The sequence below is a fragment of the Neophocaena asiaeorientalis genome, unplaced genomic scaffold (genome assembly GCF_003031525.2).
Source record: "Neophocaena asiaeorientalis asiaeorientalis breed wild unplaced genomic scaffold, Neophocaena_asiaeorientalis_V1.1 scaffold613, whole genome shotgun sequence".
Taxonomy (NCBI): domain Eukaryota; kingdom Metazoa; phylum Chordata; class Mammalia; order Artiodactyla; family Phocoenidae; genus Neophocaena; species Neophocaena asiaeorientalis.
In genome coordinates, this window is record NW_020172685.1 from 45,850 (window position 1) to 117,938 (window position 72,089).

A 72,089-nucleotide genomic window follows, 5' to 3' on the forward strand; every position below is an offset into this window, starting at 1 on the left:
TAATTTTTCTGACTTTGCAATAACTGTTAAGTGGGCACCATGTTCGCTGAGAAAGCATACTCAATTTTAAATTAAATAAGTTACTCATAGCCAGCCAAATTACTAGAAAAATAAACTATAAAAATTCTTCTAATTTTTAATAAAAACTGGTATTTTAGAGTTTTTTAATATATTTGATACAATGTAAATTTAGACCTCTAAAAATCAACATTCCTGACTAGAGCTCACAAGGTTTTAAAATAAAACCTACCTCCTTCTTATTAAATGTATTTTATACTCATTTTAGTTTTAAGAAAGTGATTATTTTATAATTTGATGTATACTAGTTAACAAAATCTAGTAAGCTTGAAGCTCAGTTGCCCAGGAGTAGAATTCTGGACAAAGAAGAAGGATGTTTGATGAGGAGACACAATGATAGTTTTCTGCATAGAAAGGTGTGATAGTTAATTTTATGGGTCAACTAGGCTAGGCCACAGTGACCAGTTATGTAGTAAATCATTATTCTGAATGTTTCTGTGAGATGTTTTAAAATGAGATTAATGTTTAAATTGGTAGACTTTGAGTAAAGCAGATTGTCCTCCCTGATGTGGTGGGCCTCATCAAATCAGTTGAAAGCCTTAACTGAACAAAGACAGGCCTCCTCAAACAAGCGGGAATTCTGACAGCAGATAACCTTTGGACCCAAACTACAGATTTTGGACTTGTCTCCATAATCTTGTGCGCCAATTCCTTAGAATAAATCTCCTTAAATACATATATATACACATCCTATTGGTTCCGTTTCTCTAGAGAACCCTAACACACAGGGAGAAGAGAATGATTATCCATAAATAAATAAAATCAAAGAGAAACCAATGGGTCACAAATAAGGCACACTATCAAGAGTAGTGTATGTCATAAAGGTAAAAAGTGACCTGCCCGGATGAGGCGAAGAAACGAACATGTCTTAGCTACCAAGGATTGTGTTACTTGCTTCAAAGTTTAACCCCCATAGTCTCCCTATGAGATATTCATTATCATCTTCAATTTTCAAATAATGATATTGAGGCCTGAGAAGTTAAGTAATATATAGTCTCAAGCAACCACAAAATTTGGGAGAAATGCATAAATTTGACCTTCTTTAGTTTTGTTTTTCTGTCTACCTAGCACCTCAGGCCTAATTCGATTAAACTCCACTCACCCACCCAAGGTCACCACTACCAGTTAACCAGATATTTAGGTATCAATCTCATATATCATGGACAAACTGTTACATTAAACTCAAAGTGCATAACTCATATGTTTTACAGTTGAAGGTCCCTAATGGATTTGTACATCACCACTAGTTTATGTGATATAATTCATGTGACGTGTCATAAATGTAAGTGGCATATATGACATTCAGGTACAGTTTATATGTAGCTCTAAATCACTGCACATGTAGCAAAGTTAATTATTGGAAATTAACATTCTGGGGGTATATTATACCTACAGTCATCAAGCTGGGCTCTTGCAATGGAGAGAAACCTTCTCCAGTGGCCCCTCTGTGACTCTGGTTTATTACCTCAATGATTTTGTTGCTTGTTGTAACCCAATATGTACGTTAGTATACCTTAAGGAATAGGTTGTCGTCCGATTTATTAGTTGGAGTACCTTACATCTTTCAATGGTAGGGAAAATTTTACACTGACAATAACCAGAGTTTTTATTGAAGTTATATTAGTCCTATCTATCAGAGAGATGCTAGAAAATCTATAACTCTCACCAAAATGATGCCCATGTGAGCAATTCAGTTTATGAAGTGCAATCTTCTAAGGCAGGCTCAGGGCCCTGTGATTCATTTTTCAACCTATGTGATGTTTAATGATTTTGTCAAAATAAAAACGAATACACAGTTCTATGTTCACTATCAAATTATGCCATTCAATTTACAACTTAAATCTATGAAAAATGACTTCCACATATGGAAGTCTGAGAACTGGGAAATAGCTCCAGTCTGTGTAATTCTCCATCCTCTATTGACACAGATATTTGTAGTGGGTGAGAAGTTATTTGGCTTATTATTACAATGGGAATTTTTCAAAACAGAGTAATGACATTGTTTCATTATGTCAAACACGTAGATATCTACCTAGGGTATACTGTTGGGCCAAAAAAATGATTATTAGAAAAATGAAACTATATAAAGCAAGAGGGGAAAGTGCTGAAAGGTCCTTATCACCTTGTTTAAATCAATCTTAAATCCCATTTTCCAAACTGTTAAACCGTAATTCCCAAACACATTCATTTTTCTTAACCATCATAGTCAGTATATCAAGGAACATTTTTGCAAGTTATTTGCCTGTGTGTGTGTGTTCGTGTGTGTTTGGTGTGAGTGCATACACACGTGGGCATTTTAGAAGGCTGAATATAATTCATATTCTGTTTTCATCTTCTTGTTAGATGTTGTTTTATTAAGAATTAGATATTATTAAACAGGGTCAAGAAAGGTAAACATTTGGTCATTAAAAAAAAAAAAAGAAAAATAATATAGTTCCCTCTTTGGAGAATATGATTTCTACAAATGAAGTTTATGTTGGTTATTTAGACAGTGGAAAACAGTCCTTTTTAAAACAGCCCCTTGTGTTTTCACATTTCAGGTGATGAAAAGCAACCTTACTTTTCCTGGTTAATTTTCTGAGATTCCTGTATTTCCTCTGCCCACAGGGTGAAGTATTTAATATTTGCCAATTATCCTTCCAAGATCGTTTTATGTTGGTCTTTTTTGCATACCACTCTGAGAAATGCAGGGGTTTAGACCTACTATGTAACCCCCTACAGGTATTAAACAAGGTTCCGTTGAAAGGCATTGGAACATATGTTGAGATGCCTCCTGACCACGCATGAAGACATTTTTATTTCAATACTCTGAGAAAGCAAGAAAAGCACAGAATGATTCACCAACTAGCCCAGGGTCTCATAGTTAATTAGTTGGGAGTTTAAATTCATACTCAGCTTGTCAGATTCAAAAGCCTATGTTCATTACGTAATATCCCACAGCCCCTGGAAGTTGCAGAATTCCAACCGTAATGGGGTAAAATCACAGACACGTCAGATTTAGCATTTGTCATCAGAATGTTCAGCACAAAAAAATCAATCCCCCTCTGCATGCAAGACCCTGCCATTAATCATTTTGCCTTCTCACACCCACAGCACATGACTCAAAAAAGAAGGCTAACACGAGGATGAAATTTACACTTTCAATAATAGGTCTGGATTGTGTAGAACAGATTCACCTCTAATGCTATCCTAATCAAAACTTTTTTTTTAATTTACATCTTTATTGGAGTATAATTGCTCCACAATGGTGTGTTAGTTTCTGCTTTGTACTAATCAAAACTTTTATTACCAGTAACTAGTCAGAGTTTATCTAGAGAAAGCAGATAAGTATTAAAAGTTGAATCTTAGGGGACTTCCCTGGCAGTCCGGTGGTTAAGACTCTGCGCTTCAACTGCAAGGGACAGTGTGGGGAAAAAAAAAAAAGGAAGAATCTTAGGATCTTTGTCATCAATAGTGTGGCTTAGGTGAAATGAAATGTTGGGGACTCTGGGATATAAAAGCTGCAACACAAACAAATTAACAGGTCAGCAGCTTTCATAATGGAAGTGCTAATGGAAAAATAAAAGTCATCCATTCAAGTTAAAAACTACAATGAAGGGCATGGAACAAATGGATGCCCAATGCAGGCCAAGGACACCACCAAAGGAGTTTGGTGCGAAAGGGAAAGGCTACAGAATATAAGTCACAACAAAATATTTTTTTCTGCACTAGATCCCACATCCAACGATTTCAGTTCCATGGGTATTAAAAACATACTGCCCTAGGGCTTCCCTGGTGGCACAGTGGTTGAGAGTCCGCCTGCCCATGCAGGGGACACGGGTTCGTGCCCCGGTCCGGGAAGATCCCACATGCCGCGGAGTGGCTGGGCCCGTGAGCCATGGCCGCTGAGCCTGCGCGTCCGGAGCCTGTGCTCCGCAACGGGAGAGGCCACAGCAGTGAGAGGCCCGCATACCGCAAAAAAAACAAAAACAAAAACAAAAACAAAAACATACCGCCCTAGACTTAGAACATTTCACCAAAAGTATAAGTGATACTCAAAATGATTTTAGATGGGGGTTGGATACTAGAACTAAATGCCATCAAATAGCTGAGAAAGTTACATCCTTTTTCTTTCTCTCTCACGTATTCTAATTATATTAATAAAGAAGTCTCCAGTTTTATATTAACATGTCTTTAACACTTGTTAATTTCTCTTCCATAGTTTTATAAAGTTTCCTTTTAAGATACATTTATTTACATTAAAAAGGGAGTCAGTTTAAAGGAAAATAAATAGAGACATGCAGGCATGGTGAAAATCATGGTGGTGTAATATAATTATTTTACTTGAGAAACAGTATACCTCTAGAAGAAATGTTAAAGCATCTGAATCCATTAGCAAAATCTAAGGACTAGTCTATCTCTGCTCATCTCTGAGATTTGTGGGAGAGACTGACACTGGAGGGCCAAACACAAGGGCCAGTTAAGCCAAGAAATAACAGGTTTGCATTTATACAATTCATGCTCATCCATGACTAAATAACAGGCCCTGGATATAAAAAATGAATGAGGGGCTTCCCTGGTGGCACAGTGGTTAAGAATCTGCCTGCCAATGCAGGGGACACGGGTTCGAGCCCTGGTCTGGGAAGATCCCACATGCCATGGAGCAGCTAAGCCTGTGCGCCACAACTACTGAGCCTGCGCTTTAGTGCCCACGAGCCACAACTACTGAAGCCTGCACGCCTACAGCCCATGCTTCGCAACAAGAGAAGCCACCACAATGAGAAGCCCGCGCACCGCAATGAAGAGTAGCCCCCGCTCGCCGCAACTAGAGAAAGACCGCACACAGCAACAAAGACCCAACTCAGCCAAAAATAAACAAATAAATAAATTTATATTTTAAAAAATGAATGAGATTAAATTCCTGACCAACCCTCTGTCCAGCATTGCAGTGTGCTTATTTGTTTAGTCTCTCATTGAAATTTTCTGTAGCAAAAACTTTCTAGGGTAGTTCTAACTACTGCAGACAAATGTCTTTCAACCACAGACTGCCTTTCTGTACAGTGAGGTCACTCATAGGATCTCTAATAACTCCATAGTATATGCCAGATAAGCATCTCTCTTAGAATGTGTCTTCTCCTTCTGAAATATTCTCAGTTCCTTCCATCATTTCTCAGTTTCACCTTCATCATCTTGAGACCTCATCACTAAACGAATTCCAATTTGCCCATATTTTTAAAGTATTACAGCCAGAACTGAATTCACTGTTTCAGGTCTAGCAATATTATTTTATGGATGTTATCAATTGAGCGCTAATACAGAAAATGTTCTCTACTTTTGCTTCAGCCCAAGATTGCACTAGCTTTGTGTATTCTATTGATGACTCTGAATGAAATTATTGTTGCTTGTTTTCTTAAAAGTGTGGATATTGAATGCATCTTAATTATTTTTTTAAGCTTATGAGTTATGTAATTAGAAAACTAACAAAAGACTACCCCCACCAACAAACACACATTCTTTACCAATTTCCTCTAAATTTCTCAGGTAATATAAATAAAGATAACAAAAAAGGGGGCCACATAGATAGCAGAATATTAGATTTATTGGTTATATGGCTCTTTATTTTGCATGAGAATTTTTCTGAAGGCCTCATACCGCATGAGAGAGAGATTTCTTTCCTGTTACACCAGTTCCTTCCTCTTCCAACATACCTAATCACTCACATGTATGTGAAAATGCCCTTTTTGTTACTGGTGGGGCAGAGGAGAGGGAGTAAAACTGGCAGAGAAATCACTTGTTGATGCAGCGTTTACCCTTTGTCATGATATAGTTCTCCAATACCGTCAATGGCAGGACGGCAGATTAGCTCCTAAACCTCGAAAAGAACAGACATCTAGTTTTCTACCCAACAGAGGAAGACAACACTCCTTTTTCAGCTATACCTTTATTTACAAAGGACTGTGATGTGGGTGCTAGTCCTGGATGGCAGTGTCTTTATCCCAGAGAGTCTGCGTAGATAAGGGGACATTCACAGACATCCTGCCTCCAGGTACGATGACCAAGATTAGGCCAGTCCTTCTCCAACTTTAATTTGCATACAAATCACCAGAGGATCTTGTAAAAATGCAGATGTGGATTTCCTGCTTCTGGGGTGAGACCCCAGAGTCTACATTCCTAACAAACTTCTTTTAGGAAAAGCCATGATACTGGTCCGGAGACCACTTGATTGTTAAGGGATTAAGAGAAACCTGGCAGATGAAAAGTTTCCTACATTTGTTTCCAATGCTATTTTTTTATTAGACTACCTTAGATTTCATTTACCCAATAAATATGTATGGAGCATCTGCAACGTTCCAGGCCCTGCTTTAGTTGAGGGGCATTCAGTAGTAATATTTTCCCAGTGCGCTTTAGGTGTAGGTTCAAAATGTAGGTCTCTCCTTTAAGAACTCATTGCAGTGGGGCAAGCATTTCTAATACAGCTTGGACATTGAGGTTAAGAACAAGGACCTTGAGAATTAGAAAGACTTAATTTGAAAGCTGGCTCTGTCACTTCATTCACTTGCCACCTTGGGTAGATTAATGAAATTCTGAGCCTCAGTTTTCTCATCTATGATGAATTAAAAGAGGAATTAAAAGCTATAATATTTTAAAGCATTAGTAGTATCTGACATGAGTAATATATTTTTTAAAAATTCCAATTATTATTATTATTGTTTCACTTGTGGTATTCACTGAGCCGTAGAGTAAAGCAGAACCTGCAGGCACAGACATACGTAGACGTAACCCTTGAGGGGCTATAGGGCTGAGGGGGGTGCTGACAAATAACAATGTTGGAGGATCCAGAAAATAGGTCCTTAGAGGTATTCACTTCCCCATTCCAGAGATCTTCATGTGCATGAAAATTGTTTTTTTCTGTAATGACAAAAATGCCTATATCTGAACTGGAGCCACTTGTGCAGACAAGTCTACATTCCGTACAAGCAAAGGAAAGAGACATATAGGAAGGAGTCGAGAAGGATACCAAATCATCCAAAGAGGTTTCACAGAGTGTATAGCTCCAGGGATACAGGGGACTTTCTATACTAGGGGTAAAATACTGTGGGGAGTGAAAACCTCAAAGGGCAAAGGATAGTCCTACTAGCAGAAGGCAGAATTAGAAAGAGGGAGGGAGAGAGGTGGAAGGAACACTGTCACTAGAACTGGGGGAAAAGGGACTTGGATGTCAACTTCTAGCAATACTCCAGTTGCTGACCTACCAAGTCACCAGTTTGAAGATCCTGAAAGTTTTCCTTAATTGAGGAAAATTGATGAAAGGAGAGTGACGAGAGTCATTCTGCGGTGGGATGAATGGTGAAAGAAATCTAAGCTGCAGTGCTCAACACTTATGCAAATTGACCACTTGAATAAGGAAGCACCTTGTTCTGTGCCAAGCTGCTTGTTTGCATGAAACACGTTCATTTTAAGGGTTATTAAAATGCCACGGTGTTTAGATGTAGGCTAGAGAAATATGTAGTTAGACCAGAGCACGGGGGGAAAAAAAAAATTAAGAACATGTGTCAAAAGAAATATCCATTTATTATTTCTGAGGGCAGTTAGAAATCACAGTCTGAGGACAAGAACTGTGATAATTTTATATAATTCTGAAATACTTGTCACTTCATCATATTATAGTTTTGACAGTATCTATAATACTTTCCCTTATTAATCAGAGAGAGAGGGAGGGAGGGAGGGGGGAAGGAAGGAAGGAAGGAAGGAAGGAAGGAAGGAAGGAAAGAAGGAAGGAGAAAAAGATACATAAGCTTGTCTGTCTAGATGACCACAGGAAAGAAGAGGTAAGGGACTGTATTCTGATCTGATGCCAAGTTTGGAAGGGCAGGAAAAGATGCAAGACTGAATGACCAAAGGACAGATAAGTAAGCTTGGAAAAAAATTAAGTCAGGTTAAACACTTGCGGCAGTAGGAAGGAAACTAGACGCTGTATTAGACTTGATAAAGGTGCTTAGCTGGAGAGAGGCTCTGTTGTTTTGAAATCTCCTGCTTCTGCAGAGCTGAAAACCCTTCCCGAGGAGCTTGACGGACAAAAGATCAGCAAGAAGGCCAAGCATTACTGACAGCAGCAATTAGAGACCCATAAGCTAGACTAGGAAAAACCTCAATTTGTAAGGAGAATGAACTTCTGCTCTTGTCTTCATTTGCCTTTCTGATCTTACAGTGGAGTACAAGCGTATGAAGGACTTTAAGAGACTGTGGCCACATGGTGAAATGTCAGAGCGCTTGGCAACTGTCAGCCTCCTTGAAGGGTATTTCTCCCCTAGGCTCATTAATCTTACCACGACAATATCTTGTGTAAACGGGCATTTTGGAAACTTCCCCATTACTGCTTTCTGATAATCACCCAAAGTGAATTAGTGTTCCCTAGTGTGACTTTCCCGTGCTTCCCGTGCCTTTTCTTGTAACCAGCTATGACTGCACCAACATTAAATGGGTGGAAAAATGTCATGTCCTCAGTTGGAAACTTTGAGAGGCCCTTTTACTTCCTGTCTCAGCATAATAAACCACGTCTATGTTTTTTCATGGTTTCATTTGGGCTGGGTCCAAATTAAAGTGGAGGGAGAGGCACTGCTTTCACAGTAAATTGAGGTCCAGGGAAGACATACGAGTTGAATAAATGAGGTGCAGTAAAGACATGTAATGTGCTTAATATGACGCACTTGAATGCACTGTTTTAAGAATTCCCATTCCTGGTTTTTTTTTTTTTTTGGCTTTTATGGTCTACATTTTAAAAGCACCACCAAAGAAAATGTCATCCTCATTATAAAGAAGAAAGGGGTAATCTGGAGGAAATGTCTGAAACGCAGTTACATTACTGTATAAACAACACTTGTCATCAGATTTTTATTTTATTGCCTACTCTTTAAAATTTTATTTCTGAACTTCAGGCATATTCTGTCTTTGTGAAAGAAAAAATTACAGAAAAAGTGACCTGGTAGTTTACCTAGTCACTATGGTCACATCCAATGGGAACGGAACACCCAAATCAGAAACAACTTGTGCCATCAGGAATTTAGTTTAGATTGACTGAACAGCCAAACTTCCTTTTCTTATCTCCTTGCCTTCCTCAATGACAGACACAGGCTTAAGATTTTTCAAATATCTTATACCTGTAAGTTAATCGCCATATGTTCTATCAAATTAAAATATGGTAATAATTATGGTTTCTAGAGAAAACAGTGGGAAGTATTAGTCACACACATTTTGCATTATGCTTTAGAACTGGCGCACCTCTTTAACCTTTGCTTTGCATTTTATCCTTTCCTCAGTGGAAATCAATAACGGAATCCCATTGTGCAGGTAAGAAAAATGGAATTGCTTAAGGCCAAACGGCTACTATGTAAAGAAGCTGAAATTCAGAAGCATAACTTGTCCAGTGAGCTAAAAGTTGTCTCCTGCATTATCTGGATCATTCTTCAAAAGAAATGTCATAAAGAAGGTACTTGAAGAAACTCATTCTACAGATGAGAAGCAAAAACACCACAATGACAACAACTAAGTAATTGGTTCATTCAACTAATAATATTTAAAGGAGATTTAAATTTAATTCGGTTTCATTTTAAGTTTTAGGTTCTTCCCTCTATAACATGGGGAGACATGAGTATATTCCCCTTCAATGCACTGAGGACTGGTAAAACAAACAAACAAACAAACCATAAAGGAGCACAATATAGTGGCTAAACATGCCAATAATGGAATCAGATCTCCACAGAAAAAATGCCAGTTCCCCGACAGCTTGTCCTTGGGGCAGTTTGCTTAATTTGTCTATGTCAGCATTCTTGCCTATACAATGGAACTGCAGACAGATATCCTCTTATAAACAACCAATAACATACTGCATGCAAGCACTTGACATAGTGTCTGGTGCATAGTGTACAGTCAATAAAAATTTGCTATGAGATGCATGATAATAATTATTCTTTCTATTTTCCCTTCAGCATAGTCTAGAATCTAGTACTATTTAGGATTTAAGTCAGTACCATGATTCAACACACCCCTCCTCTGAAGGGCAACATACCAGCCGTACTGTAACCCTAGGATGTCTCCACTAATGTATTATCCAATGCCTTGGAGGGACATGACTGAATCATGTTTGCTGAGAGAAGTCCGTGTACCAAGCACAGACACATTTACCAAAAAGGGAATGAAGCTTATATTTTAGGGCTCTTCATCTGCATGCGCCCATTATCTACAGAGAGGGCAATGCAGTAGTCACATGGTCATGTTTTTATAAAACTTACAAAGTAAGACATTTTAACCTCAATTAGTCACATTTGCATTCATAATTTTATATTCTTTATCTTAAAGAAGGCTTCACTGATATGATGAAAACTTCAAGACCTACAAAACATACATCTCTTCTAGAATACCTCCCATATATATAGAAATTAGGCTAAGACCATTGTTTCTTTCCTTCTCAATCCCCACCATTGTCTCACTTCTCCCTTGGGTTAGAGTTGAGGTGCCCTGTGGATATTTTGGGGATCCAGCTAACTAGAAACTGTGCTGGGGGACTATGTAGATTTAGCAGAGTATGCTTATGTGGTTCAGTTGCTCTGTGTGTGGTAGTTATTCCTAGCTGTCTCAGTAAAGGGCTTTCCAAAGGTTTATACCACTGACAGGCGGTATCACGATGTAAATGCATGCTATAGCCCCCAGCACCAGCATGTGATAAGGGAGGAAAAGAAAAGATTTGGAATTTAAAGCTTGGCGGAATATTCCTCCAACCAACACACGTGCAACTTTTTAAAAAATGGATTTAGTTCTACTGAAGCCTAGTCAAACCACAGTTTTTACCCTATCAAGAATATACTTTGTAATTCAAGAAAAGTGAATAAAAAGAAACAATCCTTGCTAGAAGACTGAAATTAACATTCTATTCATTCTATAAAACGTAATAATCTAAAACCACCATAAGATTGCAGCCAAGGGCTTCCCTGGTGGCGCAGTGGTTGAGAATCTGCCTGCTAATGCAGGGGACACGGGTTCGAGCCCTGGTCTGGGAGGATCCCACATGCCGCGGAGCAACTAGGCCAGTGAGCCACAACTACTGAGCCTGCGCATCTGGAGCCCGTGCTCCGCAACAAGAGAGGCCGCGACAGTGAGAGGCCCGCGCACCGCGATGAAGAGTGGCCCCCACTTGCCACAACTAGAGAAAGCCCTCGCACAGAAACGAAGACCCAACACAGCAAAAATAAATTAATTAATTAATAAACTCCTACCCCCAACATCTTAAAAAAAAAAAAAACCATCTTCAAGATTGCAGCCAAATAATTTAGGGAACAAAAAGTATTATGGAAGTGTTTCAAGAAGTTAATTAATTAAAAAATATGTTACTGTTCTGCATTATGTGGTACTTGTAATCTTTTTTCAATTTATAATCTGTTGTGACTTTTTTTTTTTTTTTTGCGGTATGCAGGCCTCTCACTGTTGTGGCCTCTCCCATTGCAGAGCACAGGCTCTGGATGTGCAGGCTCAGCGGCCATGGCTCACGGGCCCAGCCGCTTTGCGGCATGTGGGATCCTCCTGGACCGGGGCACGAACCCGTGTCCCCTGCATCAGCAGGCAGACTCTCAACCACTGTGCCACCAGGGAAGCCCTCAATTCTTATTTAATGGCTCAGCCCTGGTTGGTGTCACAAACTGGTTAGAAAGGACAAACACAAGTCTGACTCAAGAAGGGAGAAGAGAGAATCATGAAAGAATGGAGCTGGCTGAGAAGGTCTCCTGGACACAGGGATGCTTGAGGGTGAGTGTCGACCCTCACAAGTGTCCGTGGGCCTTACCACATGAAATTAATCACACATGTGCCTGCTTCCCCATCCACAAGCAGATGAACTGAAATGCTGTGCCCTGGACAGAGGTGGGGTGTTGGGAAGTAGAGTCAGGTATCTCCCTTTCCTGCAGGCTTACCCCTGCAACCAACATCAGGTGACCAACCCCCAAAGATCTTTAAACCTCCACCTCAGGACATATGTGGTAACTGTACTGGGGGAAGGCAAAAGGCTTTCTCCTGATGACATACAGCCTCTGGTCAATGATCTGCCAGCCTAGAACAAAGACAACCACTATCACGCTCTACCCCAAGAAGTCATGGGACAGATGTGCCCAAACCTGACCCTAAGTGCTCACGCCCGTGCTGCTACGGGTTTCAGTAGTCATGGGTGGAAGAAAGAAGAAGGATGGATGGGCCAGGGAACAGGGGGCACATATAAGTGAGATCACACAGTGTTTGTTTTTCTCTGTCTTGTTTCGCTTAGCATAATATCCTCTGGCTCCATGCAGGATTTCTTTCTTTTCTAAGACAGAATGATACACACACACACACACATATATATACACACACACACACACACACACACACATACATACATATATACATATATATTTTTTTATGTATTTCTCACATTTATGTATCCATTCATCCACTGAAGGACAATTAGGTTATTTCTGTATCTTGGCTCTTGTGAACAATACTGCCCTGAATGTGGGTGTGCAAATATCTCTTCACCATCCTGATTTCCGTTCCTTAGGAAAAATACCCAGAACTGGGATTGCAGGATCATAAAGTCATTCTATTTTTAATTTTTTGAGGAATCTACATACTGTTTTCATAATGGCTGTACTAATTTGCATTCCCACAAGCAGTATACAAGAGTTTCCTATTCCCTACATTCTTACCAACACTAGTTATCTTTTGTCTTTTTGATAATATTCATCCTAACAGTTGTGATGTGATAACTCATTGTGGTTTTGATTTGTACTTCACTCGTGAGTAGAGATGTTGAGCACTTTTTCATACACGATAGTCATTTGAATTTCTTCTTTTGAACGTGTCTATTTAATTTCTTTACCCATTTTTTAATCAGGTTATTTGTATTTTTGGTATTCAGTTGTATGAGTTCCTTATATATTTTGGATATGAACCCCTCATTGGATATATGGCTTGCAAATATTTGTTCCCATTTCATAGGTTGCTTTTTCATTTTTTAAAATAAATAAATAAATTTATTTATTTATTTATGGCTGTTTTAGGTCTTCGTTGCTGTGCATGAGCTTTTCTCCAGTTGTGGTGAGTGGGGGCTACTCTTCGTTGTGGTGCATGGGCTTCTCATTGCGGTGGCTTCTCTTTTTGCAGAGCACAGGCTTTAGGTGCACAGGCTTCAGTCGTTGTGGCTCGCTGGCTCTAGAATGCAGGCTCAGTAGTTGTGGTGCATGGGCTTAGTTGCTCCGCGGCATGTGGGATCTTCCTGGACCAGGGATCGAATCAGTGTCCCCTGCATTGGCAGGCGGATTCTTAACCACTGCACGACCAGGGAAGTCCCTGCCTTTTCGTTTTTGTAGATTTGTTTTTTTTTTCTCTCATCAGCTTTTTAGTTTGATGTAATCCTACTTGTCCATTTTTACTTTTGTTGCCTATGCTCTAGGTGTCATATCTAAAAAATTATTGCCAAGAAGGATGTTAAGAAAATTTTTCCCTATGTTTTCTTCTAGGAGTTTTGTGCTTTCACATCTTATGTTTAATTATTTAATCTATTTTGCATTGATTTTTGTATATCGTGTTTGAAAGGTCCAATTTCATTCTTTTGCATGTAGGTATCTAGTTTTCCTAACACCATTTGTTGAAGAGACTATCCTTTCCCCATTTTGTGTTTTGGCACCCCTGTTGAAGATCAGTTGACTGATAAGGTGCCGGTTTATTTCTATGTTCTGTATTCTGTAACACTGGTCTATTTATGTTTTTATGCCAGTATCATACTTTTTTGAATTTTTATTTTTATTGAAGCACAGTTGATTTACAATGTTGTGTTAGTTTCAGGTGTACAGCAAAGTGATTCAGATATATATATATGTGTTTGTATATATATGTGTGTGTGTGTGTGTGTATATATATATATATGTACACACACAAATATTCTTTCTCAGATTCTTCTCCCTTAGAGGTTATTATAAAATATTGAGTAGAGTTCCCTGTGCTATACAGTATGTCCTTGTTGGTTATCTATTTTACACATAGAGTGTGTATATGTTAATCCCAAACTCCTAAATTATCCCACCCTCTCCTTGCCCTTTGGTAATCGTAAGTTTGTTTTCTATATCTGTGGGTCTATTTCTGGTCTGTACATAAGTTCATTTGTATCATTTTTTTGTTTATAGATTCCACATATAAGCAATATCCTATGATATTTGTCTTTCTCTGTCTGGCTTACTTCACTAGGTCCATCCATGTTGCTGCAAATGGCAAAATTTCATTCTTCTTATGGCTGAGTAATATTCCATTGCATATATATACCACATCTTCTTTATCCATTCATCTGTCAGTGGACATTTAAGTTGCTTCCATGTCTTGGCTACTGTAAATAGTGCTGCAATGAACATTGGGTGCATGTATCTTTTCAAATTATGGTTTTCTACGGATATATCCCCAGGAGTGGGACTGCCGGATCATATGGTAGTTCTACTTTTAGTTTTTTAAGGAATCTCCATACTGTTCTCCACAGTGGCTGTACCGATTTACATTCCCACCAACAGTGTAGGAGGGTTCATTTTTCTCGTTGCACTCTCTAGTATTTATTGTTTGTAGACTTTTTTTTTTTTGCGGTACATGGGCCTCTCACTGTTGTGGCCTCTGCTGTTGCTGAGCACAGGCTCCAGACGCGCAGGCTCAGTGGCCATGGCTCACGGGCCCAGCCGCTCCATGGCATGTGGGATCTTCCCGGACCGGGGCATGAACCCGTGTCCCCTGCATGGGCAGGCGGACTCTCAACCACTGCGCCACCAGGGAAGCCCGTTTGTAGAATTTTTGATGATGACCATTTTGACCGGTGTGAGGTGGTACCTCATTATAGTTTTGATTTGCATTTCTCTATTAATTAGCAATGCTGATCATGTGCCTCTTGGCCATCTGTATATCTTCTTTGGAGAAATGTCTATTTTGGTGTTCTAACATTTTTTGATTGGGTTGTTTGTTTTGATATTGAGCTGCATGAGCTGTTTGTATATTTTGGAGATTAATCCTTTGTCGGTCACATCATATGCAAATATTTTCTCCCATGCTGTAGGTTGTCTTTTTGTTCTGTTCATGGTTCCTTTGCTGTGCAAAATCTTTTAAGTTTAATTAGGTCCCATTTGTTTATTTTTGTTTTTATTTCCATTATTCTGGGAGATGGATCTAAAAATATATTGCTGAGATTTATGACAAAGTGTGTTCTGCCTGTTTTTTCCTCTAGGAGCATTATAGTATCAATTTTTCTCGTTGCACTCTCTAGTATTTATTGTTTGTAGACTTTTTTTTTTTTTGCGGTACATGGGCCTCCCACTGTTGTGGCCTCTGCTGTTGCTGAGCACAGGCTCCAGACGCGCAGGCTCAGTGGCCATGGCTCACGGGCCCAGCCGCTCCATGGCATGTGGGATCTTCCCGGACCGGGGCATGAACCCGTGTCCCCTGCATGGGCAGGCGGACTCTCAACCACTGCGCCACCAGGGAAGCCCGTTTGTAGAATTTTTGATGATGACCATTTTGACCGGTGTGAGGTGGTACCTCATTATAGTTTTGATTTGCATTTCTCTATTAATTAGCAATGCTGATCATGTGCCTCTTGGCCATCTGTATATCTTCTTTGGAGAAATGTCTATTTTGGTGTTCTAACATTTTTTGATTGGGTTGTTTGTTTTGATATTGAGCTGCATGAGCTGTTTGTATATTTTGGAGATTAATCCTTTGTCGGTCACATCATATGCAAATATTTTCTCCCATGCTGTAGGTTGTCTTTTTGTTCTGTTCATGGTTCCTTTGCTGTGCAAAATCTTTTAAGTTTAATTAGGTCCCATTTGTTTATTTTTGTTTTTATTTCCATTATTCTGGGAGATGGATCTAAAAATATATTGCTGAGATTTATGACAAAGTGTGTTCTGCCTGTTTTTTCCTCTAGGAGCATTATAGTATCTGATCTTACATTTAGGTCTTTAATCCATTTTGAGTTTAGTTTTGTGTATGGTGTTAGAGAATGTTCTACTTTAATTACTTTACATGTAGCGGTCCAGTTTTCCCAGCATCATTTATTCAACACTCATTTAGGATTAAAAAAAAGCCAACTCTCCAGCAAGTGGGCATAGAGGGAACATACTTCAACATAATAAAGACCATGAATGACAAACTCATAGCTAACATCATATGCAACAGTGAAAAGCTGAAAGCATTTCCTCTAAGATCAGAAACAAGACACTCTCACCACTTTTATCCAACATAGTTTTGAAAGTTCTAGTCACAGCAATCAGAGAAAAGAAATAAAAGAAATCCAGGAAAAGAAGTAAAACTATCACTGTTTGCAGATGATGTGATACTACACATAGAAAATTCTAAAGGCACTACCAGAAAACTACTAGAGCTCATCAATGGATTCAATAAAGTTGCAGGATACAAAATTAATACACAGAAATCTGTTGCATTCCTATACACTAACAACAAAATATCAGAAAGAGAAATTAAGGAAACAATTCCATTTACCATCACAACAAAAAGAATAAAATAACTAGGAACACACCTACCTAAGGAGGCAAAGCCCTGTACTATGAAAACAATAAGATGCTGATGAAAGAAATCAAAGATGACACAAACAAATGGAAAGATACCATGCTTGGATTGGAAGAATCAATATTGTCAAAATGACTATACTACTCAAGAGAGTCTACAGATTCAGTGCAATCTCTATCAAATTCCCAATGGAATTTTTCATAGAACTAGAACAAAAAAAATTAAATTTGTATGGAAACACAAAAGACCCCGAATAGCCAAAGCAATCTTGAGAAAGAAAAATGGAGCTGAAGGAGTCAAGCCCCCTGACTTCAGACTGTACAACAAAGCTGAAGTCATCAAAACAGTATGGTACTGGCACAACAATAGAAATATAGATCAACAGAATAGGATAGATAGCCCAGAAATAAACCCATGCACCTATGCTCAATTAATCTATGACAAAGAAGGCAAGAATATACAATGGAGTATCATATTGTTTTGATTACTGTAGTTTGTAATATAGTTTGAAGTCAGTAAGTGTGGTACCTCTAGCTTTGTTCTTCTTAATCAAGGTTGCTTTGGCTATTTGGGGCCTTTCGTAGCTACATATCAGTTTTAGGGTTCTTTTTTCTCTTTATGTAAAAATTCAATAAAGCTTTATTTTTAAAAAGAGAAATGTAACTTTAAAATAAACTACAACAAAAACCTGTATGAATATGTTGTTTGCTTTGCTTAAACATTGTCCTTGACTTCTAGTCACCACAGCTTAAACAAAGATGCTTCTTGTTCAAGTGTCTGGTTCTTGTTTTAGCCTTAATTCCTCCTATTTCTCTTTTTACTATAGCACTCTACGTTCAAGCAATTAACAATATTTATAGGTGCCTAAACTTACCTTGTCATTTCATGTTGGTTTCAAATCTTTATTCATGATGCTCCTCATCCATTCAATGTTCTTCTTCCCTTTTGCACACCTAAAAAACAAGGATATAGTCAAAGTCAATCTCAGTAGTCAACTGCTCTGGAAATAGACTTCCTAACCCCAAGAAACATTATGTTCTTTTTACTCCATAATAACAGTATATTTATTTATTTTTTGAACTCATTGCTTTTATTGCCTCTTTTTTTTATCTGACATACCAGTCTTTTCCACTATTAAAATCTTCTTAGGGCATGAACCACATATACTTTGTGTTTATAGGGCTAACATTGAGCTCAATCCATTGTAGGTACAAATTTCGTCCTCAATTACTTATACTCTGTCAATAGAATATGGTTTAGCAGTTAAATCCCTCTGTCTGAAGGGCCAGATAACTCACTGTAAAATAGTTTTTTCAAACTCAATACAAATGCATCAGACAGGCCATATTTTTAACAGTTGAACAGAGAAACAAAAAAAGAAATGTCTCTGCCTGTAGGCCATTTTGATGTTGGAATCTTCTTGCCAGCAAAGCTCCCAATTAATGTTCAAGAAAAGCTATCTGTTTTGGACCATCACGTCAATGATATGTTTTCTTTTGGAAAAGAATAGCATTTGACTCTACAGGGATAGAAGCAGACAGACAGAAGACAATAGAATAAAAAAAACAGTTTTCTGTTCAGTTTCTAATATGAAATATATATCAAGGTTAGTTTTTGAGATCTGCTTGCTTTCCTATGTAGTTATTATGCCCATTAAGCATCCATGAAAACAAACAAAATGAACAACCAAAATATTGCAGAGGAAAGGATAAACTCAAGAATCTAGCAAACATACATTATTTAAATAATAGACTTTACATACAACATCTATACTATTATTAATCTGATATTTTATAAATATGAATATAAAAATTGATCAATATAAATATCTAAATGTGCGTGCTTCCATTGTGACAGGCACCAGGCCAATTAGTTTGCATACAAAAGCTCATTTATGTCTCACAACAATCTTGTAAGGTCAACATTATTGTTTCACAAATGTGAAAATTCAAGCTCAGAGAGAGATTAAATGATTTAAATCTTGATTTTAAAACCTGTGTTCTTGTTCTACTAAATAACAACAACCACAAAAATAATATCAAAAAACAATCATAAAGCACAACAGCAATCAGTACTGTAACTTGAAAAGCGTCTTATACTTATTGAATTCTCATCATATACCCATTCTTAGTGCTACAGATATACAGTTTAAAGTTCTCACCTCTACCCCGTAAACTTGTTATCCCCCTTTGACAAAAGATAAGAGAACATCGCCACAGTGACCAAGGGTTATACTGCTTTTACATTTCGGAACTAGGGTTGTAAGCTGGGCAGTCTCCCTGAAGAACTCTAGTTCCTAATATGTTACGTTTCAGAATCATTTGTAATGTGTGGTAGTATGTATGTGATCTCTATAAGCTTACATATACCCAGGTAAACATAAATTAACAGTTAAATTTAAACATGTTATAGACAATGTGCTGAAGAAATGTTAGCAGGACTGAACATCAATCCTAAGAAGTTTCACTACATCCCTCTAGCAATCTTCCAATGCCATAACTCCAATGCCATAGCTCTTTGAAAGTGAGAGACTCAACCTATCTATAGCAAGTCTACTTGCAATGAGGTTACATGGATTCCCTAACCTTTGAAAATAAGACCTTCTTACTTGCCACACTCTCAGTACATACATGGATGCAGCTGAATGGATGTGTGGAGAGAGTAGGAAGGTAGGTGCTTTAGCTGGGTTTCTGCTAGATTTAATGTACTAGGCACTCTATATGTAATGTGGTTTTATTTCTTGAACACTATACAATGAATTAGGAATTCATATCCCCATTTTAAAGATAAGGAGCCCAATTCTTGGTAAGGTTAATTGACTTCCAGTATCAGTCAGCTATTGAGTTCTACAGATTAAAAGAACAACAGAAATATATAACTCTAATATTTTTGCTTATAACTGCTAGGTTGTATTATTCATCTTTCTTCCTACGTGTCTGACACATGAGGATCCTTTGTTCACGTGAAGGCACCCAAGAATACTATTGGTCCAAAACACAAAGTTAGGAAGAGAGAGTTTATTATACCCACATCTTTTTTTCCAAGATGATTTTTATTTGTACCTTAGATAAGAGAAAACCACAGGAGAGTTTCCCGGTGTTGATTGTGCCTTTAGAATCAGAAATATTCATTTTGGGATTATTAACAACATTCTATTTTTATTTCTATATCTGTGTGGGTCAAGATGCGGCTATAATTTTGATGTTAAGGTAAATGATGTCTCCCTTGAAAAAGATCCAACCTGGCATTTGATATACTAAGTTGGACATAATCATTTCATTGAAGATATATTGTCCTGTTGACAATTATCATTAGTCTCCTAATGGAAGGTCTCTGTGGGAAAAAGGATGATGCCAACTAGTAGTTGAGGAATAAAATTTAGAGAGAATAAGTCATTGAATTGGTTAAAGCAGTGGCATGGAACAAAAGCTAAATATTTAGGAGAGATTTGGGGTTTTATGCAGAACTTTTTCCCCCCATGTTTGAAAGAGACATTATGTATAGTTATCGTCTCTTCATTTGTTTTCCTTTTCCTGCTCAAAGTGGTTTAAAAACTAAATCTCTTTTTTTCTCTCTCTTTGTGGGTGTACACACACACACACACACACACACACACACACACACACACACACAACACTGGAGCCATTATTAAAATGTAACTTTTATAAAAACTTCAATTGTTCTTCACATAGTTTGCTTTTCTTTCACAAATAGTGATCCACTGAAGGGAAGACTACGGAATCATACAATACTATTTACTCCTTTAACGAAATAGCTCAAGGCCATCAAACATTCCTGTTTGACTTTTATTTTTTGTTGTTTTGATTCTTATGTCATATTCTTATTCTTTTTTTTTTTAACTTTTTCTAGTTTGCTGGTCTGTTTCCTTCCCATCAGCCATCGTCCTTCATCATTAAATATATGACAGAGTCTACTAGTGTTCTCGCTAATAAGGTCTAGGCTTGGAAATCAGAAAATCAAATCTGTCCTTTTAACCTATTGAAGGGATACTTATTGGATAGTTACTATGTGTCAATATACAGGAGACATAATGTGGAACTAAAAGCAAATGAAGTAGTATCTACCTTTATAGAATGAGAGTCTCATCTGAGTGGCAATTGATAAGAGAGAGTTACATAAAGGAATGATAGTTATGATAAGTAGAAAGGAGAACGATGCTATAAATATATATGGTAGGAGAAATTGCCCTAGCTATGGAATTGTTTCTGAAGAAATAGTTTTTATTAACGTGAGGATTTATACACTGGTCATACATAATGATCATAATTTTGAAGGTCTATTTCCAATACTTGGTCCACAAAACTGAGAAGCAGAGAACAGATTACCTCTTTTGTACCATCCTTCTATGGCCTACTGCTCAGCACCATGACAATGGCTCGGCTTCTTTTTGTTTCCATATCTATTCCCAGCCTTTATACCATTACATATTGACAAAAATATACTCCATAATTTAAATTCTGTATTTGGTTGATAAGAATTATTTTGCTTTCTTTGGATATATGTATAAAATGGCCTTATATGTGACGGCTAGATAGAAAACAAAGACCACACACTCAAGGTTACTTTTCTCCTCTCCTTTTTCTCTTGTTTTTCCCAGTGAAAAAGAATGTATAGCCATTAAGAGTGCAGGTTCTATAGATACCATGGCTGGAGAGAAGGCTCGGCTCTGCTAGGTAGAATTTGTGTGAACCTGGGCACTTAGTTAATTTCTTTGGGCATAAGTTTCCTTACCTACAAGAAGAGATACAAGCTGCAACTTCCTTATCGGGCTGTTGTTGGCATACAATGAAAAGACTCCTGTTTTACACGTCAGTACCATCAGTGATTGGATTTTAGCATGGTAGTCCGACCATGTCAGGTTTTATTGTGCATATTATGGGCTTAACTAGCCTCCTCTAATTCTTCACTGGGTATTCTTGTGGCTTAGTTTCATTCTCAGATTTAGCACAGGTGTCTTGATACTAGAGCCATCGTCTTATTTTTAGAACCACACACATCCCCCAGAGACTTAAGACTTTATGACAAGACTCTTTCACTCCCTCTCTTTCACTTTTGTTAGTATTTCCTCACTTTATGAGTCAGCTCATATGATCTAGTGGTCAAGGAATTTAGTTCAGGTATAACATTCTCCTTCTTGAATAGCTTTGAATGATAAACACATAAAGTAGTCTCCAGGGAACAGGAATCACACCAATGTGGATTACTCTCCCACAGTGACCTGCCTTCACACAATACAGACTCAGAACCGCAGGCAAAAATTCTGTACCCATTTGGTACGGAAAGTTGCAAAGGAAAAGATTTAATTGTGAAATATATTTACATGGGAGATTTGAGCACGTGCTTTTGTTTTGGATTTTTCGCATTTTGTAATCTGCATTGTTTGTGCTGGCAACTCCTTCTGAGAGGGACTATAAGTGACTTCCAGTTGGAAGAGAGAGGAAAGAGCAAACAGCTTGCAAGCAGATACACGCAGAAATCTGGGTTGCTTCTAAACTGGCGTGCACATGCTGTGCCTATTTAAGTCTTGATGGCTCAACATGTAAGTCCTTCCCGCTATAAATAAAAAATATATATATAAAATCACAAAAACCTACACTTTGCTTATGGGAATCTATGTGCTCTATTCTCTAGTATAAGAAACCTAAGGGATGGAATGGACCTGATAAGAGGGTGAAGTCTAAAATCTTTTTAGATACTTGGGCATTTTACATATACCATGTACATCAATGAATTCAGGGAAGCAAAGACACTGGAATGGGTTGAAGCAATAAGAGCAAAGGTCCAAACTAGAAAGGGGTAATGGTCTGAGTGCTATCAAGTATTCACTGGTCCATGATATGTGGCTCCTGTCTTGGGAGGATGAGCAGGGTCCCATTAGTATTGTTAAAAATTAAAATAATGACAAAGCCTTACTGAGTGTCTGTCATGTGAGAAGCACTGAATATGTGGGATAGCCACAAATTCTTCGTTAATTCTCACAGTGATGCTGTGAGATAAATATTAACACAATTATTATTTTATATATGCGTATACTAAAGCATAGAGGAATTATGTAACCTCACCAAAGTCAAGCAATCAGTATAGAGCTGTGATTAAACACCAGGCTTTCTTACTCCAGGCCCTTATCGTTACTCACCATACCCCATCTTCACGGAGACATCTGAATTGCACCACTTTGGACACTGATGTTCATACCCTGTAAACAGATTCCCAGATTCCACAGCAATAAAACTCAGAGATAGAATTTACCACATTGCAAAAATTTCTTAAAAGATGCTAGAAGCTATAACAATATCCCACCACATATTTTGTGTTAAGTCACTTAGCTGATATCCCTGGAGAAAAGACTATGCTGGCAACTGTAACCAATATACATGATTTATCAAGGTAACAGATTTATAATCAGAAGTTCCTAAATTATACAAAATGTTATACCTGAACCAAGATACAGTTTGTGTAAAGAAGCTACTTCAAATACAAAGTCTCATCCAAAACTGTATGAGAATTTTCCAAACAAATAAAACAATATTATAAGTATTACCTTTTGCCTGATCATCATTTCTATTCACATCTGTCAAACATGCTAAACACAGCTTTACCTTTGATAAACTTTTTGTTTTTCTTAATAGCTTTATTGGAGTATAATTGCTTTACAATGGTGTGTTAGTTTCTGCTTTATAACAAAGTGAAGCAGTTATACATATACATATGTTCCCATATCACTTCCCTCTTGCATTTCCCTCCCTCCCACCCTCCCAATCCCACCCCTCTAGGTGGTCAAAAACCACCGAGCTCATCTCCCTGTGCTATGCGGCTGCTTCCCGCTAGCTATCTATTTTACTCTTGGTAGTGTATATATGTCCATGCTACTCTCTCACTTTGTCCCAGCTTACCCTTCCCCCTCCCCATATCCTCAAGTCCATTCTCTAGTAGGTCTGTGTCTTTACTCCCGTCTTACCCCTAGGTTCTTCATGACATTTTTTTTTCTTAGATTCCATATATATGTGTTAGCATACGGTATTTGTTTTTCTCTTTCTGACTTACTTCACTCTGTATGACAGACTCTGGGTCCATCCACCTCACTACAAATAACTCAATTTCGTTTCTTTTTATGGCTGAGTAATATTCCATTGTATATATGTGCCACATCTTCTATATCCATTCATCCAATGATGGCCACTTAGGTTGCTTCCATGTCCTGGCTATTGTAAATAGAGCTGCAATGAACATTTTGGTACATGACTCTTTTTGAATTATGGTTTTCTCAGGGTATATGCCCAGTAGTGGGATTGCTGGGTCATATGGTAGTTCTATTTTTAGTTTTTTAAGGAACCTCCATACTGTTCTCCATAGTGGCTGTATCAATTCACATTCCCACCAACAGTGCAAGAGGGTTCCCTTTTCTCCACACCCTCTCCAGCATTTATTGTTTCTAGATTTTTTGATGATGGCCATTCTGACTGGTGTGAGATGATATCTCATTGTAGTTTTGATTTGCATTTCTCTAATGATTAATGATGTTGAGCATTCTTTCATGTGTTTGTTGGCAGTCTGTATATCTTCTTTGGAGAAATGTCTATTTAGGTCTTCTGCCCATTTTTGGATTGGGTTGTTTGTTTTTTTGATATTGAGCTGCATGAGCTGCTTGTAAATTTTGGAGATTAATCCTTTGTCAGTTGCTTCATTTGCAAATATTTTCTCCCATTCTGAGGGTTGTCTTTTGGTCTTGTTTATGGTTTCCTTTGCTGTGCAAAAGCTTTTAAGTTTCATTAGGTCCCATTTGTTTATTTTTGTTTTTATTTCCATTTCTCTAGGAGGTGGGTCAAAAAGGATCTTGCTGTGATTTATGTCATAGAGTGTTCTGCCTATGTTTTCCTCTAAGAGTTTGATAGTTTCTGGCCTTACATTTAGGTCTTTAATCCATTTTGAGCTTATTTTTGTGTATGGTGTTAGGGAGTGATCTAATCTCATACTTTTACATGTACCTGTCCAGTTTTCCCAGCACCACGTATTGAAGAGGCTGTCTTTTCTCCACTGTATATTCTTGCCTCCTTTATCAAAGATAAGGTAACCATATGTGCGTGGGTTTATCTCTGGGCTTTCTATCCTGTTCCATTGATCTATATTTCTTTTTTGTGCCACTACCCTACTGTCTTGATTACTGTACCTTTGTAGTACAGTCTGAAGTCAGGGAGCCTGATTCCTCCAGCTCCATTTTTCGTTCTCAAGATTACTTTGGCTATTCGGGGTCTTTTGTGTTTCCATACAAATTGTGAAACTTGTTTGTTCTAGTTCTGTGAAAAATGCCAGTGGTAGTTTGATAGGGATTGCACTGAATCTGTAGATTGCTTTGGGTAGTAGAGTCATTTTCACAATGTTGATTCTTCCAATCCAAGAACATGGTATATCTCTCCATCTATTTGTATTATCTTTAATCTCTTTCATCAGTGTCTTATAATTTTCTGAACACAGGTCTTTTGTCTCCTTAGGTAGGTTTATTCCTAGATATTTTATTCTTTTTCTTGCAATGGTAAATGGGAGTGTTTTCTTAATTTCACTTTCAGATTTTTTCATCATTAGTGTATAGGAATGCCAGAGATTTCTGTGCATTAATTTTGTATCCTGCTACTTTACAAAATTGATTGATTAGCTCTAGTAGTTTTCTGGTAGCATCTTTAGGATTCTCTATGTAGAGTATCATGTCATCTGCAAACAGTGACAGCTTTACTTCTTCTTTCCCAATTTGGATTCCTTTTATTTCTTTTTCTTCTCTGATTTCTGTGAGTAAAACTTCCAAAACTATGTTGAATAAGAGTGGTGAGAGTGGGCAACCCTGTCTTGTTCCTGATCTTAGTGGAAATATTTTCAGTTTTTCACCATTGAGGATGATGTTGGCTGTTGGTTTGTCATATATGGCTTTTGTTATGTTGAGGAAAGTTCCCTCTATGCCTACTTCCTGGAGGTTTTTTACCATAAATGGGTGTTGAATTTTGTCCAAAGCTTTCTCTGCATCTATTGAGATGATCATATGGTTTTTCTCCTTCAATTTGTTAATATGGTTTATCACATTGATTGATTGGCGTATATTGAAGAATCCTTGCATTCCTGGAATGAACCCCACTTGATCGTGGTGTATGATCCTTTTAATGTGCTGTTGGATTCTGTTTGCTACTGTTTTGTTGATGATGTTTGCATCTCTGTTCATCAGTGATATTGGTCTGTAGTTTTCTTTCTTTGTGACATCTTTGTCTGGTTTTGGTATCAGGGTGATGGTGGCCTCATAGAATGAGTTTGGGGGTGTTCCTCCCTCTGCTATATTTTGGAAGAGTTTGAAACGGATAGGTGTTAGCGCTTCTCTAAATGTTTGATAGAATTTGCCTGTGAAGCCATCTGGTCCTGGGCTTTTGTTTGTTGAAAGATTTTTAATCACAGTTTCAATCTCAGTGCTGCTGATTGGTCTGTTCGTATTTTCTATTTCTTCCTGTTCAGTCTCGGCAGGTTATGCATTTCTAAGAATTTGTCCATTTCTTCCATGTTGTCCATTTTATTGGCATAGAGTTGCTTGTAGTAATCTCTCATGATCCTTTGTATTTCTGCAGTGTCAGTTGTTACTTCTCCTTTTTCATTTCTAATTGTATTGATTTGAGTCTTCTCCCTTTCTCTTGATGAGTCTGGCTAATGGTTTATCAATTTTGTTTATCTTCTCAAAAAACCAGCTTTCACTCTTATTGATCTTTGCTATTGTTGCCTTCATTTCTTTTTCATTTATTTCTGATCTGATCTTTATGATTTCTTTCCTTTTGCTATCTTTGGGTTTTTTTTGTTCTTCCTTCTCTACTTTCCTTAGGTACAAGGTTAGGTTGTTTATTTGAGATGTTTCCTGTTTCTTGATGTAGGATTGCATTGCTATAAACTTCCCTCTTAGAACTGCTTTTGCTGCATCCCATAGGTTTTGGGTTTTTGTGTCTCCATTGTCATTTGTTTCTAGGTATTTTTTGATTTCCTCTTTGATTTCTTCAGTGATCACTTGGTTATTAAGTGGTGTATTGTTTAGCCTCCATGTGTTTGTATTTTTTACAGATCTTTTCCTGTAACTGATATCTAGTCTCATAGCGTTGTGGTCAGAAAACATACTTGATACGTTTTCAATTTTCTTAAATTTTCCAAGGCTTGATTTGTGACCCAAGATATGATCTATCCTGGAGAGTATTCCACGAGCACCTGAGAAAAATGTGTATTCTGCTGTTTTTGGATGAAATGTCCTATAAATATCAATTAAGTCCATCTTGTTTAATGTATCATTTAAAGCTTGTGTTTCCTTATTTAGTTTCATTTTGGATGATCAGTCCATTGTTGAAAGTGGAGTCTTAAAGTCCCCTACTATGATTGTGTTACTGTCGATTTTCCCTTTTATGGCTGTTAGTATTTGCCTTATGTATTGAGGTGCTCCTATGTTGGGTGCCTAAATATTTACAATTGTTATATCTTGTTCTTGGATCAATCCCTTGATCATTATGTAGTGTCCTTCTTTGTCTCTTCTAATAGTCTTTATTTTAAAGTCTATTGTCTGATATGAGAATTGCTACTCCAGCTTTCTTTTGATTTCCATTTGCATGGAATATCTTTTTCCATCCCCTCACTGAAAGTCTGTATGTGTCCCTAGTTCTGAAGTGGGTCTCTTGTAGACAGTATATATACAGGTCTTGTTTTTGTATCCATTCAGCCAGTCTTTGTCTTTTGGTTGGAGCATTTAATCCATTTACATTTAAGGTAATTATCAATATGTATGTTCCTATTCCCATTTTCTTAATTGTTTTGGGTTTGTTATTGTAGGTCTTTTCCTTCTCTTGTGTTTCTTGCCTAGAGAAGTTCCTTTAGCATTTGTCATAAATTTCTCATTTTTTAAACATAAAATGTAGAAACGTCCTTCCAGGAGAAGAAAACAACACATGCAAAGAAGGCTGGAGGTATAGGAAAATATGGGGCAATTGCAGAAATTGTGGCTGTAGCTTAGAGGTCGTATGTGTCATGCAAAGGAGCTTAGTTGTTATACTGAAGGTAATGAGAAGATAGGGAACCCCTGAAAGCGGCAATGATGTGGTGGTGTTTGTATTTTGGAAGATCTCCTCGGAGGATAGGATAAATCTACGGATTAAACAATTGATATGCAGGAATCAAATAATGCAACTCTGAGACAGAGTTTTTTCTGTATCTCTGTATGTTATATCTACATTTGAGGTTATATTTCTCTTGTATAACAAGAAGCAGCACAGAATGAGGGCATTACACTCAGAGGTCTCCAAGTCACACTTTAAAAATACTATACATGGCTAATATGCCTTTAAGAGCAGACATTGGTCTCAATTAGTATTAATTTATCTTAGCTGAGCCTACTTTACATATAGTAAAATGTTTAAACCTTAAGTGTATAATTTATATTTCTACGTGTGCATTCAAGATGCCACCAGGAGAATGTATATCATAGTTTGTTCATCAGAAGAAGTGATGAATATATTAATAAAAATTATCTTTCTATGATCTTTTTATCCCCGCCCATGTATAAACATATGGAACGAGTTCTATGGGAAACAGAGAGCTTAATTACATGTGTTAGGGAAAGCTTGTCAATAAACGGAGTTGAAGCTAGAAAGTGCTAAGTGTTGTGAACAGGCATATTGAAAGTTCCATGGTTGTTCAGAGTAGAGTCCTAGATCATTTCCATCTTCAGGAATCAAAACTCGCTTCTGGGGGCAATGGGTACTGAACTGCAGCTTTAGTAATTAATAATATTTAAATCATCAGAACACCAAGAAAATACTAAAATTGCAAGCACAGAAAACAATGATCTGTTTCAGTTCTCTGTGCTTCAGAGAACCAAGACCTTGATGTAAATTCTTCCTCAAGGTCCCTGATGATCAACATAAGACTCCTTAATGGACAGGATAGAACTCTCTTTCTAAATATGCAGTTATATATAGAGAGCTTATAAAGATACAGAGGTCTTTAAATAATTAATTTAGAACTAAGGTTATTATTATTAAACAGATGTACCTTTATATGCATTAACTATTCATGGTGTTTGTTTTGGAAATTCTAACCAAAAACATTGATCGCACAACTAATCTCTGTCAATGTCTGACCTGCTTGTGTCAGGAAAAAAAATAATGATTCTTGAGTGAAATAGTCATACCCTATTTTTATATCCTTGAGCTTTGACAAGGAAGCCTTGAAAATATTATTAGTTTAGTGTATGATTGTAAATTCTTGGCATTTTGGCTTCTGTGTGGCTTATAATCCCCACCTCCCACCGCCCCCCCCAACTGCCCCCCACTAGTAAATCTGATTTGGAGTACTCTTTTAGTGCAGAAATTGTATTAATTTTGGGGAAAATACTCATAGTTTAAATCAATAAATAATTTATATTGCCTTAAAAAGAGATAAAAGTATCACTGAATATATTCATCTTTGACTTTTTTTGGAGTGGAAAGCTTTTGACAATATAATGGGTACTAGTAGACTCCAGTTTCTGGAATATTTTGAAAGATATTTTATAAGCTATTCTAGTGCTAAATATTCTAATCAATAACACTAAAATTCAATGAACACATCTTTATTTGGTATCTCAAATATTCAAATGTTTCTAGAAATGTTTAATTTATTAAAGAGTATTGCTCTCTTTTTCCATACCTCCTTTGCTAGAGCTACTAATAACTTCCATCTACTGATCTAGACACTCCAGCTCCAGAGCTCAGTTGTATTAGGTCAGAGATATAGTGTAATATGGTGATATTACCTTCACTGGGGACACAGGATCTTATTTCAATCTTGTTCTCTCAGATCTGGTATGTGATGGTACAATCACACCCTCTGAACTCAATCCTTATGACTAAGCTTCTTCTGCCTCAGGTGTCCTGTCTAGCACTACACTTGCTTGAACTTGGACACCAGTTTTTAGGGTTTCCATCTTGAAACCATAAAGTGGCCTTGAGGTATCCCTTTCCTTGAGGACCATATTGTATTTTCCATACCCACCACATGTGAAAGAACTAGTCACCTGAATACCATCCCTGTGGCCATCAGCCAGTTTTCACCTATTCCTTATGGATGTTGATTTTTTAGCCCTTGTTCTTCTCACCTCCCTGTGTCCATGATTTATGTCATAAGACTTTACTTTACTTTAATCCCTTTCACTAGAAGAAGAGTGCATTTCCCTGAAACTTCAGTTTGAACTCAGCTATGCATAATGGTTTGAAAGAGCCACAAATCTTTGACCTTCCTCCCATCAAGAGTTGGGGGCTAATTTCTTTCCCCTGGTATCTGAATCAGCTTTAGTGACTAGTCTGTAACTAACAGAAAATAACATAAAATATACTGGGTAACTTCTGAGTCTGGGTCAGTAGAAGTCATGCAGCTCCTGCCTGATTTTCTGAAATACTTGTTGGAAGAACCCTGAGTTACCAGGTAAGAAATCCAACTATGCTGAGGCTGTGAAGGTCAAGTTTAGATACTGTGTTCAACAGTCCCAGCTGATTCTTTCCTCCAGCCACCCAACCCAGATCAGACATAGGAGTGAAGAAGTCATCTTGGAAGGCGATTCTCCAGCCCAGCTAATCAAGTGATCAATCATCTCAAGTGAAGACCAGACATCATAGAACAGAAAAGAGCCATTCATACTGTGCCTTTCCCAAATACTTAGCCAACAGCATCTGAGAGAACACAATAGTTGTTCTACACCACTAAGTTTTTGTTCAACTTGTTTTATAGCAATAGATATCTAGAAAATCATGTGACTGCTTTGCTTGATGAGATCTGGATGGAAGTAACTGTGTGCCATTTATAAGCCTAAACCCCAAGAGGTCTTACTCATTTCATCTCTTTGTTCTTCTGCTTCTGCCATTGCTAGAATAAGAGCACACCCTGGCTAACCCGATATTCCATGGGAGACACAGAGTATGTGGTGTAGGTCTGTGTCCATCGTGCAGGGAGGAACCAGTCCAAGCTTCCCCACAGTCTGAAGCACAGCTATCCAGCCACATCCTGACTAGGTCAGCAAACCACCAGGCAACATACAGCCTCACCAACAAGAATCAATAACTGTTGTTTTAAACTACCACTTTAGTCAATTACACAGCAAAATCGGACCAAAACACCCCAAAATTATTTCTGCCACTAACCACAATTGTCTGATTGTTTCTCATCAAGTAACAAGGCAAGTTAGCCATGTTCGTTTCCATTATGTACTTTGAATTTTTGGCAATTTCCACTCAGGCACCAATTTCTGGCCTATGGTACTTATATGTGCTCTAGTCCTGGAGTATAGATATGGGGGTAACCAGAAAAACTAAAGAATGGCATCCTTTCATGTCTCCCACTGTAGTGATTCTACTGCTTCTGGTCCTTCAGACCCTTAACATTAAACAAGTTATCTGTCAATGATTTCCCAGTCTTCAAGCCCTCTTTTTTTTTTTTTTTTTGCAGTACCCAGGCCACTGCTGTGGCCTCTCCCATTGTGGAGCAACAGGCTCTGGACGCGCAGGCCCAGCGGCCATCGCTCACGGGCCCAGCCACTCCGCGGCATGTGGGATCCTCCCGGAGCGGGGCACGAACCCGTGTTCCCTGCATCGGCAGGCAGACTCTCAACCACTGCGCCACCAGGGAAACCCTAAGCACTCTTTTATACACACTCACTGTGCTTTCCTCAAGAGGCAAAGGCTATCTTTCTCCCAGTGAAATCCTTTTTATTTTCAAGACAGTAACTGCACAAATGTATTTCATGTTTCTAAATCAACATCTCTTTTCCTCCCTCCCTCCCTCCCTCCCTCCCTCCCTCTCTCTCTCTCTCTCTCTCTCCTTTCCCCACAGCCTCATGATGGGAGCATTTTAGGATTATTTTCTTTGCCATCTGTTTCTCAGAAAATGATGGAGACTACAAAGTTCAGGGCTGTACAGACATGTGGGCTGATGGCATCAGTATTTCTTGCTCACATACAGCTCCCCAAATCTCAAAATCACATTTGCCACTAAATTCCAATTGCAAAAGCCAGATGGAGAATTGAAATGTGATGGAGCAAGATGTTTCATTTCATTTCAAATGTTTAATGTCTTTCCATTCGCAGATAAAAGATCAGAAAATTAACGTAAGGTACAGAAGTCAGGAAATGTGAAAACATAAGGATAGAATCTGTAGAATAGAATTTTATAAGTGCCCAGTGTGTCTGAAAGAAAGATCATCAACATTGCAAAAGGGAAGTTCTGGGAAGGATCTTTGAGAATACCTATTGAATTTTATAGATGAAGAAACAGACTCAAGGTTAAAATGCTGTATAACTCTACTCAATTCAATTAAGCAGTGGGGCTAGGACTACATCTGAAGTAGACATTATCTGACTTTTTAAATAAATTCTGTTAATAAGAGGTGGAAAGAAAGAGAGAATGAGAAGGGATGGTAGTGGCAGGAGAGAAGAGTGAAGGATGAAGTAGAAACAGTGCTGTTAATCAAAGGAGAAAAGAAATGCATGAGGGGACTTCTTTCTGGAGGGCAGCGGGATGGGAACCTAAGAACTGGACATTTTGCCTGCCCACTCGGTGTCTCATTTTATTTTCCAAGAATTTTCTAAAAATTAGGATGATTGACAAATTTTAATGAGTGAGGGAGACCGTAAGACATAAATTACTTTTCCAGACCTGATTCTAACCTAGACCACCCTAATGCCAAAATTCATGGTATTTCACTACTATGCCACCCCAGCTCCAGAAGAGAGAAAAAGGGGATGAGCAAAGGAGATCTAGTGGGAGAGACCAGAACAGAATTTTATTAAAAGCATATGCTAGGTCAACAAGGTAGAATTCAATATTTTGCTCTATCATTTACCTGCTGTTTCTCCTTGAGCAACCTATTTCACCCCTCTGTGCCTCTGTTTTCCCATCTCTCAAATGAGGATTACTGTAGGGACTGACTAATTTTGCTAAAGCAATCATCATGTCTTAAACACTGTTTAGATGTATAGATCCTTAGATGACTTTAAATGTTATACGGGAGTGGAATGTAAGGAGAGAAAACTTTGCTCAAAAAGAGACAAAATCAACCCATCAACCAACCAAATTAAACAAAATCAAGCAGGAAGCAACAACAACAAATTCTGAACAGCATTTGCAATAGTAGCACTAGCATTTCCTAAAATCTCACCTGTGGTGCTGAAGCTAGCACTTGTGGCAGTTATATAAAGCTTTGATTGTTCTATAATTCTATAATTGATCTATAAATTCCAAAGCTTGTTATGCCACAGCTATGAAACTTTGGGCACAGTAATTAATGGACGCTGTATTCTTGCCTGCATGATACCAGGCTTGTGTAGTCTTAGAGAATAAAATTTAAAAGGAAATGGGCTTCATGCAATATTTTGTCATAAGTGAAATTTATATTTATGCAAAATGCAAAAGTGTTTAAGAAAATCCCAGTCATTTGAGGGTATGGTCAACTAGGATTCCATTACTTGGCATTTCATGTTAATTTTTGCATCTGTAATTTGTAAGTTTTGAAACTTCTCAGTGTCTAGAAGAGATCACAGCATGGAAATAACTACTTTTTGAATGATTCTACTGCTTGTTATAGTTCTTTATAATATAACACCTGAACAGGCTAAATAACAGAGGATAATGTAGGGAAGAGAACAATGATTTGAAGTTTGTTTTCTAGCTTAGTCTCTCCCCCTAACAAGTTAGCACAAAAGCCTAAATTCCCATCTCTTCTGACACTGATACCTCATGGGCTGCAGCGTAGGGACTGACATATTCCAGTCACTAAGTGAGGAAATCCATATATAAGGATCTGAGTGTTTACCTTTGGAACCAATCTCCTTAGTTTCCAATACCAGCGTTGTCACTTTATTGGCTGTGTGAACTTGAGAAAGTGATCGCATCTCTTTCTGTCTCAATTCTCTCATCTATATGATGTGTCAGGGGAGGTGATAATAATAACTATTTCTTAGATGTTTTGAGGATTAAAAGAGGTGATCTATGGAATCAAATGGAACCATATCTGGCACAAAGTAAAGCACTCAATATATGTTGGGTGTTATTGGTCTTGTTTTAAGAAAAGTTGGAAGCCATATATAAGAATTTTAGAGTGAGGTGAGGGAGTTTGTAGTTAAAAAAAAAATGCTGTCTGGAAAAATGTAAGTCAATAGTGCAATGTGTGGATAGTACAAGAGCATGAGGATGGTAGAGGTCAATTAACAGCAGGAAACTGACTTCCACCACATATATGTCCCACATCATTTCATGGAGGGCAGATCCAGAATTGAGATCCTACAGAGTATAAATGCAGAGAGACCAAAAAATTTCATGAGAATAAAGAATACCAAAATCCATCATTTTCAACAGAGTACCAAATCCAAAATTAGAAGATAAAAGGGCATGAAGCAGATTTCTCTGTGTGAATGTTTTGCATTAAATATAAACAGAAATTTCCTGTAGATTGAAGGAGACATTGCAAAAATAGAGTAGACATGGATGGAAGAACTGTGTGTGTATGGGGGTAGGGAGTCCTAAGGAGTCTACAGCAGCAGTGACCAATAAAACTTTCTGTGATTATGTAAATGTTCTGCATCTGCCCTCTGCAGTATGGTAGTCACTAGCCACATGTGACTTTTGAACACTTGAAATGTGACTTGAGAACTTGAGGAACTAAATTTTAAATTAAATTTAATTAATTAAAAATTTAATAGTCATAGGTGGCTAGTGGCTGCCCTTATGGAAAATGCAATTCTATAGAACTGGATGGATAGACAGATAAAGATAGCTTCACAATTAGGAAAACAGGGTATTTCAATGCTTTCTAGTTGTATGCCTTAGCCTGTTTTTAGCATTTCAACACATGATGCTAAGAGACTTAACATTTATATTTCCTATAAGAACAGAAGCAAACTAGGGATTCTAACTCTATCAGGCATCTTCTTTACCAGCATGTAGGACAGAACTCCAGAGAATCAAGTTTTTTTGTAAATCCCCTTCCTAGAGTTACAAGCACTGACTATTGCTCATTCCTTTTGGAGTCTCCCTTACTTGTACACCAGGCCAAATAAAAAGCAGGGGTTGGCAAGCTACTGTTTTTCACAAAACTGGTTTTTTTTGTTTTGTTTTGTTTTGTTTTTTGTGGTACGCGGGCCTCCCACCGCTGCGGCCCCTCCCGTTGCGCAGCACAGGCTCCGGACCCGCAGGCTCAGCGGCCATGGCTCACGGGCCCAGCCACCCCGTGGCACGTGGGATCCTCCGGGACCGGGGCACGAACCCGCGTCCCCCGCACCGGCAGGCGGACTCCCAACCACTGCGCCACCAGGGAAGCCCCACAAAACTGTTTTTCATTGGGATGTCTTAAGTTGAGAAAGAACATGGCAAATATGGTAAAATAATGACAGTTGTCACTTATTTTTCAGATGTACCACACTTCAGTTATTATAGTATCATCTTCCTGCTCTTGAAGAGTCTCAAACAGAAGATAACACAAGCCAAACTATTTTTAGAGGTGAATGCACAATTTGGATTTCTGCAAACAGTGCTGTAATCAGGTATCTAAAACTTTAGAAAGCAGACATATATTTCTGCACTATTTTAAAATAAACAATGAAGTAGTGAAACTTTTGCAAACAATTCTTACACTAAAAACGTGTTGTCAAGTCTCAATAGAGGTGTCATAGGACAGTTGATTCTCTACTTGAAGCTTGAGAAACAGCATGTCCTTTTGTCTTCCCTTTGAGCTCCCTTCTTTCTGAAACTTCCTGGACTGTGCACTTTCAGAGGAAAAATAAAAAGCCTCTATTTTATTTAAGCCACTGTTATTCTTGGCACCAAATCCTAATGTATGCAGAAAAAGATTACGTTCTATTCCCAACTGATTGAGTTGAATGTCAGCTTGAAACTGTAATATATGCTGTGAGGATCCAGGCCATTTCTCCTCTTATAACTGGTGGGATTTTTTTTTTCCATCACTAATAATTGCTAAATTTTATTGAATACTTACGGTATGTCATGCACTATTCTGACTGCTTGCACAGTAAGTTCATGAAATCCTCTGAAGCAACCCTGTGGGATAACTATTATAATTGCTCCCAATTTCCAATGCAAAGTCTTAATCACAGAGAATTTAAACAGTTTTCCCAAGGTCAAGGGGCTACTAAATGTTGAGGCTGGTATGAACCATGTGGATTCATGAGGCAATACCCATAAGGCAATTCATGAGGCAATACCCACCCTCTTAATCATTAATGGTTAAGATCTGACTAGTATAGTGTTACTTACATGGGGCAGTGGATCCAGCGAAAACTCGAAGAGGCATTTATCATGGCTCTACAAAGACCAAGTCTGCTGGGGGTTGTGCTTTGCAAAGACAAGTTTTCCATACCTGTGCCTCTCAGAGTTCATTTTTAATATATTTCAACCTTTTATTTACATTTGTACATTCATGAACTTCCTGTTTTTCTTTTCTGAAAACTGCTCTTTGAATATCCACTGATTACTTATTTGGATTCTGCTGGCATTATTATTGTCAGCATCATAGCTGATATGTATTAAGCACTTTCTGTATAGCAGATCCTAACTCAAAAATTTACAGTAATTATCTCATTTAAAATTACCAAAGCCTAAATTGATGTGTATAATTATTATCTATATTTTACAGATGAGGAAATCGAAGCTCTGGGTACCTTTCTCAAGTTGTCACAGTTGCCAGTGAACAGCCAGGGAATTAACCTGGGTCTGCCTTACCCTACTAGCTTTACTGAAGAACTATACACTTATAGGCATGTTTGTAATTTTGCCTGTGGACAAAGCTGATCGTTCTATCCGACTGTGGTTCTCAACCTGCAAATATGCAATTTCCTGTTTAAGTCATAATAAATATGCTAGTTTTTAAGAACACATAACTTTCTCTCCCCGACTCAGAATGCATTTACTGTGTTTTCCTCTAGGCAGGAAAGAAACATGCATTTAAGGCTCCCTGTGACAGATGATTCACAGAGCAGCACTGATTCCTTGCTTTATTTGTGCCCCTCACATAAAGCGCTGCAGTTAAAGTGGTGAGTGAGGGAAGTAGCAGAAGAATATGGACTGGTACTGAATAAAGAGAAAAGAATGAGAGAGGAAGAGTCTTTGCCAGTGAGGGAAACTGCCAAAGCTAAATAGGAATTTAAACTCCCTTTTACCCCCCAGTGAACAAATGCACAACTTTTAACATTCTTCCTTTACATCTTAAATCTTAGCATCTCGGTATCATTAAGTGACTTAGTGCAATAGTCCTTCAAGAGAAATTACACCCTATCTAAGAAACACTGACAAATACGAGATACAGTACTCTCAGTTTAGTCAAACCACTGCCTTGGAAAGCAATAACACTGCCTGCTTTGATTCACACTGTGTTTCTCTGCGTCACACACTAGTAGACTATTTATCTTATTCAATGGCAGCTCAGTATAAGACTGAGAGCCATAAAGAATTTATTCTATACTCCCTGCCAAATTCTTTTCTGGTAAAAATGTTAGAGGCTTGTTTTATTTAACTCAGGACTCCTCTGTCCTATCGCTCATTCTTCTTGCCTGATGATTGTTTTATTTCCTCCACATTCTAAGGAAGGGAAGAATTTCCAAGACGAGTAAAAAGTCTTCTGTTGGGTAAAAAGTCTTCTATACCAATTGGGTAAAAAGTCTTCTATACTAATTTCCAAAATGGAAATGTCTTAGTTCATCATCTTTTGGATTCCTGTAAAAATTTAATTTACTCACAGCAAGTATGTATTCCCTTCTGGTAGGAATTGCTTGCCCAACCACAGCCATTTTCCTTCACCTTTCTTCATTTCTGGCAGCTACTGATAGTGTCAGAGACACTAAAATGTGGGATCCTTTATTTATTAATCTCCTCTGCGGTTAAGGTTCATCAGGCATCAAAATTCTGGCCGATAAGACATACAAAGTCTGCTGAGGGCTCGTGTGGAAGATTTCCTTCCCTAATAAAGGTATAGCTCTAAGAAATATCCCACCTTCTTATTATATAGTATATTTGTATATGCATATAGTATATTTGTATATGCAAAGTCAAGGAGGCACAGAGTCACATTTTACTGTCTCATTGAAAGCAGTCTAAATATAACTCTGAATGTCCTTCCCTTGAGACTAGCAAAAATTTAATCTCAGTGACTTTTGTGCAATGGCACTCACAGACATGCATACACAAATGCCCTCAACAAATGTGCAAAGACGGCTTGGCTTTACCCAATATCCAACCATAGGGTGAGACTTAAGTGCTTCTACTCAAAGTTACTACCATTAAAGTAGTTGTTGTTGTAGATTTGAAGTCAGAAACTGTGATAACGGATACATTTAAAACACAGGAATCTGCTGAGGCTTGGTACTTAGGGCCTGGTTCCTTCCAACCCATTTGCAAAGCCGCGCTGCTCTCCAGGGAGCACTTCCATAAGTCAGGAGATACATCTCCACTTTTACCAGCACCTGCCAGAGAAATGGTAATATCTGTCCTCTCCTCATCCCATTCTCTCCCACTGGTTTAAAGGCTTGATTCTATTTTGCACCCACCTCTCCCCCACCCCTGAAAAAAAAAAAAGGTATCTGTCAAAACCTCAGTTAGTTTAGATTTCTGTAAAGGGAGAAAGACAGATTGTTTTCACAAAGTTTATGCCTCCCTCTTCCATTTTTAAGGATGCTTGTGATTATACTGGGCCCACATGAATACTCTAGGATCATCTCATTTTAAGGTCAACTGATTAGCAAGCTCAGTCCCATCTGCAACCTTATTCCCCTTTGCTGTGTAAACTAACATGTTCATAGGTTTTGGAGATTAGAGTGCTGACATCTTTTGGGTCCATCATTCTGTCTAATAGAACTTTTTTATGCCAAAATAACAATAATAATAATTTTACTAAAATTATAAAGTAAATTATAAACAATAAATAATAATAACAATAATAAATAAAAGGCAGTTTTTCAATCATTTTATTGAGAACTTTCTAACTATGATTTGCAAGTAGTTGGGCTTTAACTGAGAAGCAGAGAATGCAGTTTATGCCTTCCTTTCTCTATAGAATAAGATGAGAATTATTCAGGAACTTCCCTGGTGGTGCAGTGGTTAAGAATCCGCCTGCCAATGCAGGGGACATGGGTTCAATCCCTGGTCTAGGAAGATTTCACATGCCTCAGAGCAACTAAGCCTGTGCGCCACAACTACTGAGCCTGCGTGTCACAACTACTGAAGCCCGCGTGACTAGAGCTCATGCTCCGCAGCAAGAGAAGCCACCGCAATGAGAAGCCCGCGCACTGCAATGAAGAGTAGCCCCCGCTCGCCGCAACTAGAGAAAGCCTGTGTGCAGCAATGAAGACCCAACACAGCCCCCCAAATTAATTAATTAATAAACAAAAGAATCATTCAAATGTCAATATACAACAGATATAACTAAAAGGAGACAGAGGTCATGGACCCTCCAAGTAATTATCTGTGGGACCCAGATATACAGTTGTATTTTTTCTCTCCTGTGCATCTCTGTTTCAGTACTTGGTTTGTTCCTGTCCTGAGGCTTAGCTCACCATCCCCGGTTTTATCTGTTATTATTCTAACACTAAGGAGAATATTGATGAGGGCATTGGAAGACTAGAGTTTCAATCCCAGCTCTGCCACGGTATAACTGCAATTCCCTGGTCAGTTTACTTTCTGTCTTTGAGATTGTCGCTCTATATGTAAAAATCAGTGAATTAGACTAGATCAATCACATATCCAATAAGAACCACAGTAACAGATATGGTACATGGCCCATGTATAAAATATATTTCAATCTTCAATAATTCTATAATCATCTCCATCTTAAAGATAAAGAAAATGAGGCTCAGAGAAGGTACAGAGCATTTCCTAAATGAGCCCAACATAATAAAAAAAACCTAATTTATTATCTCATACAAAATACTCTCATGTAATATATAAGGTATAAAAGTCTCTCCTTTAATAATCACGGTGTCATTCTGCCATTCAAATGCAAATAGGTGTGAATGTTTATAAACACGTACTTACACATAATGCACAATTCATATCTAAGCAATCAAGTTATTCTAATACCACAAATTCCAAATGATGCATTCAAAAGTGAGGGTAGCAGAAGGCTCAATTTCCCAAGCCGCTGAGTCCTTGCTGCAGGCAGATTCCAGCTCTGATTAAATTAATGCCTGCCCAAATACAGGAACAGAGCCAACATAAGAATCAATGTCAGGGCTTCCCTGGTGGCGCAGTGGTTGGGAGTCTGCCTGCCGATGCAGGGGACATGGGTTCGTGCCCCGGTCCGGGAAGATCTCACATGCCGCGGAGCGGCTGGGCCCGTGAGCCATGGCCGCTGAGCCCGCGCGTCCGGAGCCTGTGCTCCGCAACGGGAGAGGCCACAGCAGTGAGAGACCCGCGTACCGCAAAAAAAAAAAAAAAAAGAATCAATGTCAGTTAAAGCTTTCAGCTCTTTGGGTGTAACTTTTATTTTTCAACACAGAATACAGTCAAATTTTTTTCATCACTGTAGAATTTAATAGGAACACTTGGATCAAACACATCCATGTTATAGACTAAAGTGTTCAGTAAATGTAGCTACAAGAATGAAAAAAAAAATCGAAGAAAACCATATCTGAACATCTATATCACAAGTTTCCAGTTAAAATTAAATTATTAGAGACATAACTGGGTATTATTAGCTCTTGCAGGACTCCTGTTCATGCTTGTCACATTCACCATCCCCACTATCACTATACCTAGATTAGAGCCCATTCATCTGTCATTTAAACAATCATCAAAACTAATAAGTACAGAGCCTTCCAGGTACTAGACACTATATTAAGTGTTATAGGGTATCTCTTTCTTCTTAACAATCTTATAAGATGGGCATTACTATTAACCAAATTGTTTAATAAAAAGGCCAGAGGCTTAGAGGAGATAAATAATTTGCCTATGGTTGCACAGCTAACATGAAGTGGGGTAACCAATTTCCGTCCTTTGAAAGCTCGTGATATAAGCTTTTGTTTAGTAGAAAAAAATTTCCCCACTGAATGGAAATGTACTATTTTCCTTTTTTGTCTCTTTCTACACTATTGTGAGCTCTGAGGAAATGACTCCATTCTTTACCTTTTTTCCCCATTTCATCTTTCACTGACAGACACAGAAACTTTCCTATAGAAGGGGATCAATAAACTATTTTAAAATTAATAAATCATTCTAAATGGAAAAGGAAACTCCATCTGGATGAGCTCAAATCCTAAATCTGTTGCTTCCTGTCAGTTTGTACAAGTAGCATAGCTTCTCATAACCTCATTTCTTTTACTTGATAACACTGGGCTTAAGATATTTGTGAAATAAATATTATAATGCTTGTAACAATGATCAGTAAGTATAAAACATAATAAATGCTAAATAAATAATTCACTATTTCTTTACTTGCATATTCAGTAAAAAGCCCTTCATTTGCACATCCATTCACCTGTACAAGCATCAAGTGTACACTGAAAACCTAATTTATGCCAAGCACTGGGCATATACTGATAACTAAAACAGAAAAAGTCACTGCCCTGGAGAAAACTTTGATTTCATTAACAGATTAATATTACCTATAGCAAATTCTAATAAACTAGACAGACACGAAGGCAAGTGTTAAAGAAATTATCTCCTATATTATACATAGAATCAAGGACACTGAGGAAGAAGAATAAAACAGAATTTTGGAATAATGAGGTTTAGGACTCCCTGATATTTTAAGAGCCCATCCACTTAAACTTTATTTCCATAATATCAAATAAATTTTTGCATGAGCTAATGTAATTCAAAAGTTCCTCATATTGTTCATGATTCTTTGCATTGACCCAACCTGTTGCAATTTAACCTTTGCATGTATCTCCATGACACTCATCCTTTCTTCCTAAAAAATAAATGAAACATTTTCAGGTTTGGTCAATGTGCTTTGTACTAAAAATACAAAATGGCCATTTTTGCTTTTCATCATCGAAATATTTTTTCTGTTTTCTCTGCTTTAAAGTCAATGTCATAGGTTTTTTTTTTGTCCAAATTGACCATTAGACATATGTCTTTATCATGATTACCCTGGCTTTGCTTTTATTTATTGGCATCCAGATTCCACTTAGTGATTATAGATTGTTTGTCCCCTTCCTGTTATTTAAAAGCACCTACTTCTACACAGTAGGTTGCTTAAGCTACAGTTTATTTCCATCAATTTTATTTAGCTCATTTTAAATTTTCTTCATTCCCAGTCTACGAAAAAATCCAATACAATATTTTGTGCTGTGTCACTTGAAAATGTGCAAACTGATTTAGCTATGACCACAGCCATGTGCAACATCTACACTTTGTTTCAAGTTTAGGAGAGCAAGGGGACAAATTTCATTGTTGATTCTGAAAGGGAGACAATACGATATACTAAAAAGAGAAAATAACGAGTCAAAAGACCTAGATGCATTCTAATTATGCCATTTCACAACTTAAACCCTTCAGTGAATTCCCCCATGGACCACCAGTTAAAGCCCAACCTCCTCAGTAATGCTTATAAGGCCATAATGATATTTATTTCAGGCCATCTTCTCCAGCTTTCAATCTTGACATTTACTCCAGCCATGCTGTAGGTCTTCATGTTCTCTCACCCTTGTTCTTTTTTATACCTCTTATTATTATCTCTCTCTAGAAATCTCATGCTAGGATAACTTCTACTCATTGTTCAAGATTTAGTTTAGACATCACTTCCCTCTTAGTGACCTATTTCCATCACAGCATTTCCCAAACTTGTGTAAGATAAGAAATAACTCTGGAAATGTTTATCTGCTAAATTAGTGTTTTAAGTGTATGTGGGATTTGCTTTACTCAGGTATGCTAAGACATGCAGACATAGAAATGACTGTCATTGAAGAAGAAGGTTTTATACTCACAGATCCTTAGAAACAGAAGGCAAGGCATGCCACACAGGGCTACGTGGAGGTACCAGGGTCAGTCAGGAGGGAGAGGGAGTGAAGGGAAAATGTGAACAAGAGTCTTTATGCTAGTTTCATAACAAGGAAGAGAAGAGGTGGTTTCAGGTTTAGGATTAGCTAGTTTGAATAGTTTTAGTGAGTCCTGGAGTGTAGGAGCTGTTTCTAGTTGTCTGGTACCTGGTCCACGGTGATTAGGGCAAGAAAAGAATGGCTCAGAGTAAGAACCCCACTGAGGAGGTGGTTGGCAGTGTGAGCTCTGGATTAACTGTTTTACATTTGATAGATATCCTACCAGGTGAGTTGTTTATTATCTCTAGGAATTAGCTAAACTTGGGAAGGTTAGTGCCTCCAGTATTGGCAAGGCTCTAAGATGTCAAAGCATAAGAAAATAAGGGGGAAAAAACCATGAATAGTACAACGAGCTTCTTTAGAGAAAAGCATTAACTTCTAAAGCACCCAGGTAGAGTTCCAGTGCTAGGAAGAGCAGTGGGGTAGCTTATCTGGGAATAATCTTCCTGTAGATAACAATGATAGTTTATATGCATTGAAGACAAAGCAGAGAAAAGCTGAAAGGAATTTGACTAATGATAGAAAGTACATCACTGGATCAAATCTGTGTTTAAAGAGCCTTTACCATTAAGGTTCTCCTGGTTTGCAATGCGTGGGGCAGCTATAACTCAAGCAGAAATAGCAGAAACAATCTTATTGGATTGAGGTGTCACAGAATGGAGTTTAGGATACAAGTGTCTCTGGAAATGGAGGAGGAAACCATAGAAAGTGGAATACCTAAATATGCATATAAACCTCCCACAAAACTCTGTATGACCCTGAACTGTTTGGGCACATGTCAGCTCCAAGAAGCCTCTTAGAAAACAACAGTTAGATGGTTGAAACTCTGACCAGAGGTCTCACCCTCTGTTAACAGTAGGGGTAGCATACCTTGAAGTTTGAATCACACCTAGCTAAAGGGTATGATAAAAACTTTCTACTGAAACTCTGCAATGGGCATGGCTTAGAAATAGAGACTAGATTCTTGGACTAAGTAATATACCTATGACTAAAGGAAAAGTTGACACAGACACTCTGTAATAATGTATAAAATCAAGCCTCCTCAAAAATGAAGGCAATCAACTAGTAATATAAGTACTTGATTCATCTAAGTTGTTGCATGCATTTCTTTTCAATAGTGATTTCTTTTACTGCATAGAATTCTAGAGTAAGGAAGCACCATTAGTTTTCACATGGGCTTACACAGAGCTAAGGTTTTTACTTTTGATAATGTCCAATTTACCATTTCTTTTCTTTTGTGGATTGTGCAGTTGGACATACTTTTATGGTTCCATTTCTGGGTTCTCTACTCTATTCCATTTATTTATGTGCCTATTTCTCTGCCAGTACCACTGTGTCTAGATTACTATAGCCATATAGTAGACATTAATATTTGTAGAGTGATTCCTCCCACTTTATTCTTATCAATAGTTAGCTATTCTAGGGCCTATGCATTTCCAGAAAAAATGTTAGAAAAATCTAGCCTGTATTTCTAAAAAACCTACTGGGATTTTGATAGGAATTGATATACTAGGGACTAGTATACCGTGTTTAAAAAAAAGAGACCTGAGTGGACATCCTTGTTTCATTCCTGATTTTAGAGGAAAGTATTCAGTCTTTCACTGTCAAGAATGATGTTAGCTGTAAGTTTTTTTGTAGGTGCTCTTTATTAAGTTGAGGAAGCTCCCCTCTATTCCTAACTTCTAATTGCAGAAAGCTTTTTTCTTTTAATCATAAATGAGTATAAGATTTTGTTAAATGCTTTTTTGTGTTAATTGATATGATTTTTTTTCTCTAGGCTGTTGATATGGTAAATTACATTGACTGATTTTAGAATGTTGAACCAGCTGTGCATATCTGGAGTAAATTCAACTTGGTTATGATATATAACTGTTTTTATACACTGTTTTATACTCTGTTTGCTGCTAATTTGTTGACAAATTTTGTATTGATGAGAGATATTGGTCTGTATTGGTTTATAGTTTTCTGTATTTTTCTTCTTTTTTTTTCTTTTATACACTATCTTAGGTTTTAGTATCAAGGTAATACTGACCTAATAAAATGATTTGAGAAGTGTTCTCATCTCTTCTATTTTCTGGAATATATTGTGAAACTTGGTGTTGATTCTTCCTTAAATGTTTTGTAGAATTCTCCAGTGAAATGATCTGGGCCTCAAAATATCTTTTTCAGAAGCTTTTTAATTTAGAATTTATTTATTTACTTGTATTAGTATGATTCATATCATCTATATCAGCTTAGTTGAGTTATAGTAGCTAGTGGCTTTGAAGGAATAAGTCACTTCTACAAGGTTGAGTGTATAGTTGTTTGCGGTATTCCCTTATTACCATCTAATTGCTGCATGATCTGTAGTGATATCTCCTATTTTATTCTTTTTTTTTCTTATTTCTTGCTACTTTTCTTTTTATAAATTTTTTAGAATTTTTAACTGAAATATACTTGATGTATAATATTATGTTAGTTTAGTTTAAGGGGTATGTACTACATAATGATTTCACATTTGCATACCTTATGAAATGATTACCAGGATAAGTTTAGTAAACCATCTGTCCCCATACAAAGTTATTAAAATATTACTGACCATGTTCTTTATGCTATATATTACATCCCCATAATTTATTTGTTATATAACTGGAGGTTTGTACCTCTTAATTCCCTTCAACTATTTCACCCACCCACCAACCCCCATCCCCTTTGGCAACCACCTGTTTGTTCTCTGTATCTCTGAGTCTGTTTTCATTTTGTTGTGTTCATTTGTTTTGTTTTTTTATATTCCACATGTAAGTGGGGTCAGGTGACATTTGTCTTTTTCTGTCTGATTTATTTCACTTAGCATAATACCCTCAAGGTCCATCCATGTTGTCACAAATGACAAGATTTCATCTTTTTTATGGCTGAGTAGTATTCCATGGTATATATGGATATATATCTTTTTATCCATTCATCCATTGATGGTCATGTAGGTGTTTCTATATCTTGACTATTGTAAATAATGCCACAATAAATATAGAGGATATCTTTATGAATTAGTGCTTTTGTATCCTTTGGATAAATACCAAGAAGTGGTATAGCTGGATGATATGGTAGTTTTATTCTTAATTTTCTGAGGAATCTCCATACTTTTTTCCATAGTGGATGCACCAATTTAAATTCCCACCAACACCCAGAGAAAACCATAATTCAAAAAGACACATGCCTCCCAATGTTCACTGCAGCACTATTTACAATAGCCAGGTCACGGAAGCAACCTAAATGCCCATCAACAGACAAATGGATAAAAGAGATGTGGTACATATATACAATGGAATATTACTCAGCCATAAAAAGGAATGAAATTGGGTCATTTGAAGGGACATGGATGGACCTAGAGACTGTCATACAGAGTGAAGTAAGTCAGAAAGAGTAAAACAAATATCATATATTAACACATATATGTGGAATCTAGAAAAGTGGTACAGATGAACCTGTTTGCAAGGCAGAAATAGAGACACAGATGTAGAGAACAAATGTATGGACATTAAGGGAGGAAAGCAGGGGTGGGATGAATTGGGAGATTGGGATTGACATACATAGATACTAATATGTATAAAATAGATTACTCCACTTTGCTGTACAGTAGAAACTAACACAATATTGTAAAACAACTATACCCCAATTAAAAAAAAATTCCCACCAATAGTATATGAGTGTTCCCTTTTCTCCACATCCTCACCAACACTTGTTGTTTGTTGTCTTTTTGTTAATAGGCATTCTAACAGGCATGAGGTGATATCTCATTGTGATTTTGCATTTCCCTAATAATTAGTGATGTTGAACATCTTTTCATGTGCTTATTGGCCATTTGTATGCCTTCTCTGGAAAAATTTCGTTTAAGGTTCTCTGACATATTTTAATCATTTTTTTGACATTGAGTTGTATGAGTTATTGGTATATTTTAGATATTAACCCCTTCTCAGATGTATAATTCACAAATATCTTCTCCCAGTAGGCTGCCATTTCAGTTTTTAGATAGTTTCTATTCCCGGCCCCCTCAAAAAAATATTGCTAAGGCTAGTCTCCAAGAGTGCACTGCCTATGTTTTCCTCTAAGAGTTTTAGGTCTGTATTTAAGCCCTTAACCCATTTTGAGTTTATTTTTGTATACAGTGTGAGAAAGTAGTACAGTTTCATTCTTTTGCCTATAGCTGTCCAGTTTTCCCAACACCTTTTATTGAAGAAACTATCTTTTCAGCATTGTATATTCTTGCCTCCTTTTTCATAGATTAATTGACCTTGTGAAGGCTGGTTTATTTCTGGGCTCTCTGTTGTGTTCCACTGATCTATGAGACTTTTTTTGTGCCAGCACCATACTGTGTTGATTACTGTAGCTTTATAGTAAAGTTCGAAACCAGGGAGCATGTTACCTCCAGCTTTGTTCTTCTTCTTCAAGACTGTTTTGGCTATTCAGTGTCTTCTTTGTTTCCATACAAGTTTTCAAATTATTTCTTCTAGTTCTATGAAAAACACCTTTGGTATCTTGATAGAGATTGCACTGGATCCATAGATTCCCTTGGACAATATGGTCATTTTAACAATATTAATTCTTCTAGTCCATGAGAACAGTTGTCTTTCCATTTGTTTGTGTCATCTTCAATTTCTTTCATCAGTCTTATAGTTTTCTTAGGTCTTTCACCTCCTTGTTTAGATTCATTGCTAGGTATTTTATTATTTTTGATGCAATTATAAATGGGATTGGTTTCTTAACTTCTCTCTCTGATAGTTTGCTGTTAGTGTTTAGAAATGCAACATATTTCTGTATATTAATTTTGTATCCTGAAACTTTACTGAATTCATTTATTAGTTCTAATAGTGTTTTGGTAGTATCTTTAGAATTTTCTATATATAGTATTATGTCATCTGCTAACAGTGATGGTTTTACTTCTTCCTTTCTAATTTGGATTTTATTTCTTTTTCTTGTCTGACTGCTGTGGCTATAACTTTAAATACTATGTTTAATAAAGTTACTAAGAGTGGGCATCCTTGTCTTGTTCCTGATCTTAAAGAAAATGCTTTCAGCAATTCATTGTTGAGTTTGATGTTGGCTGTAGGTTTGTTACATATTGTCTTTATTATGTTGAGGTATGTTCCTTTATATTCACTTTGTTAAGAGTTTTTATTATAAATGAATGTTGACTTTCATCAAAATATTTTTGTGTATCTATGGAGATTATAAAGATTCTTTCCTTCAATTTGTTAATGTGGTGTATTACATTGGTTGATTTGGGGATACTGAACCATCCTTGCATCCCTGGGATTTATCCCACTGTTCGTGGTATACGATCCTTTTAATGTATTGCTGAATTTGGTTTGCTAATATTTTGTTGAAGATTTTTGCAAATAGTTTATCAATGATATTGGCCTATAATTTTCTTTTTTGTGTGTGGTGTCTTGATATAGTTGATGTATTTTCTATAGATTTACTTTTATCAGTTTTGCTAGTGACTTGTTAATATTATAGATTTTTTTCAATGAAACAGTGTTTCATTTCCTTGATTTTTTCCATTGCTCTAATGTTTTAATTTCATTTACTTCTGTTTTATCTTTATTATTTCCTTCCTTTCAATTTATTTTGCTCTTATTTCTAGTTTCTTGATGTGTCAACTTAGATGACTGATTTGACAACTTATCTCTTTTCCAATGTAATTATTTAGTTCTATAAATTACCCTCTCAGCATTGCTTTATCTGCATTTCACTTATTTTGGCATGTAATATTTCCATTTCCATTCAGTTCTATGTACTTTAATTTCCTTTGAGACTTCTTTTGTGAACCACAGATTATCAGAAGGGTGTTGTTTAATTTTCATGTGTTTAGATCTTTTCCTGTTGCCTTTCTATTATTAATTTCCTGATTAAATCCATTATGGTTAGAAAGAATTCTCTGTCATTTCAATTTCTTTTAAATTTGTTGAGGTTTGTTTAATGGGCTATGACATGATCTATCTTCGAGAATATTCCATGGACACTTGAAAACTATATATGCTGTTAGAAGGAGTATTTATATATGTCAATTAAGTCCTGTGTTTGACTTTGTTGTTCTGATCTTTCATATCTTGCATTTCTGTCAGCTGATAAGAGAAGAATGTTGAATTCCAATTAAAATTGTGAAGTTTTCTATTTCTTCTTTCATTGCTATCCATTATCTATCATGCATTTTGAGGCTTAATTGCTTTGTATATAAACATTTAGTATAATTATGTCTTCCTGGAGGATTGATTGGCTTATCATTATATAATGTTCCTCTTTATCTTGAGTAATTTTCTTTCCTCTGAAGTCTACCTTATCTTAGATTAATACAGCCAACCTTGTTATTTTTATTAATGTCTGCTTGATATAAAATTTCCATTAGTTTATTTTTAGCCTATGTCATTGAATTTGATGTTTCTTTTAAACAGCAGATATGAGTCATTTTTTAAACCACTCTGTGAATTTCTGCTTTTTAATTGACATATTTATACCATTTTCATTGAAGTTATTAATTGATATGTTACTGCTTAAATTGGCCATTTTATTATTTTTTTCTGTTTATTTCCACTGTTTCCTGATTCTCATTTCTCTTTTCTTACCTTCCTATGGATTATTTAAATACTTTCCAAGTTTCCATTTTGATTTATTTTAGTGTTTTTAAGAGTATCAGTTTGCACTCTTTTCTTTATAGTTGCTCTGGGTATTAAAATATGTATATGTGACTTATCACAGTTTCTTGGTATCATCATTTCACCACTTCAAATGAAGTGTGGACATCTTACTTCCTTCCATTTGTGTCCTTTTTACCATCATCATTTCAGAGCTGATAAGCTATTTCATCATGCTGTGAACTAATGGTCACATATCCTCATATTTTTCTTCTTTCTCTTCATCACATGACCTGATTTCTCCAATCACAACTTTGTCTACAACACTACATGTTCAAAGAGTCAGACTTTTAGGTATCGAAATAGAACCAAACTCTTAGATGGGCATTATAAAGAGTAGGATCAATTTCTAATAACGAAAACAGTATAGGGGCAGCCTCATCAGCCTATCTGCCATTTTACTATGCTAAATGATAATAAGAAACTTCAAGTGTGTGCAATTCTGTGTGCAAGTCTGAATTTTTACTTAAGGTACAATAATGCATGGTTTGCCCTTCACTCCACCCCAGGATATGTAGCATGTGTTGCTTTGGTAACTTGCCCAAATGTTCTCTTTGGAACAGCAAAAATTCCTGTCTTTTTAGGGTTCTTTGTAAATGATCTCATCCTCATTCTAGCAATTGCTACATCCAGATGCCTCCCTGTTGCAGACAGTTTTCTAGCTAAAGCATCTGGGCCAGCAGTGATCAGGCAGTTGTGTCTGAGTCAGTTATGTGGTTAAATGGATAATGGACTGTCTGGGCTGCCTAGGTCTTTTGAATGTCAATTTCCTCTGACTCAAATTTTCAAGTAATTTATTCATCTTTTGCTACTGTTGATAGCATTTCTGCTGCAATCCCCTCACATGACTCCAATTTAAGGTGATGGGGGAAAGCTTCACATTCTGATTTATTTCTGCAGAAGAGTCTGAATTTAAAAGGTGTTTGTGTTGGCAATTCATTTTTTAAAATATCAATAAAATATATGCTTCTCTGCTTTGTTTTCTTACTTCCCATTTTTGCATCACAAACATTTGTTATAATTATGGTCCTTACACACATGTTTTTATGAACTAGTGAGGACTTCAGCTGCTAACTAAATTGTTCTAATATGCCAGGAAACCACAACCCCTATTTTGGAAGCATTAAACAAATTTTAAAGGTATCTTTATTGGAAACCAAAACTCCAGCATTTAATAGCGTGCAAGCCCCAGTCAGAGGTGCATTTTGTTTCAATGGTGGCCACAAATGTGGACAGAAATCACTCTGACTTATTGTGAGTAAGATAGAAATTTCTGATTACTATCCTGTCTCTGCATGAAACCAATCTCTTTAGAAAGACCATTTGAATCTGGGAGATAGAGGGCGAATGTAAATACGAGTAGAGGTTAAAACTGTCACTATGAGTATGAAGTCATAAATTATGCAGCCTGAAAATTCATTATGTTGTTTTTGTCACCAATCTCCTGAGCTTTATTACCAAAAAAATCTAGAAAAATAAAAGAAAATGAGATTAAAAACAGTGAAAATTTTTCTACAAGAAAATTGGGTTTATTGTAGCATTTCCTGAGGAGATTGCCTCAATGTAAAATACACTGCTTGCACGATACCTTTTAGATGGTTATAGCTGAAAAACACCTTTTTTTAAATTTTATTTTTATTTATAGCTTATAACTTGTTCAACTTTCAAAGGACTTTACTCTTTCCTCACTTATCGAAAATTATTATGATAGTTTAAGGGAAACTATTATTGGAAGAACAGAGTATTATTTTTAAATATACAAAGATCTGAATTCCACTGGATGTGTTTTCAAGCTATTCAACTGATGTAGTTACTTCAGGTATGTTTTTAAACATTCTAGTTTACATTTAAACACAATTTAAATCAATACATGTATGCATTGATTGCTTTATTCACTCACTAACTCATGAAGCTTCATTTGAATGCCTTTGCAGACAATTTCAGCTGGAGTCATGTGACCCAGAGCAAGTTACTTTAGCTCTCAGAATTTCAGTTTTCTCAACTGAAAACTGGAAATTATGACTCCTGAACTTCCAAATCTGTAGAGTTTTATGAAGACCAATTTTAACTATGAGTTTCAGCTTGCTTTTTAACTTTGAAAGCACTGTCAAAGAACAGTGATGATGAAAAGAAAGAGGAGGTTACAACTGTCAGGATGATGGAAGTTTACCAGATTTTATTTGCCTTCTATTTTCTAGATATGAATATCATTTTATACTCAGTTTATAGTTAGAATATTAGAAATTTCTATGCTTAAAGGACCCAAGGACCGTTGTAAATGAAAGATTTTTCAGTAGTGCCATAATCCAGCTTTATCTTCCTTTCATATTGTATAGAATCAGGAACATCCCCTACATAAAAAACCCAAAACAGTTTTGCTAATGTCAAAAGGAAGCAGAAGAGGTATATCTGAGTCAGAGGTTGGAATGAGAGTATTCAGTTAAATTTTCCTTGGGCATTATCCAGGCAAAATATTTTATTTATTTATTTTTAAACTAAAGATGGAAAATACCCAATGAGTGTTGGCTTCCTGGCTCAGACAATTAATACTTGTTCTGAATTTCTGAATAGGACTCTTAGGGCAAGCCAAGTGGATATCTTCCTTGAGAGGGAGATTAAATGGAATAGTCCATTGGATCTTGTGTGAAACTTACTTGCTGACCATGATCTAGACTGGTGCTTCTCGAACTTCAAATTCATACAAACCATCTAGCTACCTCGTTTAATATCTAGTATTTCTTTTTTATTCCTTCTTAGAGTTTTCATCTTTCTGCTTACATTACCCATCCATTCTTGTGTGTTGTCTACTTATTTACATGAATGCTATTAACGTTAGTCATAGCTATTTTATATCCTCTGTCTGATAATCACAAAATCTGTATCATATTGGAGTCTAGTTCTGATACTTGTTTTACCTCTTAAGAATGCATTTTTTCTCACCTAGTAACATTACTTGTAATTTTTTGTTGAAAGCTGAATATAACGTATAGGATAATAAGTATAGTAAGATTTGGTGGGAGTATTTAAGTTAATGTAGGTAGGAGTTGGTCTGTGTTTAATGTTTGCTATAGCTGAATGTGCCTGAGGCTTCAAAATCCTCTAGTGTTATTTCCCTTGCTGTCTTTGGACTTCCCCAAGAGTCCTCCTCAGATATTGTCTGTATCTTGTAGATCTTTTAGCTGTAGCTTGCTATTATTAAACTGGAGTCTGTTGGTATGGAGATAAGGTAGGAGGAGGGGAGCATTTTTTATCTTACGATTAAATCTCAGTTTTCAGTGGCCTGGTGTTTCTGAGCTATAACCTTCACCAGTGTTTCTTAGCATTCCTCCCATTCAGGTGAGACAGGAAGGTGAAGGAGAATGGTGTAACTGAGCAAGACCCTATGGGACCCCACCCACCTACATCTTCCACCTGCCTCTTGTTTGTAGAAAAGCTTTAGTTTCCCAGGCCTCCCATGAGTCACACAAGGCTAGCTCAAGAGTTAAGGATGGGAATAATGCGAACCTACAGTAATAAAAGATGGCGGTTGAGCCAGGAGCAGTGGTAACAATTGAAACATACAGCGGTATAGCATTCACAGAAACTTTAGTTCCTCCCTGAAGGACATAGATAACAGTGCCGGATGCATGTTCCTAAGTTGTTCTGCAGATACTAAAACCACCACCAGACGGAAGAAGCTAATTGTATAATGACCAGGCTGTAGCCATAACATAAGCTGCTCCATCTCAAGCAGTACTGAATCAGTGGCTTACATAATTCCAGGAACTGGCCTCAAAGAAATGGAAACAGACCAACCCCAAAGTTGAAGATTAACCTTGCTTAAAACAATCAAGATGACGTTGACCAGACCATTGCATGACCAGTTTTGAGATGACTGTCAAAGCCGACTGTGCTGCTTTGCACACAACCCCTGCCTGTTCACCCCTGGAACTTCCTGGTTTTCCCTATAAAACCATTTTCCCTCTAACTGGCAACTTGTAGATGGTTTTTGAGATGCTAGTCTGCCATCTTCCCAGGTTGCCAGCTTCCTGGATAAAGCATCTTTCTTTTCCCACCAACCCTCGTCTCTAGAACACTGACTTTTGAGTGATGAGTGGCCAAACCTGAATTGGGTTCCAGCTCTGGCCAGTAACAACCGAATTAGAGAAATTCCTTTACCGCAATATGGGGTAAGGCTGGAAATTCTTTGACCCCAGAGAGTAGGCTGCTGTTATGGAGGATGCTCTGGGCATATTTCACAAATATAACTATTTACCTCTTCTTGCCAGAGCCATAGGGGATTGCCCTTGGCATTATACCATGAACCTTGGTGGATTTCCTACAGGCAAAACCTACAAAAGTGTGAGGTCATCCTAAGCCTGCAGCCACTACAGTTTCTCACACTCATGCTCATGATGGCTCCTGGGAATTTAATTTTTCCTGATGCTCTTGAGAGAAAGTGGGGTCTTTGGCCTCTCTGCACTGTTGCACACTTTTTGTGACTGGGTCTGCGTTAGGCAGAGTGGCAAGAGAAAACAGCCTGTGGGATCACTGTCACCACCTCCCTACCACACTGCAACACCACGTCCATCATCTGGGTCCAGTTTTATAACTGAGGCTTAACTGGGGTAGAGCCAGGAGAAACAAAAGAGCTCCATTATACAGGGAACCCCTTTCCCAGTCCTCTATTTTCTGTCTGAAAGGAACATGCTCTGTCTACACCCATCTGTGGTTTGGGCTGCCTGTGGTTTGAGAGTCTAAGTCAGGAAATATGGGAGGAAAACAATAGCTAAATCATTGCCTGACGAGTCATTACTTGAGTTTTGATTCTCCTATCTTTTCTATCTGTTCTTATTTCGTTTTCATAATCCTCCAGTAAGTTATATTTTCTTTTACTTACACTCAGAGAAGAGGGTAGGGGGGAATGTCCTTCTTCCATTTTAACTGTATTCCGCCTCTTTCTGAAATGGCACTTACTTTTTTCACTCAGGAGTATCATATTGTTTCACTTGATTAGAAGGTAGAGAATCTCAGAATTACTTTAGTAATGAATTTGATTTCATTTTATCCATATTTTGCCAGTTAGAATTAACATTGGAAAAAATAAAAAAGAGATGGCTTTCCTCCCCCACACCCCCTACACACACATACATACAATATCCGGGGATAAATAAGACACCTTAGTTTTCCCTTATTTTATGTCATATGGAATTGGTCTCTGAAGGATATATGGAGTCCTTTTATCTCTTGAACATTTTCAATAACTTTCCCCTAACTTCCTAGATAAAAATCATAGTATTCTTCACATTATGAGGGTCTTTTCTAACCCCCCACATCTGACTGAAGCAAATCCTAACTGTTGTTAGGAGGAAATTTGGGATTTCCATCTTCATCACAGTGGACATCTATAATGGAAACACCTCTTGTTACTGAGAGTATCGCTAACTTCCTCTAAAAGAACTGTGAAATAGACAACATACATAGAAGTGACTGATGCTTGTTATGTTAACAAAGGCATTCTTGTCTATTGGGATTGGAATAAGCATGAAAAAGAAAATTCAATCCTGCAATAGAAATTAAATAATAATCACCACCACCATTCGAGTGCTTACTCTGCTGGATACTAAAATAGGTTCTGCATGCATGCCATCTCCTTTGTCCTCTCCAGACTGAAGTGTTGAATAATTAACTCCTGTGTCCATCAGATATAGAATTAGTTTTAGAGAGAAGTCAACTGTATCTCCTGTGGATTACATTCTAAGTTTGTATGCTTTCTATACTGCATTTAGGAATAGCACACACACACACACACACACACACACACACACACACACACACACGTTAATTATACGGCAATTTGCCAAAAGCTACTAGGATGAGAGAGATTCCAACTATGTATCTGTTTGTTTAAATACTTCTGTTGTTGTTGGGAGTGTAATAAACTAGATAGAGAACGTTTTCTTAGGTCAGTCTCCCAAGGCAATAGAAATAAAAGAAAACATAAACAAATGGGACCTAATCAAATTTATAAGCTTCTACACAGCAAAGAAAACCATTAACAAAATGAAAAGATGACCTATGGACTGGGAGAAAATATTTTCAAATGATGTGACTGATAAGGGCTTAATTTCCAAAATATACAAATAGCTCATACAACTCAATAACAATCAAACAAACAAAACCCCCAAACAACCCAACTGAAAAATGAGCAGAAGACCTAAATAGACATTTCTCAAAAGAAGACATACAGATGGCCAATAGGCACATGAAAAGATGCTCATCATGGGTAATTATTAGACAAATGCAAATCAGAACTACAATGAGGTACCATCTCACACCAGTTAAAATTGCGGTCAATATAAGGTCTACAAGGGACTTCCCTGGTGGTCCAGTGGATAAGACTCTGAGCTCCCAGTGCAGGGGGCCTGGGTTCGATCCCTAGTTGGTGAACTAGATCCCACATGCATGCTACAACTAAAGATCCCGCAGGCTGCAAGGAAGATGCCACATGCCACAGCTAAAACATGGTGCAGCCAAAATAAATAAATAAATAAATATTTCTTTAAAAAAAGTCTACAAATAACAAATGTTGGAGCAGGTGGGGAAAAAAGAGAACCCTCCTACACCGTTGGTGGGAATGTAAATTGGTGCAGCCACTATGGAAACCAGGATGGAGTTTCCTCAAAACTAAAAATACAGTTAACATATGATCCAGCAATCCCACTCCTGGGCATATATCCAGACAAAACTATAATTTGAAAAGATACATGCACTCCTACATTCATAGCAGCACTATTTATAATAGCCAAGACATGGACACAACCTAAATGTCCACTGACAGATGAATGGATAAAGAAGATGTGGTACAGATATACAATGGAATATTACTCAGTCATAAAAAAGAATGAAAGCATGCCATTTGCAGCAACATGGATGGACCAGAGATTATCATACTAAGTGAAGTAAGTCAGAAAGAGAAAGACAAATACCATATGATATCACTTCTATGTGGAATCTAAAATATGACACAAATAAATATATCTACAAAACAGAAACAGACTTACCGACACAGAGAACAGACTTGTGGTTGCCAAGGGTGGGAGAGGGGTTGGGGAGGGAAGGACTGGGAGTTTGGGATTAGCAGTTGCAAACTATTATATATAGGATGGATAAACAACAATGTCCTACTGTATAACACAGGGAACTATATTCAATATCCTGTGATAAACCATAATGGAAAAGAATATGAAAAAGCATATATATTATATATGTATAACTGAATCACTTTGCTGTACAGCAGAAATTAACACAACAATGTAAATCAAATATACTTCAATAATTAAAGAAAAAAAAACACATTGAGAAAATTTTATTGTAGATCCAACCAGACTTCTGAGAAACTACTTCTCTGCAAAAGGTCCCTCACTGCAGGTGAACATAATAGTTGCCTAGAACACTGCTGCCAACGGCTCTGTTTGGGAGTGGGCCCTAGAAGCTGTATTTTTTTTGTTGTTGTTGTCACGCGGGCCTCTCACTGCCGTGGCCTCTCCCATTGCGGAGCACAGGCTCCGGACGCGCAGGCTCAGCGGCCATGGCTCACGGGCCCAGCCGCCCCGCGGCATGTGGGATCCTCCCGGACCGGGGCACGAGCCCGCGTCCCCTGCAACGGCAGGCGGACTCTCAACCACTGCGCCACCAGGGAAGCCCTAGAAGCTGTATTTTTGAAAAAATAAAAATAAAAATAAAGCTCCCAGTTCATTCATCTCCTGGCCCATCAATATATAAGCCTCTGTCTTAGAGAAACTGATGGTATCAATTGAATGATGAATCAATATGGTTTCCGTACCTATAGCAATTGTTATTAATATGGGATCTAGGAATAGAAGTGAGGTTATCTCCGACTTTAGATGGAAGATAAAACATGATTACATCTTTACTTTCTTTAGCCTTTTACTGAAAGCTTGCATTTTCTTCAAATAGGAATTTAGACAGAAAATATAATCAAGCCACAGTAGAATCAAACAGTACATGTGATTTTGTCACTAATAAGAAACACAGATATTATCGTATCTGTATTTTTTCCCTATTACATTACAGCTGTGTAGGTATCTATAAATATCATTAATGTCATTGTTGAGGAAAAATAAAATTTCCTCTACCCTTCTAAGTTCTTCTGGCTGGCCTAAAACTTAAATTGGCATAAGGCAAATTAACAGGAAAAACACCAAACAAAAGTTTAGTAACATGTACACATGGGAGAGACTCAGGATAACTGAGTAACTCATCAAAATGGCTAAAATCTTCACCTTAAATACCATCTTCACCTAAAGACAAAAGATGTTGGGAGTAGTGATTTGGCCCTCAAATGGAAGGAAGGTGATTCACACAGAGACAGAAAAGCAAGTGTTTGATAAAAAAACGTTTGCTGAGCCCTGCAGAGACAATGGGGCACAAAGAGGAATTTTAACAAACTGACTTTGCTGGGTTCCTCCCTGTTTGCCCACCTCATTTGTACTACAGTTATCTATGGTGATAGCTCCCTTCCTGGAACAGGTCCTCTATCTACATCCTTTTAGGCAATTAGGGGGAAAGTCAAAGTTTCTTCCTGACTCTTCTGGGTCTTGATTGTTTTCAGCTTGAAATAAGTTGCAGGCCAAAGAGACACTGAGGGTGGCAAGTTTTGCTCCCCTACACACATCATCACTATTTTAAAATTATAATTGCTATTATAACATGTGGCTAGACCAGATTACTTAATATTTCAATTTAAAACACCCACATATGATTAGATTACAAATTTGCATTTTTTTAGTATTTTGATCAGTGCATTGGACATATTGGTTTCCTTTGTAATCCTATGTATTTTACTTTACGTATTTACAAAGTATTCTGAGAAGGGATGCTTAGACTTTAGCACACTCTTCATGGGGGCACAGGGCACAAACTGTTTACGATAGCCAGTTGTAGAGGTTATTCTACTGAGCAAATAAAGTGGTCATTTTACAAAGTAGGACAGAAATGGCAGCATGACAATACTGTCACTTCTACTATTGTTTCATAGTAAATACTTCACACATTTACATCCCATCCCTATGCACTCCCACCAATTCCGAAACAATACTCATTATGCACATATTGAAGGAATATTCCACTGTATTTTATACCCGGTTAATAGATTTTGGAAAAAGAGCTACCATCGAGGAAAAAAGTAAGAGATAAAAATAAATGAAGAGAAAAATCAGTCAAGAATATTTAAGAGGATAAAATGGGAGAGAAAGAAAAATGACTGAAACCAAAAAAGAGGCAGACGTCTTCATTCTCCACTTCCTCAGTTCAATAGCTTCAGATTTCCTATTTACCTACTTCTCACAGCCACCTGGAAAGTCATCACCTAGCGCCTCCTTTGCTCCTGAGTGCATCTTGTATTACACGGAGATTTCTATCATCTTTTGTATGTTTAATAAGTCATATTTTTTAATAATCAAAATATTTGCAAAAATTCTGTGATTTAAAATCAACTCATTACCCATGCACAGTGACTCGTTTAAATAACAAAGTCAACTTGGAATGGTCAATAAATAACTTGATATTTGTTTAGTATTTATGTGTTGCACTTACATGTTTAGATCTAATTCCTTTTTATAGTTGTTTTTGTGTTTGAAATTCTAAATATTTTATTTTTTGACCCCCTAAAGAATATAACATATCAATTTAGCATGATACTATTCTAATTTCCATGCATAAAACAAATAATTTCCCACCTTCTGTGATAGACATTCTGTTTATTCTACTCCCTTGTTTGAAAAAAAATCACTAACTGCAATGTCTAAAGCGCTCAAGGAAAATTTTTCGATATGAAATTATAATGGAATGAAAGAGACTTACTGCCAAAAGTAGCTTCATTTCAATTTATGAGAAATAATAAATCATTAAAATGGAAACTATGCATGAATAAAATCAAGAGACAAGACTGTGACAGCATTTTAAGTAAACTTTGTATCAGTCCTCAAAAGCCCAATACTTATTGTTTATGCAGTTGGTGTTTTTATACAACCTTGTATTGAATCTCCCTAATTATGCCATAGTTGAATTACAATTAATATGTAAATAGAAACATAAAACCAGGTTTATCTCATGTAGCGATCTGTATCAGCAAACATCCTTCACAATCCTCCAGTTAGAAAATCTCCTGGGTTGCTTAGGCATTCTATTTTTCTCTTCTTTTAGTTTCAGCAATCTGGTTGGTGAAGCTAATTCAGAGCAGGATATGCTACTCCTGTAACTGTTTACAAATCTTTAACATCTGGAAAAATGTAGCTTCTCTGTTGGTCTTCCTACCTCTTACCTCAATAACATTAACTGGGATCCCTATCTTAGGCAGAATTGAATTTTGATCACATTCATTTTATAGACATGCTATTTTTTGTTGTTTGTTTGCCTTAATTTCCAAAAATTATGACGATTAAATGAATTGTTTTACGCAGGGCACAATAGCAAGTTCTGGCCTAAAATCCCAAGGCTTAAAACACAACCTATAGATTTTACATGAGTCACATGATAAACACAGAATTTGAGGCAATGCTTAAGCATTGTAACCCTCTTAAACTCTGTTTCTTCTGATTGTTCTCTTATTTTAGGAATATTGAAGCCTGAAAAATGGTCTTTGTTACTTACCATTATGCCAATGTACCAGCTATATGGAATCAGCTGGAAATTTATTTTATTTTATTTTTAAATTTTATTTTGAGTTTAGTGTACAAACTTATAACAAAATGAGCAATATTAGAAATCAACAACAAAACTAATAGATTGATTAAATTATACCACTCTGCCCTTGGCTGCCTGGCAAATCCATATCTTTTTTGGTTATAAATCCTGATTCCCTGACCACAGGGATTGGCACATTTTCCTGTACTGAACCAATTATAGTGTCCTTTGTCCTGTTTATGATGTTTGGAACAGGGGTAGAAATATGACTTAAGCATGGCAAGTTAGTATCTTTAAAAAATATTAGTAATAAATGTTAGTTATAAAGTGCCTTGGTGATCTTTTTATCATTAAATAAGGAGAATGTGCATATTTGAGATATATGGGATGAACTGAATGTATGGATGGCTTAAAGCTAATTTGTCACCACCATTAGCAGGTGTGTTCTTTTAATGACAACAGATCCATCATAAGCATCTCTGGGTATCGGACACACTGATACACAAGTTTTCCATCCACATAATTCTTGGTTTCTAAGAAAGTAAAGAAAGAAAATTACTACCAACTGGAGCCTAGAGCTATACTATAGTTTCATGTGATAGTTTAGCAAGAAAAATTGCAGCATTTGCAAGAGCTGGGAATGGCATTTGGAAATTAAGATTTCATGCGTATAGCTCAAGAGCTGCTATTTAGTGGGGAATTCTCAGTTACTCTACTTAATATTTATGAATAGCCATAAATATTAAAATATCTTTGTTTAGACCCGTAGTTTTTGAAAATAGCCATTAAGCTTTTTTTTTTTTTTTTTTTTTTTTTTGCGGTGCGTGGGCCTCCCACTGCCGTGGCCTCTCCCGCTGCGGAGCACAGGCTCCGGACGCGCAGGCTCAGTGGCCATGGCTCACGGACCCAGCCGCTCCGCGGCATGTGGGATCCTCCCAGACCGGGGCGCGAACCCATGTCCCCTGCATTGGCAGGCGGACTCCCAACCACTGCGCCACCAGGGAAGCCCATTAAGCTTTTTTGATATTCTTTAAGTACCTAATTCACAGTATGAACTATGGGGGATGCATTAGGCATACCAGCCACATTAATCCAGTGAAATTCTGTTTTGATTTTTAAATCTGCATTTATCTTTCTGCTTTTTGGCAACTACTTGTCAACTTCCCACTTTTTAGCAGTAACATGTTAGAACACTTAAGTAAATTAATTATAAAGAAAAATCACTAAATTTTAGATTTATTCATATAGGGAGACTGTATGAGTGCAAGTATGAGTTAGTTGTCCCCATAATTAAGAAAAATAGCTTTACTAAGCAATTATTCTTTGGAGTCAAAATTATCCACCGGGGTCATCATATTAGACAGACAAATCATTGTCAAATATTCACATGGACTTAACGATTTCAGCTGCATATCTAAAAAGAAAAAAAATTTCAGAAAACTAAAACTGTAAAGAAATATTTTTAGTCATTTTTTTTTTCTCTTGAAAAACTGTAGTGCAATGAATATGGAGAGAGGTTTTTAATTTTTTTCTATTAAGAAATAGCAGGCAACTGAAAAAATTTTAAGCCAAGAAAACAATTATGATTTTACATATATTTAATAAAGTTCAAAGAACCAGTGCACTAAAAAATTCAACTTAAATATTTAAACACAAAATAAAAACTGTTGCTAGACAGTCTAATGCTTTTGGACAAATTCCTGCCATATTATTCATAAACATGGCCTTCAGTAAATAGTCTCTCTGTAACTGTTTATTTGGCTGGGCAATAAAAGCTCCATCTCTTGTACAATTGGTCTTCAACTCCCAGGCAATTAATATGTCTTGCTAGAGAAATATAATATGCAATATATTATCTTATAAGAATTCATCCTACAACATAGAGCACATTTATACAATGTTAGAAATATAAACTCCTCATAGATCTCACTGAATTATCCTTATACTTTTGTTTTAAGGGCTTTGTATTTTATCTATGGAATCAACAGATTTTTTTTCTTTTAAGATGTTGGGGGTAGGAGTTTATTAATTCATTTATTTATTTTGACTGTGTTGGGTCTTCGTTTCTGTGTGAGGGCTTTCTCCAGTTGTGGCAAGCGGGGGCCACTCTTCATCGCGGTGTGCAGGACTCTCACTATCGTGGCCTCTCCCATTGCGGAGCACAGGCTCCAGACACGCAGGCTCAGCAGTTGTGGCTCACGGGCCCAGTTGCTCCGCGGCATGTGGGATCCTCCCAGACCAGGGCTCGAACCTGTGTCCCCTGCATTAGCAGGCAGATTCTCAACCACTGCGCCACCAGGGAAGCCCTCAACAGATTCTTTATCTTTGTATTTTATCTATGCAAAGTCTCTTTGATGGGTCTATAATCCCTCTGATTATAAGGGGAGATCCAAAAAAGGCTTAAATAAGGAATGGAAAGAAGAGAAAAATTGGTTTTAAGAGCAATCGTTTAGCTTTTTTTTTATATAAATGGCAGAATTATATGTTGCTCCCATAGACGTGAACAAATTTGTAGATTTCTATGTATCTACACAGTGGAGATGATTTCAGTTCTACAGCTCTGGTTTTGACAACAGATCGGGCAATGTTTATTTAGGTACATGAATCCTGAGCCCATGAAGGCTTTAGGGCTCAAAATAAAATTGAATCAACCTCACTATGTGAAGAGAAAGTTTATAACTGTTTGTCTGTGTGGTGAGCATCCCCTCATCATTGTAGGACCTAAGCAAAAAGACAAATCATGGCCTATCACATGCCCTTCAGTCCTTACCATTCCCCAAAGCACAGAGAGACAAATAGATCAGCTGTTATTACTGGCCAAGGCAATACTGAAGGAGCTTAATCCATATCTCAATGCCTTTCTTGATATGAAGGAAATTATATGTTTGCCAGGCTTGAAGAGATCATATCAGTCTTTCATCATTGTATTTCTAGGAACTGCAGGACACATGGAATGTATTCAATTTATATATGTTAAAGAGGACACGGTAAAAAACTCTCAAGTTAAAAAAATTAACTGTTATGTACTTTGTATGTATGTGTGTGTGTGTGTGTGTGTGTGTGTGTGTGTGTGTGTGTGTGTAGGCAGGCGGACTCTCAACCACTGCGCCACCAGGGAAGCCCTCCACCATTCATTTAAAAAAATTTATTTATTTATATTTTTGGCTGCATTGGGTCTTTGTTGCTGTGCGTGGGCTTTCTCTAGTTGCGTCGAGCAGGGGCTACTCTTTGTTGCGGTGCGCGGCCTTCTCATTGTGGTGGCTTCTCTTGCCGTGGAGCACGGGCTCTAGGGCACATGTGCTTCAGTAGTTGTGGTGCGTGGGCTCAGCAGTTGTGGCTCACAGGCTCTAGAGTGCAGGCTCGGTAGTTGTGGCACACGGGCTTAGTTGCTCTGCGGCATGTGGGATCTTCCCGGACCAGGGCTTGAACCTGTGTCCCCTGCAATGGCAGGTAGATTCTTAACTACTGTGCCACCAGGGAAGTCCCTACTGTTCATTATTAACTTCAGTACCTGAACGTTTTCAGTCATGCAGCAATCACAAAGTTGGCGTTCTTCATGACAATTTGCTTTACTTAAGAAAGAGACTGCATCTCTTCGGGAGGGCATAATTTTTCTTTTCAAAGACATTTATATAAGTCAAATAGGATCATCAAACCAAGTCACTTTTATTTAGTAATTTCAGGGCTAAGTAAAATGTGTCTCAAACTCCTTTTTAATGCCTCCATTTTTTATGCAGTCATCTCCACGTGATTTAGTTATATGTCTTTTGAGAACAATATTCCAAGGGAATCTTTTTTTTAAAGTCTAAGCATACCTAAGAGAAAAGCACCATGAATTCTTAAATTAGAGATCTGTGACACATTTAATTTATGAAAACATTTTAGGTGGCACTGAAAAACCCCATACCTCTAAAAGAATCCCTATTGTTTCCAGTACAGAGTGTTACTTTAATAATGACTAATTATATTAATAGTATTCATTGTGTCATTGAACCATGAAATTATAAATCTCTTTCCTTCCCTTAGCCTCTTTGAACAAAATGGTTGAATAGCCTGATAGGTTTATAAATCCTATCAGCAACATTCAGAATTTATTGTATCTTGATGGAATCAGTTCAATAAATAAAATATAATTCTAGTCAATGACATTTTGTATCAGCGTTTCAAACTCTTCAGTATGTTTAAACAATTGATTTTTCAACAGGATGCAATCTGGTATTGATAGTCTGTACTGGTGTTGATGATCTATAGTTCTTAAGGAACTACTTATTTGCTATAGAAGTGTTTCAAAGCTCCTTTAATTACTTTAGCATCTTTTATGACATATAATTATAATACATAAAATTTCCCACCATTTCCTTCTCGCTAAGCTTTCTTCCTTAAGGCAGTTAACCAGTAATATAATTTCTTCTCCCATTATGGAGATGACTTCTTATCCACATCTCCAGTCCTCCACTAAGTATTTCTACCTCTAATTCTCTTCTAGTTATTTCTAATTAGATCAAAGTCAACATATCCAAAAAAGAATATATTTTCCCACAAATCCTGTTCTTCCTCTTGGATTCCTAAGACTAATCATCCAAGTTTGAAATTCTGTTGTAGTCATTGATTCTTTTCTCTTTTGCTGTTCTCTCTATTATTATATCTTGTACCATACACATTCCATTACTTGCCAAATTCTTTTTACCTCTCGTTCATAAAATCATTGCATTTCCCCTTTTTCTCTTGCCTGACAAATGTCATAACCTGTGCTCAAAACCCGATCTCTGTTTTCACTTCTCAGGTAGGTCCAAAATGGCTTGAGAAAGCAAGGAAATCATGAAAAGTTTGCCTCTGTCACAAAAGATTTGTAATTGTGTTAATGTAAAGCTATCACATTGCAGAGTATTTTTTCCTTTGAAGAGACCTCTACACTATTAAAAAGAAAGAAAAATAAAACAGAGGAGCATATCTACTCATGATTCTTTCACAAAACTATATAAAATGTTAAGGATATTGGGTAATGCTGGAAGTCATTTCTGAAATAAATCTCTAGATGATTCGTAAGATGTAATAACAGCAAAAACTTTCATCTATTGTCAAGGCTCAAGAGCTTGTATTACATAAGTATAATAAATATAATTTAGCTTAAGGATAATAGGTCCTATGCATTAAGATGTAGAAAATGCATCTTTACTAAAGCAAAAAAAAAGCAATATAATACAAAATAATCATAAATTCCTACTTAAAAGTGCTTTAATAGCTTCTCATAAAACATGGCTTTCTAACCCTATTTCCCCTACTAATTCTTTTTTTAAAGATTTTTTTTTTGATGTGGACCATGTTTAAGGTCTTTATTGAATTTGTCACAATACTGCTTCTGTTTCATGTTTTGGTTTTTTGGCCACGAGGCATGTGAGATCTTAGTTCCCAGAACAGGGATCGAACCTGCACCCCCTGCATTGGAAGGCAAAGTCTTAACCACTGGACCACCAGGGAAGGCCCTCTCTATTAATTCTTAAATTCCTCAGTTGTAAATTATTCTATCAGATGGATATTCAAAAACTGAACATGCTTAATTCCAGTGGCTACTAAAATTTAAACTAAAGGTCCATAGGTAGAGGAGGAATAATGATTTTCAAGGGTATCTGTTTGAAATACGTGCATCATTGACCAATGCCATTCCAAGTACAAAATCATCTAGAAAATTCATCTAGTTAGCTGGATATAAAAGCACCAAATCTACCCAAGTGAAAGATACAGTCACTTTTGGACATAGAAGGCAAGGGCTCTATCAGTAGCTAAATCCATTTGCTTTTACTTCAGATGTTTTAGAGGTACATCCTTCATTTTCTTTATCTCTGTTATCTATTCTAATTAAATCATTCTTATTTAATCTCAACAGATTAACTGCAATAGACTCCTTTTTAAATATACTCTCTTTTAAATTTAATTTTAAAAATTGAGGTATAATTGATGTACATTATATTAGCTTCAGGTGTACAACATAATGATTAAATATTTGTTATCTATTGCAAAATGATCACCACAATAAGTCGTTAACATGCATCTCCATACATAGTTACAAAACCTTTTATTCTTGTGATGAGTACTGTTAAGCTTTACTCTCTTAACATCCTTCAAATATGCAGTACAGTATTATTAACTTAGTCAAAATGCTGTACATTATATCCCTATGACTAGACTTCTAATGGGATGTTCTACCACCAGGCCAGGTTCTCCTCCCTTTTTCACCTACAAAGCCACAACTTATTGTATTCTTAAGTTCAGTGATCCAAAGTGAATCATTTGTCATGTAAATTTCGTATTGGAACATTTCTGATGGTTTAGTGGTTGTTCACACACTAGAATCTGTTCTTCCTCATGGGACATTTATAGTACCCTTTGCCTTCAACTCCTGTCTTGTAGACATTCATTCACCTTTGCATCCCGTCTGAGCATATGATATATATACACACACATATATATAAACATGTATATACACACACACACGTGCACACACATATAGACATACAGACCATTTTATGCTTTAATATTTGGCTATTATCAGTTATTTTCAAACTGGCCCTATAAATATATCCCTAAAGGCATAAGGGAATGACAAAATCACCCAGAGAAGTATGGGATATAACTTTCCTTGGCCAATCACCTTGCCAAAGCCATAGTTTCCACTAATGTCTTTTAATTCATTTTAAAAAGCACAGAGGGTCTCCTTTCTACTCCATAATATGCCTAATATTGTTTTAATTCAGAAAAGATATTTTAAATTACTTATGAGATTAACATAGTGATGTAATTAAATTATGTATATGTGACAATACAGTAAATTACACCTAGTTATTTATGTGTGTGTTATTTCACCTTGAATATGAATTCCCCTGTTAAGGGATTATAGCTTATATGTTGTTGTATTACCTAAGTCAGTGGAAAAAAATGTTTCTAGGGAAAAATTATATACATATATATAATGAACTATGATAATATGGAAAACTTTTTTCAATGATATTAAAATTTTATGGAAGACAAATATTCCTTTCAGTATCTTTCAGAAAAACACATTAATATAATTTTAAAGCATTGATGTATTTCTCCTCTCAATGCAACTCTATTACCATTAAATGTGAGGTAAAAAGATTTATTTCCCGTTTTAATTGCTGATTTGGCTATTCGGTAGAGAATCCATTTGTCTGAGGGAGGATTAAGAGCGGTAGAAAACCAAAATTGCACTAAAAACCTTTTATTTTTTGTAACTCCTATATAATTTGAAAGTCAACATTTTGAATATATCATTTTAATAATTAATAGACTATTTTTAGCACAGTGTTAGATTTACAGAATAATTGAATGGATAATACAAAGAGTTCTATATTACCAACCCCTACCTACTCTCCATGCCTACACAGTATCCCCTCATGTTAACATCTTGCATTAGTGTAGTACACTTGCTACAGTTGTAGAACCAATAATGATACATTCTTCTCATTATTATAGTTCATGGTTTACGTTAAGGTTTACTTTTTGTGTTGTAGATTTCCAGGAGTTTTAACAAATGCAAAATGATGTATATACACCATTATATTTTTTTAAAGGAGTAATTCTAGGTTCATAGAGCATTAAAATTCCATACAGAATAGTTTCACGACCCTAAAAATCCTCTGTGCTCCACATATGCACCCCTTGCCCTCCCCTGAATCCCTAGGAACCACTGATTTTTTACTGTCTCTATAGTTTGCCTTTTTCAGAAAGTCATATAGTTGTAATAATACCGCACGTAGCCTTTTCAGACTGGCTTTTTTTTTCACTAAGCAATGTGCATTTAAGGTTTCTCCATGTCTTTTCATAGCTTGATAGCATATTTCTTTTGAGAGCTGAATAATATGCCAGCGTATGAACATACCACAGTTTATTTATTTATTCACCTTTTCAAGGGCATATTTGTTGCTTCCAGGTTTGAGCAATTATAAATAAAGCTACTATAAACATTCATATGCAGGTTTTTTGTACAGATATAAGTTTTCAAGTCCTTTGGGTAAATACTAAGGAGCACAATTTCTGGATTGGATTATATGGTAAGAGTACGTTTAGTTTTGTAACAAACTGCCAAACTGTCTCTAGAGTGGCTGTACCATGTTTGTATTCTAACCAGCAATGAATGAGAGTTTATCTCTTTACTTTTAACCTATCTCTGTCTTTATATTTAAAGTGGGCTATTTTGTAGACAACATATAGGTGGGTGTTGTTTTCTATCCACTTTGACAGTCTCTGCCTTTTAATTGGTGTATTTAGACTATTCGCATTTAAAGTAATTACTTGTGTCACTTTAGATAGATTACTATCTATTGTGCTTTAAATGTTCTCTATTTGCTGTACTTGTTCTTTGTTTCTTTTTTAATCTTCCCCCACCTTTTATTTAAATTTATGGCTTTAAATGAGAAGTTTACATAATTTCATTTATTCTCTGATCTTAGAATATGAATTTTACTTTTAAAAAACCACAAGTGGCTGTCCTAGTGTTTGTAACATACATTTACCAATAATTTAAATCTACTTTCATATACCATTATGCCACCTCACAGGTATTACACGTAACTTATAAAAGAGTGTTCTCAGGTCCTCCCTCCCTAGAAACTCCTTCTTAAGAGCCCTAGCCTTGCAGTTCTTTTAGCTGGAACTCAGTATATATTATACAGGAGCCCTGTTCTTGTGGTGGTAAGTTTGGGGGGAAAGGGAAGGGTCCTATAATCCTACAATTAGGTCTCAAACTTTTAGTTGTCCTGTGTTTATGTGATATGACCTTCACAAGTACTTCTCAGTTTTTTGTTTTTATTTTTTCCTTCTTAAGTGAGACAGAAAGGCTGCAGGAGGCTGCAGTTGGGTAATTTTACTTCCTTATCAAACAGATAAGCCTTTGCTGAGGTTTTTTTTTCACCTCTTTGGGTAAGCCTTTGTTTTATTAATAGCAAAAGCTCTGGGAATATGTCAAAATGTTTTTTTTCCCCTCAAGGATGAGGTTACTTTTACCTCCATCATCACTGAAGCCAAACTTGAAGGGATTTTTCTCCAATCTTCATCATGAGAAACTGGTGGAGCTTCTGGGGGTAAAACTCATGAAAGCATGGAGGTCTTCCTTAGGCTGCCCTCTTCCCCGAGGAGTTTTTAGCTTTCAGGTTTGTCTGCACTCAACCTCTAGCAACACTGTTTATGTGTCCTGACAAGTTACTGGCTTCAGTGGCTTCTGCTAAAGGTATGTTGCTATGCAGTCTCTGTATTAGCCTGTCTCTCTAGTTTTGGGGGTAGTGATTTGTTATGTGACCTCAGTTCTCTGATTGAGCTAAGAAAAGTCATTGATTTTCAGTTTGTTTGGCTTTTTTCTGGTAAAGAGGGGAGTAGTGCCTTCCAAACTCTTTACATGTAAGAGCAGAAGCTGGAATTCCAGATCAATCAATCGATCGATCTATCTATCTATCTAATTTGTGTTCCACTCATGACTTACCTAGACTAGGTCATTCATTTATTCATCATTATTGCATGGATCTATAGTCAACAAATTAATCAAGTAAGCAAACAAACAAAATTTTCTAAGTTGTTTTCATGGGCCAGTTTTTTCCCCCTGGGGAACAGGCTACAGAAATGAAAGATAAATAACCAATTTAAATACAGTACATTTGTCTTCCTGGTAGACTAGCTTCTTGAGGTAAGTCCATGGGACATGTATGTTCCTGGTAACTTGGAAGCAAATAACATGCACCTAACTCAGTTCTAAGTGATGAGAAATATCTTCCTGGAATAAGAACATCTGACATGAGCTTGAGGATATATGGAATTATTCAAGTCAAAGAGGAAGAGAATGAGTGACAGACATGAAGGAGGCAAGGAGACCCAGGCAAAAACTGTAGAAAAGAAGTAGGACAATGTAGCCTTTTATGCCCAGTAGCATTCACCAACAATCACTATTCCCTAAATATGTCAACAAATATATTTACTACACATAGAGAAAAAATTTAAATTTTTTTTCTGGGCATCCGTTCAAATACGAAAGGTCTTTCTGTTCAAAATTTCCTCAGGAATAATTAAAAGCATGTATCTTATCACCAACAATTTAATTCATAATAGGCCTCCAAAAAAGCAATCAGGTCCACACTAATTAACAAGAGAGTATCAACAATCACAGACTCATGGTCTTACTTTCTGATCAGCCAAATACAGATTGCTTTTGAGAAAAAAGGGTTAACCAACAAATCAGGCATATAGTACATCTCAAAAAACAGCATCATCTTTTACTTCATAACTTCAGGTTTGCTCTCAGAGTATATATTATGCCACTTTGGATTTTTACAATGCAAATCCACAGCACTCTACAAGGTCCTTCCCGTGTAAATGTCTTCAGATGCATAATCAAGCACAGAGAATCAAAAATATGCCTGTTTTGTTACACAGAGCAGGAAGAAATGTTTGCTCAGATAGATTCTGGACACCATCTGGGAGACAAGTGCCTGGTTTTGCAACAGATAATTTTCCTGGAGAATCTGGAGAAAAGCCCTAACTACTTTAATAGAGAGTTGATTTTACATGCCTTTAATCTTCATTTTGGTTTGTCTTAAAGGCAATCCATATGGTTGAATGGCAAAAGTAGTCATTAGCTTAACAGAGTGTTCAGGCTTCCATCTTTCTGTGGGAGACATGCGACATGCAATATTTCACCTTAGAGAGAGTTGGTTTTCATTGCGCATGGCAATTACTCTTTTTACTAGCCAAGCATCTACTGCATATGTATGCTATTTGATTGATTAGATTGGAAATTTAATGTTACAGGTCATACGTTAGTAATATGTCAATATAATATGTACCAGGGACTCCACTATCAATAATACGAGTGGATCAAGTGCAGCACAAATTAGTACTTGGAGCAGGAAGGATGACCTTGACAGGCAGGAAATACTTGATCTGCAAAACAGAAATCCTAGAGCAAAGTTCATTTTATTAGAAGCTTCCGTGTGGAACTTGTGGCTGGAGGGCACATGGGTTCGTAACAGGTAAGTGAGTGTTCATAAAAGCAGATGACAAGACACAGTTCCCAAATACAAGAGACAGACTACCTTTTTATGTACCTGTCCCTACATACCTTTCTTGGAAGATGCTAGAAAGAAAAGCACTTCGGCATCATGTAGTAAAAGATACAATTAGGGCTTCCCTGGTGGCACAGTGGTTAAGAATCCACCTGCCAGTGCAGGGAACATGGGTCGAGCGCTGGTCAGGGAAGATCCCACATGTCGTGGAACAACTAAGCCCGTGTGCCACAATTACTGAGCCTGCGCTCTAGAGCCCTTGAGCCACAACTACTGAGCCCATGTGCCACAACTACTGAAGCCCATGCTCCTAGAGCCCATGCTCCACAACAAGAGAAGCCACTGCAATGAGAAGCCCGCGCACCGCAACAGAGAGTAGCCCCCGCTCGCCGCAACTAGAGAAAGCCCGCGTGCAGCAACGAAAACCCAACACAGCCAAAAAAAAAAAAAAAAAAAAAGATACAATTAAAAATCAAAAGAGATTAGAAGAGTTGGATATGTAAATGCAAAGTATTGCTCATAATTGTATCCTGTTGATAGTTTCTGAAGTGGAAGAAAAGTAGGACAGCTTTTTTTGTATTGAACTAAATTCTTTATAAGCATGAGGCTAGCACACCTGCTAGAAAAAGTAACCTATATATGTTTCTATCTACACAAAGAGGGAGAGCTGAGGAAAAAAAACATCCATTTGTCTATCACATATTAGACCAGATGCTAGCCTTGAAATCTCAGATATGTTATCAAATATGACCTCCCTAACAGTACTTCAAGCTAAGAATGTTAGGCTTTCATTGCAAATTGGAAGAGTCTTGGGATGGAAGTATATAAGCATGTTCCTAAACTTAAAATGTTAAGTGGAAGCTATAAGATTTCAGAAATAGAAATCCAGACTTCTTTTCATATGGTCCTTTTCTCTGTTTCACCTTGGTTTCCTTGCAGAA